General features: G+C 45.5%; 1 protein-coding gene across 1 annotated transcript; it reads right to left on the bottom strand.

Moving 5' to 3' along the window:
• Positions 1-35,503: 35,503 nt before the first annotated feature.
• On the bottom strand, positions 35,504-68,923 carry LOC134884627 (glutathione S-transferase theta-1-like). Its single transcript, XM_063913002.1, has 5 exons — positions 68,684-68,923; positions 53,601-53,688; positions 45,260-45,410; positions 36,085-36,261; positions 35,504-35,830 (listed from the first exon to the last, which is right to left on the bottom strand). Exons 1-5 carry the CDS (start codon positions 68,796-68,798, stop codon positions 35,630-35,632), a joined length of 732 nt encoding a protein of 243 aa, XP_063769072.1. The 5' UTR covers positions 68,799-68,923; the 3' UTR covers positions 35,504-35,629.
• Between the last annotated feature and the right edge of the window lie 3,166 nt (positions 68,924-72,089).

Raw genomic sequence — 72,089 nt, 5'->3', positions numbered from 1 at the left:
GGGATGTATATAGTGAGTGCCGACCACCAAATATTATATATATATGTATATATATACACACACACACACACACACACACACACACACACACACACAAAACTTGTGAGGAAAAAACAGCGGCACTCGGAGGCTTTTAAAGGAGCAAGTGCACTGCAACGAATGTATTAAAACATAACAGCATAAAACTCCAACGTTTCGGGGCGATTTGCGCCGCTTTGTCAAGGTGAACTGTTAACCTTTTCCTTGCAAGTTTTGTATCTATCCAGTCAGAGGGCACCGGAGTGCCAGTCCACAAGAATATTATTATATATATATATATATATATATATATATTTATCCATAAATAACTGGCACTCAGAGACAGCAAAATGATTCAAAAGCAATATGTAATATCCATTCTTGACATGGATATTACATATTGCTTTTGAATCATTTTGCTGTCTGAGTGCCAGTTATTTATGTATATATATATATATATATATATATATATATATACAGGTTGAGTATCCCACATCCAAATATTCCGAAATACGGAATATTCCGAAATACGGACTTTTTTGAGTGAGAGTGAGATAGTGAAACCTTTGTTTTTTGATTGCTCAATGTACACAAACTTTGTTTAATACACAAAGTTATTAAAAATATTGTATTAAATGACCTTCAGGCTGTGTGTATAAGGTGTATATGAAACATAAATGAATTGTGTGAATGTAGACACACTTTGTTTAATGCACAAAGTTATAAAAAATATTGGCTAAAATTACCTTCAGGCTGTGTGTATAAGGTGTATATGAAACATAAATGCATTCTGTGCTTAGATTTAGGTCCCATCACCATGATATCTCATTATGGTATGCAATTATTCCAAAATACGGAAAAATCCCATATCCAAAAGCTTTTTGGATAAGGGAGACTCAACCTGTATATATATAGTAATAATAATAAACCTTTGTACCTTGTACCAAATTTTATCCCCACCACAACCCCCACCCCTGCCTGGCCTGAACTTTGTCCTGGTGCACACAGAGACTAAGAGACAGTGAGTGAGTCTCTCACTCACATTTTGAAGGGCAGGCTCAGGCAGGGTGATGGGACGACTACTGACTGTCCTCCTCTCCGATGGGTAGATGTATTAACCTGGGGAAGGCATAAGGAAGTGATAAACCAGTGTTAAGTGCAAGGTAATAATGCACCAGCCAATCAGCTCCTAACAGTTAATTTACATATGGGAGCTGATTGGCTGGTGTGTTTATCACCTTGCACTTAACACTGGTTTATCACTTCCTTATGCCTTCTCCAGGTTAATACATCTACCCCCGAGTCCTCCAGCGGTCGTAAATGGCAGGGCCAGGCGGCAGAGCAGGGCACACAGAAATGAGCACGGGCGGGAGCCGGGAGACGGGACTCAGAGGACAGCCGACAGCGCAGCCACTCAGCCAGGGCGGGAAGGAAGGGAGGGAGGGCGCGCGGTGTGACACCGCCAGGCAGATGGATTATGACGGTGGCGGTGGGTGGGCTGGGCTGTGTGCGGCCAGTCCACCCGTCCATGAAGAAGCCGCGCAGCTGACGAAACTGTGTGTGAGTGTGACCAGTGGCAGCACAGTGGGACTCGGGAGAGGGTGAATGCTGTTAGGGCAGTGAGCTGTGTAGCCAGGAGGTTATCCGATCCTCGCTGTATCTGTGTGCTGCTGTAGTAGCAGTAGCACTGCAGCAGCACACAGACAGCGATGATTGGCGTGACGTGCTGGGGGGTGCATTAGGGGGTGCCTGTGCGCACCAGGCACCACCCGTGCGCACGCCTATGATTCATATCCTTACATGTTCCCCATGAAGATGGCATACATTCCATAAAACTTGTATTGTAATCCATTGAGGTTTATCAGGGTCTCTGGACTTCTTTATAAAACTCCTGGAGCTTACTTAGAAAAAAATATTTTTTCTTCAAAGGGGAGTTCTTTTTGCAGCATACGGGGTGTGCGATGGGTTCTACCATTGCACCCTTGTACACTAACGCTATTAACATTTTTGACAGAGTGCATACTCTTCTTTACATGTCTCAACATATATATTTCTAAACATATTACATAGATGATGTTCTGCTATTCTGGACTTGTTCAAAAGACTTATTTAAATTACATATCGAAAGAACAAACAATATGATTGTGGCATCAAATTCACTTTCAATATGATTCTCTCTAATATACATCTGCCCACTGATCGAAATACGCTACTTTCTGCTCAAAGTAACCACCCTCTGGCTTCCAAGAGGGGGTTTACCTTTTTCACAATTATTAAAAGTCAAAAGTATTAAAAGCAGTATAGAGGATGTGGAACCAAATATGGAATTAATGTTGAACCGATGCAAACATAGAAGTTACTCCTTGTCACGAACCGGTCTCTTACCTCTGCGGGTTCTGGGGTTCATCCGTTGCCAGTGTGGTTGCTCGCGGTGCTGTGCGCCCGTGTGGGGACACGGCGTGATCAATGGCACAGGTAATGCAGAGTCTGGGAACTGTGAGTGCGGGGACCAAATGGCCTAAGGCACTGCGGTGTGTCTGCTGTATAGGAGGTGGCCATGTTGGAGACCAAATAGCTAATACAGAGCACTTGTGAAAACACCTGTGGGCAGGTGTAAGCCAATCCCGTGCTTGTGCTGCCTTTAAGTAGGCTGGGATTATGTTACTCTGGGCCAGTGCTTTGTTGTATCAAAGCTGTGCTCTAGCTCTGAGCTCTCTCCGTGCATTCCTGTGTGATTCCCGTGGTCCAGATATCGCCTCCGTTCCCAGAGGTCCGTCTGCAGCCTTCACTGCTGAAAGATCCACCGGCTCTCCGCTGTGCTGTCAGTTAATTGCACTCCTATTGGAAATAGTTGGATTCCCAGTGTCCTGCATGAGGTTACCTTGTCAGTCTGCCTATCATTCAAAGTCTGGAGGATTCTGTTTCTCTCAGCTGTTCGTTTGTTCAACTCTGCATTTAACCCATTCATCACCTTGTCTTCTACTACAGTTTCACAGTGATCTCCGGAACCCGCAAGTAACCCAATTCAGTACTTTTATTTGCTATGTTGTCATTACAAGGATAATTCATCACAGTCTCTCAGTTAACTCTCAAAGTTCCATTGCCAATTCTTACAGTTAATTCTCCATGTCTGCATTAACCAGTTAAACACAATCTGCAGTTCAGCATCAAAGCTTGTTTATATTTGCTATGTTGTCATAACAAGGATAATTCTTCAGTCTCTCAGTTAACTCTCAAAACTCCATTGCAAATCCTTACAGTTATCTCTTCATGTCTGCATTATCCAGTTAATAACATTCTGCAGTTCAGCATCAAAGCTTGTTTATATTTGCTATGTTGTCATAACAAGGATAATTCTTCACAGTCTCTCAGTTAACTCTCAAAACTCCATTGCAAATCCTTACAGTTATCTCTTCATGTCTGCATTATCCAGTTAATCATATTCTGCAGTTCAGCATCAAAGCTCGTTTATATTTGGACAATCCAACATTTATTCATCAGCTTGTTTTGCATATGTTTCCATGAACATTTCTTTTATGTATTTTTGAGTTTTCTCTTGCATATTATTCCTGCAATACTTCAGTATAATATGATGATTAACAACTTGTCAGTTAACTCTTTACTGAATTGTTATTTTGAATAAATATATGAATCGGAACTTTCTTCGTCCTCCCTGCTTTCTTCATAGCCCAGCACCTACACCTGTGGTTGGTCCCGGGTTAACGGATTCACAAAAACACCCGGACCTGACAGTAAGCACTGGCCACATGGATCCGTCAAGTGACCAATTCGCAGGAGGCGGTGCTACGTCAGATATCCTTTCCCGTCTGGAAAACCAGGAGTCTATACAGACACAAATAGTGCAGTTTATGCAAACTATGGCAGACCGTTTAGAGACTCTTCATACGGCTATTAAAATGTTCCAAGTCCAGATTCCAACCCCAGATGTCCCAGTTACCACTACAGCTTCTCCTGTGACGCTGCCTACGTCCCGCTTGCAGTTACCCTCTCCGAGTAAGTTTGACGGAACTCCAAAACTTTGCAGAGGATTCCTGAATCAATGCGAGATCCAGTTTGAACTTATGTCTGCCAGTTTCCCATCAGCTCGTTCTAAGGTTGCATATATTATTGCCCTCCTCTCCGGTCAGGCTCTGGAGTGGGCATCACCATTATGGGAGAGAGGTGATCCTATCCTCTCTAATTACAAAGAGTTCGTATCTTCCTTCCGGAGAATCTTTGACGAACCAGGCAGGACCACCTCAGCATCCTTGGAGATTCTCCGTCTATGTCAAGGTTTACGTCCTGTCAGTCAATATATTATTCAGTTTCGCACGTTGTCTTCAGAGTTAAACTGGAATGAGGAGGCCCTGATCGCCGCGTTTTGGAATGGACTTTCAGAAAGAATCAAGGATGATTTAACTATCCGGGATGTGCCAATTAAACTGGATGAATTGATTTCTCTCTGTAACAAACTTGATCTACGTTACAGGGAGCGATGTTTAGAGAAATCCAGGGCAGAGCGATCCAGTCCACGTGATCATCCTAGACCTCAACAAGATTCTTCATCACAGTCTCCAGTAATGACTGAAGAACCTATGCAGATTGGGCACTCTCGCCTCACAGAGGAGGAACGACTTCGTCGTCGACAGGGTAACCTCTGCATGTACTGTGGGTCCTCCGAACATTTAGTTAAATTCTGCAAACTCCGACCGGGAAACTCTCGCCTCCTAGCTTATTCAAGAGAGGTTAAGCTAGGAGTTACTTTAGAATCACGTTCTGGGAAAGAGCCAACCTTGTCTATTCAATTAGAAGTTCCAAGTTCTACAGTGAAAGTTTCAGCCTTCCTAGATTCCGGGGCAGCCAAGAACTTCATCTCCTCAGCCTTTGTCATACGGTCTAAAGTTCAAACCATGCCCCTGGAAGCAACAGTTGCTGTTACAGCAGTGGATGGAAGTCGAATTCCAGATGGTATAATTACTCATCGAACCGTATGTCTCAAGATGAAAGTTGGTGAGCTCCATTCCGAATACCTCTCCTTCTACGTGATTCCCAAAGCCTCTCAAGATGTGAAACTTGGTTTACCTTGGCTGCAGAAACATAATCCTCAACTTAATTGGCAAACCATGGAAGTCCTTTCATGGGGTAAATCTTGTACCAAGGACTGTGTAGCTACAATTGTACCTCTTCGGTCAATTAGCCTTTCCGATCTACCTCCGGTGTATCAATCCCTTGCGGATGTTTCCAGTAAGCAAGCAGCAGACTCTCTACCTCCTCATTGTGAATGGGACTGCCCAGTCGTCCTGGTTCCGGGCAAGACCCCTCCTAGGGGACAAATTCATCCGCTATCCATCCCAGAGACGCGAGCTATCCGGGATTGGTCCACTCCTACAACTCTCAAGGGGATTCAGCGATTTCTCGGCTTTGCTAATTTCTATAGGAGATTCATTAAGAATTATTCTACGTTAGCTGCTCCCATCACAGCCCTAACTCGCAAGGGAGCAAATCCTACGAACTGGTCTTCTGAAGCAATCAAAGCCTTCTCTGATTTAAAGCAAGCCTTTGTGTCAGCCCCCATTCTTCGACAGCCTGATTTGAATCGTCCCTTTCTACTAGAGGTGCATGCATCTACAGAAGCAGTAGGAGCTGTGTTATCACAAGTCTTTGAAGATAAAAAGGTCCATCCCTGCGGATATTTCTCCCGTAAGTTCCTCCCGGCCGAACGTAATTATGCAATCGGTGAGCAAGAATTACTTGCCATCAAGTTGGCATTTGAGGAGTGGAGATACCTTCTAGAAGGAGCACAACATCGCATTACAGTTTATACTGATCATAAGAATCTTCTGTATCTGCAGTCAGCTCAGTGTTTGAATCCACGACAAGCTAGATGGTCGCTTTTCTTCACACAATTTGATTTCAAGCTCACCTATCGTCCAGGGTCTCAGAACAAAAAGGCAGATGCCCTTTCCCGGTCCTTTGCTTCTTCTGAATTAAATGATGCTACCACGAATCAAGCCATTGTGAATCCTACGTCCTTCTTAATGACTCGAACCTCTCCAGTTCCTCCGCCTGGCAAGACCTTTGTCGCCACAAGTCTTCGAAAACGGCTGCTTACCTGGGCTCACTCCTCTTCCTTCATGGGTCATCCTGGGGTTCTAAAGACTCTCAAATTTATTCAACAGTCTTATTGGTGGCCACGTCTCAAAGCCGATGTCCAAGAGTTTATAGCAGCATGTCCTAAATGTGCCCAACATAAGAGTCCAAGAAGTTCTCCACCAGAGTTTCATCCATTGCCAGCCCTAGAGGTTCCAGCAGCAGATCAAGAGCTTCAACGTCTATCTAGCATCTGGAGTTGTGTACGTAAGTCCTTGGTCAAAACTTCCGCTCGTTATAAATCTTTTGCAGATAGAAAACGTAAAGCTGTACCGAGTTACAAAGTGGGAGACCAAGTTTGGATTTCTACGCGCAATCTCAAGTTCAAAGTTCCTTTAAGAAACTTGCTCCCAAGTTTATTGGTCCATTTCCCATTGTTAAGGTATTCAACCCTGTGTCATACAAAGTCAAGTTGCCACCGTCTTTGAGAATTCCTAACGCCTTTCATACATCTTTACTGAAGCCTTTGATTCTCAATAAGTTCCGTACTACCCAGTCCAAATCTCCTAAAGTTCACTCTTTGCAGAATGAGGAATTTGAAGTTAAAGAGATTGTGGACTCACGTTCCCGATATGGACGTTTACAGTTTCTGGTCGACTGGAAGGGTTACGGTCCAGAGGAAAGATCCTGGGTTTTCTCTGAAGATGTTCATGCTCCAAGACTGGTACAGAAATACTTCTCCAAAAATCCTGATAAGGTTCAAAGGTGTTCGGAGACCACCCTTAGAGGAGGGGGTACTGTCACGAACCGGTCTCTTACCTCTGCGGGTTCTGGGGTTCATCCGTTGCCAGTGCGGTTGCTCGCGGTGCTGTGCGCCCGTGTGGGGACACGGCGTGATCAATGGCACAGGTAATGCAGAGTCTGGGAACTGTGAGTGCGGGGACCAAATGGCCTAAGGCACTGCGGTGTGTCTGCTGTGTAGGAGGTGGCCATGTTGGAGACCAAATAGCTAATACAGAGCACTTGTGAAAACACCTGTGGGCAGGTGTAAGCCAATCCCGTGCTTGTGCTGCCTTTAAGTAGGCTGGGATTATGTTACTCTGGGCCAGTGCTTTGTTGTATCAAAGCTGTGCTCTAGCTCTGAGCTCTCTCCGTGCATTCCTGTGTGATTCCCGTGGTCCAGATATCGCCTCCGTTCCCAGAGGTCCGTCTGCAGCCTTCACTGCTGAAAGATCCACCGGCTCTCCGCTGTGCTGTCAGTTAATTGCACTCCTATTGGAAATAGTTGGATTCCCAGTGTCCTGCATGAGGTTACCTTGTCAGTCTGCCTATCATTCAAAGTCTGGAGGATTCTGTTTCTCTCAGCTGTTCGTTTGTTCAACTCTGCATTTAACCCATTCATCACCTTGTCTTCTACTACAGTTTCACAGTGATCTCCGGAACCCGCAAGTAACCCAATTCAGTACTTTTATTTGCTATGTTGTCATTACAAGGATAATTCATCACAGTCTCTCAGTTAACTCTCAAAGTTCCATTGCCAATTCTTACAGTTAATTCTCCATGTCTGCATTAACCAGTTAAACACAATCTGCAGTTCAGCATCAAAGCTTGTTTATATTTGCTATGTTGTCATAACAAGGATAATTCTTCAGTCTCTCAGTTAACTCTCAAAACTCCATTGCAAATCCTTACAGTTATCTCTTCATGTCTGCATTATCCAGTTAATAACATTCTGCAGTTCAGCATCAAAGCTTGTTTATATTTGCTATGTTGTCATAACAAGGATAATTCTTCAGTCTCTCAGTTAACTCTCAAAACTCCATTGCAAATCCTTACAGTTATCTCTTCATGTCTGCATTATCCAGTTAATCATATTCTGCAGTTCAGCATCAAAGCTCGTTTATATTTGGACAATCCAACATTTATTCATCAGCTTGTTTTGCATATGTTTCCATGAACATTTCTTTTATGTATTTTTGAGTTTTCTCTTGCATATTATTCCTGCAATACTTCAGTATAATATGATGATTAACAACTTGTCAGTTAACTCTTTACTGAATTGTTATTTTGAATAAATATATGAATTGGAACTTTCTTTGTCCTCCCTGCTTTCTTCATAGCCCAGCACCTACACCTGTGGTTGGTCCCGGGTTAACGGATTCACAAAAACACCCGGACCTGACACTCCTCTGCTGTATAAAAACCTGCCAAGTATAAAGTGAACAGAATCGCACGAGCAGAAACTTTAAAGGAAATCACTACAAGGATCAACAAACAATGGTGAACAGATCTATTGGGGGCAGACGTTCAACAGTGTAGATAGGATGATTTGCCCAAAAATTCAATAAGACAAGTAATTGAAATATTTTAAACTGTCAAATATTATGGCCAGCTATAAAAGAGGCAGGAACATATAGGACTGGGTGGTACATACCAATGTCACTAAATTGTTGCCCTTGAATATACAAACAAATCTGGGGGGCTGTTACAAGTACCTTGGTTACACAGCTTGCAGCTTTATGATCCAGACAAAACTAAATTTCCATCCTCATTTTGACAGTTATCCGATACCCTCTCACATGTACTAGTGCTTTTATAGTCTATCTTATTAAATGTCCATGCGGACTGTGTTATATCAGTAAAACAATCAGACCATTCAGAGAAAGGATGGCTCTTCATCGCTCTGCCATTAGAGGAGCCCTGAATAAGACAGATATCGACTGTGGCCCGACACTTTGTGACAGCCAAACATAGTTTGTCCTCCTTGAGATATATCATTATAGCTCAAGTACAAGATGATCTATGAGGTGGAGACCAAGGAATAAGATTGCTTCAGCAAGAAACTCTGTGGATTCACAGAATGGACACAGTTAAACCGAAAGGTCTTAATGACCAATTAACTTTTAATGCCTTTTTGTGATCTGATGTTCATGCCAGCCTTAGGTCATGGATCTGACTATACTGTATTCTGCTTACCATATTGTTGAGATTTCTTGGATATATTACAATTCAGGGTTGTTTCTTGGGCCGAGCGAGCCATGCAGTTGAACGGAGCGCCTCGGCCAGTGATTATTGCAGTATTCTATGCGGTCTAGCATAGAAATATACGTAGTTATGGTAGATTTACCGTCGATAACTCTCTTTCTCCTATGTCCACAGTATCCACAGGATAAACATTGGGATATGAGGTAACATCAGCATATTGACAACAACGATCAAAGCTTTCGGTCTCCCAGAATGCAACGGGCCAGTCCCCTATAGCCCCACCTCCTGGCTCAGGCAAATCAGTTGTTCTCCAAAGCTCAAGGCAGGAGCATCATAGGGAGCCCTAATCAGGCAAGAAGAACACACATGCACACCCTTCCGTACAAGAAGGAAGAGGTTAGTAGGTGAAAAGGATCCTCGCATCAGGTGCATCCCTGTGGATACTGTGGACTTAGGAGAAATAGAGTTATTGATGGTAAGTCTACCATAACTATGTATTTCTCCTGCAGAGTCTACAAGTTATCAACAGGATAAACATTGGGATGTCCAAAAGCAAATTTAGTGGTGGGGATGCTCCTGATTGGACAGGAGAATCATTAGCCTGAATTCTGCGTCCTGAGAGGCAAAGGTATCAAAGGTATAATGTCTAATAAATGTGTTAATGGAAGACCATGTGGCTGCCTTAAATATCTGTTCAGTTGATGCACCATGTTGTGCTGCCCATGACTGACCTACCTTACAAGTAGAGTGAGCAGAGACATTAGCTGGAACAGGGAGATCAGCTTGAGAATATGCTTCTGAAATCGTCATTCAAAAACCACCTCGCCAGTGTCTGCTTGTCAGCAGGCCATCCTCTCTTGTAAAATCCATAGAGAATGAAGAGAGTGTCTGTCTTTCTGATGGCACTGGTACGATCCACGTCGATCCTTAAGGCATGGACTGTGTCCAATGATGCATCTCCTGCAGAAAGACCCGGCCCCTGGAAAGCTGGCACTACAATTTCTTCGTTAAGGTGGAATTTAGACACTACCTTAGGACAATACCCAGATTTGGTTCTGAGAACCACTCAATCTGGATGAAAAATCAGAAAAGGAGGGCAACATAACAAATCCCTTAAATCTGAAACTCTTCTAGCTGAAGCAATAGCCAGTAGATAGAGAACTTTAGCTGTCAGCCATTTAAGATCCACTTGCTTTAGTGGTTCAAATGGAGCTACCTGAAGTGCCTTTAGGACTAAACTTAAATCCCAAAGGCACTGTAGGAGGAACAAAAGGAGGTTAGATGTGAAGCATTCCCTGGAAAAAAGTGCGAACATACTGTAGGCTAGCAATTTTCTTTTTGAACCATACAGTCAATGCTGACACCTGTACTCTCAAGGAAGCCACCCGTTTGTCCATTCCTGCCTGAAGAAGGAATGCTAGGACTCTGGAAACTCTGAAAGACCTAGGGTCAAATTTCTAGTCACTGCATCATTGAATATAGGCTTGCCATATTCGGTGATAAATGCGAGCTGAGGAAGGTTTCCTTGCTCTGAGCATTGTTTGAATAACCTGTTGTGAGAATCCTATTGCTTTCAGGATGGAAGTCTCAAGAGCCACGCCGTCAAAGACAGCCGATCCAGGTGCTTGTAATAGCAAGGACGCTGAGACAGTAGATCTGGACGCTGAGGGTGTAGGAATGGAGCATCCATCGACAGTCTCTGCAGATCTATGTACCAATGTCTTCTGGGCCAAGCCGGAGCTATTGGTATCACGGCGCCCTTTCCTTGTTTTACCTTTCGCATCACCCTGGGCAACAGGGCGATCAGTGGAAACACATAGGCCAGACGAAAGTCCAATCTTACTGACAGGGTATCCAGAAAGGTTGCTTTGGGTTCCTTTGTTCTTGACCCGTATGCAGGAACTTTGTTGTTCTGATGGGACGCCATGAGAGCTATCTCCAGTAACCCCCCACACTTGTCTACCAGAGTCTGGAAGACCTCAGGGTGTAAAGCCCATTTGCTTGCATGAATGGCGTGTCGATTGAGAAAATCCACTTCCCAGTTTAGGATTCCCAGAATGAACACTGTGGATAAGGCTGGATGATGAAGTTCTGCAGCTTACCTCCTTCATTGCATTTTGGCTGCGAGTTCCTCCCTGATGATTGAGGTATGCTACTGCCATTGCATTGTCCAAGCGAATTTGAACTGGTGTCCCCTGAAGGATGTCCTTTGTCTGAATGAGTGCCATATATATGGCCCGAAGTTCCAATATATTTATTGGCAGGCAACTTTCTTCCTTGGTCCACTGCCCCTGGAAGCAACTTCTTCCTGACACTGCTACCCAGCCCTGGAGACTGGCATCTGTTGTCAGAACATCCCAATCTGATATCCAAAAGGGTCTCCCTTTGTCCAGATGGGATGTCTGTAGCCACCAGGCAAATGACCTCCTTAATTCCAGAGGAAGGACCATAGTCTGCGTTTTTATTGTCTGATGTAACCCATTCCATTTGGAAAGGATTAGACGTTGTAGAGGCCTCGAGTGGAATTGAGCATACTCCACCATGTCTAATGTCGACACCTTTGATCCCCCCACATGCATTGCTGCGTGAATGGATACCCTTTGACTGTGCAGCAGCTCCTGAATCCTCAACTGATTCTTGGATATTTTGTTCAGAGGTAAAATTACTCTCTGAGACCCAAATCCAACACAGCCCCCAAGTGAGTCAGCCATGGTGATGGAACCAGGGACGACTTTGCCCAATTTATGAGCCAAATGTGTCTCTGTAAACAAGCTATTGTCTGTTGCAGATGACACAAGCAATTCCTGAGATTGTGCCAGGATTAGTAAATCATTGAGGTATGGAAAAATCCTTATCCCCTTCTGATGGAGATAAGCTGCCATTACCACCATAATTTTGGTGAACACCCTGGGAGCTGTGGCCAGTCCAAATGGTAGGACCTGAAACTGAAAATGTTACTGGAGGATAGCAAACGTGAGATAGCACTGATTGGACAGTGCTAAAGGAACACATAGGTAAGCATCCTGATATCCAGGGATACCATAAAATCCTCCAGCTCCATGGCCAAAATAACGGAACGTAAAGAATCCATATGAAAGCGAGGCACCCAAAAGTACTTGTTCGGCACTTTCAGATTGAGTATAGGCCAGAACAACCCATTTGGCTTCTGGACTAGAAACAGGTTGGAATAAAAACCTTGTCCTCGTTGCACAGGAGGAACTGGAATTATCACTCCTGATTGAAGCAACTTCTGAACTGCCTCTTGCAAAGCCCTGGCTTAGTTTCCACTGAATATGTGCTAGTACAAAAAAAAACCTTTGAGGAGGGTGTTTCTTGAAGGCACACGCATAACCGTGATTTACCGCTTCTTGCACCCAGGCATCTGTGGTGGACTGCTGCCAGATCTGTGCAAAATGAAGTCGGCCTCCCACCCTGGAGTCCCCCAGGTTGAGGCCCACACCATCAGGTTGATGGCTTATCTTCTGGCTTGGAAGCAGGGCCTCTGGTAGCCCAATGCTTTTTAGTCTTACCAGACTTGTCAGCTTGGGACTGTTTCCCATAACCCTTTCCTTTTGCTTTTCCTTGAGTCCAAAAGGGCTGAAAAGCTGGAAATCTAGTCTGCTTCTGACTCCAAAATACTGTTTCATTCTTTACCAAAAAGAATATTTCCAGTAAAAGGCAAAGATTCCAGAACCTTCTTAGATTTTGAGTCAGCTTTCCATGTATGTAGCCAAACAGCTCTATGAGCTGCTACTGCTGATGCTTGAGAGGCAATTGTACCCATATCCAAGGCTGCTTCTTCCATAAAAATAGCCACCTGTTTAATATATGCAATATGGGATTTTTGCTCTCTAGAAGATCATCCTCCAATGCATCAGCCCAGGCTGCCACTGCTTTTGCCATCCAGGCTGAAGCCATGGCTGGTCTTACAATAGCCTCAGACAAGGAGAAACTATATATACATTTTTTTTTTTTTAAACCCATCTATTTTCCTATCCGTAAAATCATTGAATGATGTTGAAGGCAGAAGTAATGTAGATTTTCGTACCAATTGAATGACATGCGTATCTACTTTGGGAGCCATCTCCCTTTTTAAACAGTCTCCAGCTGGAAGAGAATAATTGGAATTCCATTTCTTTGGAATTCTAAACTTCTTACTGGGTGTTGCCCAAGCCTCTTGCATAATTTCCATCAGCTGTTCTGACCCAGGAAATTCAGTCCTGACTGTTTTGGGACGTTTAAACACAGGTGCCTTGGATATTAATAAAGGCTCTGCTGCCTCCTCTAAGAACAGAATGGCTTTCATAGCATCAATTAGCTCAGGTATGTAGGTATGTCCATTGAGCTGCCCTCTTCCTCGTCTCTCTATGCAGACCCGGAATGTGATGCGTCATCATCCTCCGACGAGTCCTCATCTGAAACATGTGTAGTCTGTGAAGATGTTGTTTCATGTCTATGTGATTTACTTACCACCGGCCTTTCAGACTGTTTTTGTTGACAGGCTGAGGATTCCTGGACTGGATGTGATAAATCCCAGGGGGAATGTTTCATGTAAGGGTTAATGGGGTAATTTATCCCTGGTATAGGAGCTGGCATTATCTGCTCAGCTATATTGTATAATGTCTGCGCAAAAGTAGCCCATGGGGGTTCAACTTGAACCTGTGACTGCCTTTGATTATTCAGGAGGCTTTGGTGAAAGCTAAAACAGTTTGCACATAATCCATTTTGAACTAGATCCTGAGAGGTTAACCCAGCTTTGTAAGACAAACATGACATGAGTGTTGGTGCTGTGGAGAGTGTATCCTCCTCACCCTTGCCTCTCTTAGATATGATAAACAAATCACACACCGATACAGTGTTAACTGCACAATTGTGAAATCACTTTAAACTTGTTAAAGTGACATACAATCTGACCCCTCCCTGCTTAGCACCAGCATGGAGGATCGGAATACACAGAAACTGACAGAAATAGTTAAAGTCAGCAATCACACTAGCAATCAGGCAACAAAATAACCCACCCAAATCTAACTCTCTCTGCGAATGTTATATCTGCCACACCTGCAGTGCACATTGTTTTGCCCAACTGCTAACAAATTTGGTGCTGCGATCAACTCTGAATTACCTCCTTAGCGCTGTATCACCTGGCTCAGGAGAGTGGGATACAGGAAGACTTCACCCCGCTTCCAGGATCGATCAATACGTGTAGCGAACGCTGAATGGATCCAGACGCTATTAGTGTACACAACCGCCTAGTGAACCTACAGTGAACACAGACACCCAAGTGAACACAGACGACACCAGTCAAACAGCCGCCTATGACTGGGTACTTTAGATACACATCGTCCCAGACGGAAGCGGGAAATCAGTTAATGGTGGGAAACTCGAAGGAAACTGATCATGAACCGGGGGGAGGGGCGACCAGGGGAGCGTCTTACTCCCCACTGCTGACATCATCCCCAGGGATCGCGAGCTCACACTAATCCCTGGAGCCTATGATCCCTAGGGCCTAGCACTGGTGCACCCGAGGTGGCAGCTGCATCAGCGACTGTTTGGTAGTCTCCTCCCGAAACAGCGCAGCTGTGTCTTTTGTCTGCCCCGCTAAGCAGAACCGATGCCTTACCTTATCTCCGTGCTCCGGCCAAAGCCTGGTAATGTCAGCTGGACTTGCTAGTATATCCTACATAGACACCCGCCGAAACAGCACTGTACACGTGTGTAAGCGTTGTCGTGACCAGGCGGAGAGTTGTTGGAATGACTCTAAGGTGCGTGTAAGATGCTTTTTAGAAAACTCGCTCAAAAACATAAGACTATAAAAATAAATTAAATAACAAGCGTATGGCTGCCAAAATGAGCAACCCAAAGATCGTGGTCCGGCTCTTGCTGCACCAACAAAAAAATTGGTTTGCCTGAGCCAGGAGGTGGGGATATAGGGTACTGGCCCGTTGCATTCTGGGAGGCCGAAAGCTTTGATCGTTGGTGCCAATCCGCTGACACTACCTCATATTCCAATGTTTATCCTGTGGATAAGCTGTGGACCCTGTAGGAGAAACATTACTTTTTCATCATGCAATTCCATCAGGGAGGCGTCTGATTGGCTCCAAATTTATTTTGCAGCAGGACAACCCCCCCAAATATACAGCCAATGTCATTAAGAACTACTGTATTTTCAGAGTAACGAAGGACAGGGAGTCCTGGAAGTGATGATATGGCCCCACAGCGTCCTGAACACAACATCACTGAATCTGTCTGGGATTACATGAAGAGACAGAAGGATATGGGCAAGCCTGCATCCACATAAGATCTGTGGTTAGTTCTCCAAGATGTTTGAAACAACCTCCCTGCCAAGTTACTTCTAAAACTGTGTTCAAATGTACCTAGAAGAATTGATGCCGTTTTGAAGGCAAAGGGTGGTCTCTATGCGATATGGTCGGGATGCCGGCTCTTGAAATACCGGCGCCAGAATCCCAAGCCATGGGAAAATCCCGGCGCCGGACATCATTTGTAATACAGACGCTGGAATCCCAAACGTAAGCATGCCAGGGTCTCCTAGATTTTAGCCATTGGGGGGAGGGGAGGAGGAGGGGGTTAGGTTTAGTCTGTGGGGGGAGGTTTAGGCTGTGGGGAGGGGGGTGAGGCAACCCCATGGAGGGTTAGGCTGTGGGGGAGGGAGGGTTAGGTATAGGTGCAGGGGGTGGGGGTTAGGCACCACCGGGGAGGGTTAGGCTGCGGGAAGGTGAAGGTTAGGGTTAGGCATGCTTACCCGAACCCTGCTGGGATTCTATGCATTTTATGCCGGCATTCCATCCGCTGGGATTTTGTATGTATATCGTCACACCAAATATTGATTTTATTTAGATTTATTTTCTGTTCATTCACTTTGCATGTTGTTAATTGATAAAAAATAAACTATTGAAACTTCTATTTTTAAAAGTATTCTTACTTTGCAGCATTTTTTTCCACACCTGCCTAAAACTTTTGCATGATTTAAGCCAGATTTTTCCATATCGGAATGACCAATCGTGCTGATAGTGTACCCTAGATTACGGGCTCCCGTGGATTGTATGCAACATTGTCTGGTCAGCCGTGCTACAAGGCCAACCAGAAGATATCACGTGTATGGATTATAACCAATCCATATGCAATTTTTAAAAACACAATGTCGCATAGCATTTCTAATATACTGGGCAACATATATCTTAATCCGGCCACCTATTGGTGATAAAGCTCACTGATTAGAGCAATATCTAATAGTTCTTATAGGCCCTACACACTGGGCGATAATTCTCAAAGATATGAACGATCTTGTTCATTAATGAACGAGATACCGTTCATAGCTTTGAGTCTGGAGGCCCCGCCCTCGTTCATCGCTGGTGCCCAGTCAGCTGTGCATGCAGGCCAATATGGACGATCTCGTCCATATTGGCCTGCACGTCTATGGAGCCGTGTGATGGGGGGAGTGAAGAAACTTCACTCCCCACCGTCTCTGGGTCGCCCGACGGCTGTATCCGCCATTGGGCAGCTCGGCGGCGGATCGTTAAATGTGTAGGGCCCATTAGTCACCACTGATTGTTTATGTTAGTAGGTGAAAGTCACATGTGCTCCTTATGATTAAAGTACAGTGAGATAAAGTACCAGCCAATCAGCTCCTAACTGTCACATTACAGCCTGTTTTTGAAAAAGGACATTTAAGAGCTGGTTGGCTAGTACTTTCTCTCTCCAAGTCTTAGTAAATAGACCCCTAAATATGTAACGGAAATAAGGCTTTATAAATATCTGATCCAAACATTCATATACAGTAGCTTTGATAGTAAGCAGTCAGTTATACCCCTTTCACACCGCAAATATATCCCGGGATATTGCGGGTCGAGGTGCAGTCTAAAAGCACCACTTTTGAATATCCCGGGTCGAGTAACCCTGCATTTCAACCTGGTATAAAAGCAGTGTTAAACATGGGTTGGACCCGGGTCAATGTGCACCCTAAAGTATTCAACCCTGTATTCATGTAAATGTGCTGATTGGCTGTTCTTTTTGTGCCTTGATGATGTCAGCAGCCTGAGTCCTGCTACACAGGAGAGAACAGAGAGCATTAGAGCTATTAAGAATTAGGGGTGAGGCAGAGATTGCTAGGCAGCTCACTGCATACCTCCCAACTTAAAGTACAAAGAGGGACCTTGGTGCACGCTAAGTGCGCCCAAAAAGGGTGTATGACCTATATGAAAGCGGCATGGCCTCATGGCAGAGCCTCAATCACGAGTCACGCCCCCTTTTACCGTCACTGAGGGGGCATGCCTAGCGCTCTCTGAGCTGCTGGCATGCCCCCTCTCCCTCTGTCATCTGTGCATGCACACAGCGCAGCAGTGACAGAAGCCTCCGAACTACCCCCCCCCCCATACACACACACACCCACCCCACCGTGGGACACTGCAGCCCAAGGGTGGGACTGCGGGACAGTCCCCCCAAAAAACGAGGCTGTCCCGCAAAAATCGGGGCAGTTGGGAGCTATGTTACTGGAAGTTAAAGATGCAATTGTGTATAAAAACAGCTCTGTCAGCCATGATTCCTGCAATGCTGTGAGCTGTCCCCACCCTCGCCTTTTGTCCCCTTCTGACACCTCATCTTTCTGAGCCAAAAAAAGTCCATTTAAAATGACATCCATGTGTAATTGCTGACCCGGGTTGAGTTAAAAGGAGCCAACCCTGCAATAACCTGGGTTGAAAGTGTAGTGTGAAGGGTCTGACCCGTGTCCGACCCGGGTCCAAAATACCGGGTCGGAACCGGGTTTCCGGTGTGAAAGGGGTATTAATATTCCAAATCTCTATAGCCTTGTTATTACAGTGAAAGTTAGTTTGGTATTCACAAATACAAATCCATGGGGCAGATGTATTAACCTGGAGAAGGCATAAGGAAGTGATAAACCAGTGATATGTGCAAGGTGATAAAGGCACCAGCCAATCAGATCCTAACTGTTAATTTACATCTTGGAGCTGATTGGCTGGTGCCTTTATCACCTTGCCCATATCACTGGTTTATCACTTCCTTATGCCTTCTCCAGGTTAATACATCTGCCCCCATGTGCTTTATTATTACTCAGCTCATTCTGTATTATTAGCAGTCCAGCTCCATACGAGTGTACAGGTCCTTCTTACATCCAGCTGCTGGGGATTCCTATAGTGCAAATTACTGCCTTGCCTTGGGTGAGAAAAATCCTAGTTTCGGCCCTGGATGTAGCTGTATCAGTAAGCTTTATCACCAGTAGGCGAGCCACAGTAAGATATATGTTGCCTAATACATTAGTAATGCTATGCAACATTGTGTTTTTATTAAATTCATATGGATTGGCTATTAAAAAGACCTTTGATGCTGTATGGAATATGTTTTAGATAAGAGGTTTTAGAAAGATTTTTTTTGTGAGAATTGTGAATACACTCAGTTATAGTTGTTTTGGAATGCAGTAATCATGTTGACAATCATAATGTAAACACTATAATGTGGACATATTTACAGTGTCAACATTCTGCAGGGAAAGGAGGGTTAGGATCAGATTAGGGGCATTACTGCCACAACTAGTCCATGACAGGGGATCATTCCGAGCCGATTGAACGCTGCACTTTGTCGCAGCCATGCAATCAGGTCGGAACTGCGCATGCGCTGCGGCCGCAATGCACAGGTGCGTCGTTACCCGGCGACGTGCATCACTGGGCAACAACAAGAACTACGAAGAAAGACTCTGCAGCGGCGAATGCAAGAAGATTGACAGGCAGAACGTGGATCCAGGCGTCAACTGACCGTTTTCAGCGAGTGGCAAGTCCGAAGGCGGCGTGTTGAGACGTTTGGAGGGCGGATGTCTGACGTGAACTCCGGGACCTGACACACTGAAGTGATCGAAGTGGGTAAGTAAGTCCAGACCTACTCCGAAACTGAACAAAATGTTTTTGCATAGCTCGGCTACACAAGCGAAGGCAACCTTGCTATGTAAAAATAAATTTTTTCGCGGCGACTATCTGATCGCACGGCAGCTAAAAACAGCTACCGTGCAATCAACTTAGAATGAGTGCCACAGTTACAAGCCATCGTCACATCACCCAAACAATACCACCAGGAGCGGTCTATCAACATTCTATTTATGTCATCAATGTTGACAAAATATACCAAACCATCCAGGTGGAGAACATCTGCTGTTAGATCATGTGACCGGAAGCTAGAATGTTTCTTCAGAATATTTGCAATGAGCCAAGTCATGCATATTCTTGATTTAATCAAGTATAGCTGTAAAATTAAAATTTATTTGAGTAAATACTGAAGGAAAAAGGTCCTCTAAGATGGTTGACCAATAACTAAACAAATGCATGTGTAGAGCAGGAGTTCCTAACCATGGACCACAAAGCACACAAACGGTTAAGGTTTTAAGTATATCCATACTCGAGCCATGTGACTTAATTAGCACCACAGTTATTTTGATTTAACCATATGTGCTTAACAGGGCTATTTACTAAACCTTGGATGGAGATAAAGTACCAGCCAATCGGCTCCTGTCATTTTTCAATCCCAGCCTGTGGCATAGCAGTTAGAAGCCGATTGGCTGGTACTTTAACTGCTATGCCACAGGCTGGGTTTGAAAAATGACAGTTAGGAGCCAATTGGCTGGTACTTTATCTCCATCCAAGGCTTAGTAAATAGACCCCTAAGTATGGGTATCACTAAAACCTGGACTGTTAAGGAGGGTACACACTGGAAAGATATCTGCCAATCATTTGATCGGCAGATATATCTATTGTCAAAGTCAGAAAAATATCACGATGCACACTGCCATATTTGCACCTCATATGTGTCCCTGCTGCGCGTGCGTGCGCTCTCCCGTGCGTGCGCATACGCGCTGTTGCGGGCACCCGCAGGCGCACGGTATGCGCATTTACGGTAGAGATTGTATGCGTCTAGCGGGCGAATCTTTCGTTACATATTTTCACCATATAATGTATTTTGTAGATTATGGTCCCTTTGATAGAATCTGAAAGTTTGGTTAATGTAGCATGTTCATGGACAGAGAAATCCCTCTTTGTTTGATACGAAGGGTCAGACAGGAGTAATACAGTGGTGTTTAGTATCCATCGGAAGAATATTTAATTAGCAATATTCCGGTGTTGGTTTGAAACAGATTAATCGCTCGTGCGAATAGTTATGGACATAAGAAGTTTATGTCCATTACTATTATTTGCACTTACTTATCCATGCGGCGGGAAACCTAGTTTCCCACCCACCTGAGCAGTTGGAAATTGTCACAGCCCACCTGTATGAATCAACCTATGACCTTTTGTTATAATGCGAAGACGAATTCCTGTGTCCAATAAACAATGAGATTGTAGGGACCATTGAATTGTATTGTGTGTGGGGCATAAATAGACAAGCCGATCACATCCAGCTCTCACTCTTCAACGGTTCTCATTGCTGATAATCGGGAGCTGGATGTCCAGAGGCGCATGCGATCGTTCCCTTTGTGCGTAAGTTTTCTCCGCAATCATATTGTCTTTCTAGTTATTGTGGGCCATATCTCTCTCTCTCTTCTCCTCTTTCTCTCATTTTCCCTTAAATGTAATTGTGTTGTATTGTATTCACTGTGTAGTTATCTGGTTAGTTAGTCTATGTTATATTGGTAGTGTATGACTTGTATTGTATTATTCTTTTCTCAAGTATAACAATCACATAAGGCGTTAGACCCTAAGTACGGTATCTGTGTATTTCTTATAGTGTTAAGTATTCTCAGAGCGTTTTTAAAGTTAATAAGGTTACTCTGTGTTGCATCCACACCCTATCTCTACACCAAGGTTTATTGCATAATACACTGTTTTATGGTATAGTTATAAAGGTTTAACATTGTGAGCGTCTGCGCCGCTGGTGATCTCCTCGTGGTCCCGAGCGTCCGCAACGCTATAGCGAATCATTACGTTAGACGGCAGCCTATAGCGTGCCTGCCAGTGATCTCTTGGCCGTAAGCGAACGTGACGCTTGAGCGTCTCGACTACGGCTAAGCGATTGTTACGCAACGTGTGTACCCTTACGGTACTCCAGACGTAAACAGCGTACGGTGTTCTTAGGCCTCTTAAAGGGTTTTTAAGTAAGATAAATATTCAGCTTTATCAATTGGCGGCTCGTCCGTCCTTCACATATCTCTGCTAGGTAATTTCAGCAGACATTATCCATCAGCAAAGGGCGGGAGATCATATTCCTCGTAGTGCTGTCTGGATAAGCGTCTGCTTCGCTTAGTAAAGGGTGCTGAAGGAATCCGGAACCGGAGGTAAGAACAACACACTAGTGTCTTTTAAACCTGTTTATTTCTGTCTTGCGTACGCACGCACATATCTGCATTTCCTTTTCAGTCGTGTATTTTTCATATATCACTCTCCTGTTTGCCATTTTATAATTGATAAAACGTGCTAAGAGCGATTTGTCGCTATTTTCATAGTTAAAGTGTAAAAGTAATACATTAAGGGATAAAGTGAAAAGCACACACGCAGCTCTGCCTAAAGATACAAGGAGAGATTGGTGTGGGGTTTGGTAGATGATCGAGGATCATCTACATTGATAAACGTGTACATTGTGTTACGGTGGATATTTGCTTTGCGTACACGTGTCTCTAACAAAGGGTGAGACTCGCGTACGCAACTCAAAGGCCGACGCACGCAGCGTATATTACGCAACGGAGCGCCCGGGTACGCCCACGTAACTCAAATCACACGCTAGTGTTATTTTAACAGGCGAAAAGGTGGCAACGCGATAAATAGCACAAGTTTATTTTAGTGTCCGAAATTTAGACTAACAGATCCTTCTCCAAATTTACAACACATCTGGTTTAAAGAAAATTTCTGCGCAGAAATAGAAATAGAAACAAAAGTATACATGTGGTGAGTGAGTGTTTTGTATATATAAGTTTATACAATTTTCAAGGTTGAACCACAAGAAGTCGAGTTCTCGCAGGAGTACATGCATGTAAGTGACGTACATGGTGGCTAGGGAGGCATCCCTTGTTAAATATAAAATTTGAGCAGTAGAGTGTAGTAGACCAGGAGGTCATACTGTAGCACAGACCAGGAGGTCCATAACAAGACCAGGAGGTCCAGGTACAGCAGACAAAGAAGTCCGCTATAAATAAGAGAAAAGGGCACAACCCAGGGGGTTGGTGCAAAACCCATATAGGCCAATAAAGCTCTGGCTGAAGGAATTCGCAGCCGAAATTTTCGATTCCACTGGTCGCTCAGCACATAAGATTAGTTGCTTATGTGCTGAACGATTGTACCGCACGTAATTGTGTGCATTAGTTAATCTGACCAGTACCATTTGTGTACGAAACAGGTCATAAAACTATTTGTACATTCTGACGTGATTTGTGTACTTTTTTATTTTCTGAAGGGAAGTTCGCTGGTCACTCAGGAATTGTCCAACAACCAACAGTTACTGGAAAGGGTCAATGCTCTGCGGAACACACTCACATGTTCCTGTAAACGAAGGTTCATAGGGGCCCTGGGTCGAGTACGCCAGCGCTAAGGCAGTGTGTAGGTCGTATTGGTCGGCGTGGGCGAGTGAGTGGGGTACTCGGTAAACCGCCACCGTCAGCCTATCGTGAACATTTTGGTTTTTGTAAGGGTTCGCTGAAGACCCTGATTGAAGGTCAGAGGTGGTGAAAGCAACGTCTGCAAGTTATGGGGGCCAATTGTTCAGGAAGGGGGCGATCAACCTCGGTTCGGGTTGATTCAGTAAACCGACCAGTCGGGTCGGCAAGGTACGTAATGTGTGAAAAATATGGTTCACACACAGAGGTTTTATGTGATGAATGGGAGAGAATGACTGTACATGACGGGGAGAAATTCCCAAGAGTAGGTAGCTTTAGCCCAGAAGTGTTACAAAATTTAAGGAGGAGGATATGTCTCATTAAATCAACAAAGAGACGAATCCAACATTATGATTATTTGCAGTTATGGCAACAGGAGGGTGAAATACAGAGAGGATTGGCTCTGGCGGCGGGATCTAATCCTATCAAGAAATTGATAGCAACGGCCCCGCCGCCACCATACATATCAGGAGAGAAATTGGTTGCGGAGAATGACGCACTAGGGTGTAACAAACAAACACTTAGCAACTGTGTAAATGTTAATAAGTTAACCAATGCAAGTACTAACCCGTGCAAGTTGTACCCTGTTTTGAACTTTCCCCAGGAGTGTGATCAAGAGGACGAATCGGCAACAATATCGGCGCTCTCTCTAGCAGCCACCATATCAGAAACAACAGTAGGCACGGCCCAACCCATAAGATTAGTAACAAAGGCCCCTAGCGGAGGGACAGGTGAGGTCGTATCTACGGGTAAGTACGGCACCATACACTATGCTGAAACCATTTCACCACAGGCTGTAGAATCTACACAGAATGATGTAGTAGACTTAATCCTGTGAGGGTAATAGCAGTTCCAAATGGGAAAACTGACACAACAGGAATCACTCCTGTTAGGAACATTGCCATGTACAGCCCATTTTCCCGAATTGAATTAAGAACCATAGTGTCTGAATTCCCTGACCCTAGGAAAGACTTAGTTGCCAGCCAGAAATACATCAGAGACCTAGGGAACACTTTAGAGCCCAATAACAAAGACTGGCAGATATTGCTGAGGGCATGTTTACCCTCCAATGTCGACGCAGCTCAATTTTTAGCTGACTGTGGATTGGATCAGGATGTACCTCTTACAGATGTGTACAACAAAGATAATGTAAAAAGAATAAGTTTACAATTAAAAGAGTATTTTCCAGCGGTAGTTAAATGGAACAAGATTTTCTCCATTAAACAAAAAGAGTCAGAAACTGCTGCAGAATATTTTCACAGGGCATTATTAGAAATGGCAAAATACACAGGTATAGAGGACATTAAAACAAACATAAACCATCGAGAAGTAGCAGTATCTGTACTGATGGATGGTTTAAAAGAGACATTAAAAACAAGGGTACAGACCACGCAACCATGTTGGCGAGGTCTGTCGGTGGCTACTTTGAGAGAGGCAGCTGTGGATCACGATCGGAATATCACCAGACACAGGGAATCACAAGGTGATAAGTTAATGGCCGTAAGTATACAGGCCCTGACCACAAGGCAGCCTTTGTATAAATCACCAAACCCTGTGGGTAAGTCAAATGTGGTAACTTGTTTTTCTTGTCATAGACAAGGACACATGGCACGAGACTGTAGAGTGAAACATTCACAAAACTCATATCAACCCCCTAGACGACACGACACACGACATTGGGAGCAGGGTCCGCAGAAACGGAGTTATGAGCCACATGCAGGGGAAACAAAAAGATACCCCCCGCACAGAGACTGGCAAGCCTCTGGTAGTTCCCATTTAACCCCTTCACAAGTAGTTGCTGCCAGCGGGATTCAGGGAGGTCACCATACCCAATAGGGGTGTGGCCATACCTGTAATCTGCAGCCAGTGAAATTGATTGCAAGTCTTGGGAGTGAACCCGAAATTGCAATTAATGTAGCTGGTAAATCATTAAACTTCCTTGTAGATACGGGGGCGGCCAAGTCAGTGATAAATTCGACAGTGGGCATAAGAAAACCACTGGTAAGACAATTCCAGCCATGGGAGTAACGGGAGTAGTCCAGCACTACCCTGTTAGCAAACCAGCCGAGATTACAGTAGGGCCTTTACACACCAAGCATTCCTTTTTGCTGGCTGCATCGGCACCGACAAATCTCCTGGGAAGAGACTTATTGTGTAAAATGGGGTGCGTCATTTATTGTACTCCTGAAGGTGTATTCTTGGACATACCTGAGAATCACGCTCAGGAAGTGCGAGACATGTTAGACTCCCCATCAAAATTAATGTCACATACCATTATGACAAATAGGACTCCATCCCAAGTAGAAGAAATGACATCTCAGATACCAGAGTCACTGTGGACTAAAGACGGACAAGACACTGGATTGATGGCAAACGTAGCTCCAGTAGTTGTGCAAGTAAAAGATGGTAGGATAGCTCCAAAAATCCCACAGTACCCTCTGAAGCCAGAGGTGGAGTTAGGAGTTTACCCAGTAATAGAGCGCTTGCTACAACAGGGCATCCTGGTAAGAACATTCAGCACAGCCAACAGTCCCATCTTCCCTGTTAAAAAGAGTGGGGGGAGGGGTTACAGGCTAGTGCAGGATCTAAGGGGGATTAACAAAATAGTTGAGAGTCAGTTCCCCGTAGTGCCAAATCCAGCTGTCATCCTTATGCAAATCCCTCCCACTGCGAAATTTTTCACTGTTATTGACCTCTGCTCCGCTTTCTTTTCGGTACCTCTGCACCCTGACAGCCAATATTTGTTTGCATTTACATACAGAGGAGTCCAATACACATGGACTCGATTACCACAAGGTTTCATAGACAGTCCAAGTATATTTTCCCAGGCTTTGCATGATTGTTTACAGTCTTTCCAACCAGAGAGTGGATCAGTATTGATACAGTACGTGGATGATCTACTACTGTGTTCTGATTCATTGGAAGCATCCCTGAAGGATACGAAACAGCTCCTGTTTCATCTTTCAGACACAGGACACAAGGTTTCCAAAGACAAGTTGCAATTATGCCAAACTAAGGTAAAATATTTGGGACACTGTCTAACACAAGGACTGAGACACCTGACCGCTGATAGAATTCAAGCAATTAGAGACATGACTCTGCCACAAACCCAGCAACAGATCAGAACGTTTTTAGGAATGTGTGGGTATTGCCGTAACTGGATCCCAGGATTTTCCATTCTAGCATTACCTTTGCAGGAGATGGTTTCCTCAAACAAGCCTGATCGGATTTCGCACACAGACGAGTCCGAGATGGCATTTGAGAGACTTAAACAGTGCCTAACGCAGGCACCAGCATTAGGTATGCCAGACTATGGGAAACCCTTTGAGCTGTACGGAACAGAAAGTGCTGGTTGCGCAGCAGGCGTCTTAACCCAAAAGCACGGTGATGCCAGCAGGCCGGTAGCATACTATAGCGCTCAGCTAGATACGGTAGCGCGATCCCTCCCCACATGCTTGCGAAGCGTTGCTGCGATAGCATTGCTAGTAACGAAAAGCGAAGATGTAGTGCTAGGTCACAACCTCACAATTCATACACCACATGCAGTGTCAGCCTTGCTAAATTCTGCCCAAACCAGGCACGTCTCATCAGCGCGGTTTACAAGATGGGAATTGGCACTAATGGCCCCCGTAAACATCACCATAAGGAGATGCAGTGCATTAAATCCTGCAACATATCTCCCAGGTGTGCCTGGACAGGCACAAAGGGTGGAGGATGAGAGTGGTGGGGAAGGAGAATTTAATACAAAGGAGGACACACATGATTGTATGGAATATTTGACCCAAAATTTTACCGCAAGGCCTGACATCAGTGACAACCCACTGGAAGATGTAGACCTAACTTTCTACACGGACGGTAGTTGTCACAGACAGTCAGACTCGGGAGACTTGTGTACTGGATACGCAGTCGTAGATGACCAAGGCACCATAGAAGCAGAACCGCTAGGCCCACCTCACTCAGCCCAGGTTGCTGAACTGGTCGCCCTAACCAGATTATGTGAATTGGCTAAGGGCAAATCAGCAAATATCTACACCGACTCTAGATACGCATTCGGGGTAGTCCATGATTTCGGAGCCCTATGGCGCCTCAGAAATTTCATGACAGCAGCTGGTACACCGGTAGCGCATGCAACTCACATAAAAAGGCTTCTAACAGCGATACAGGAACCCGACAGAGTGGCTGTTATCAAGTGTAAAGCACACACATATAGCCAGGACCCAGTATCACTTGGTAACAGCCGAGCAGACGAAGCAGCTAAGTTAGCAGCTGGTACCCCCAGACAGACAGACACCACACAACTGATGGTATTTAATACCATCAACACACAGAAGTTGTGTGAGATGCAAAATTTGTGTTCCACACAGGAAAAGGCAGTCTGGAAGGCAAAGGGATATGGCCAGGAGTCCTCAGGACTCTGGACGGATGGACAAGGTAAACCAGTGGCCCCCAGAGCATATCTTCCATGTTTAGCTGAGGCAGCTCACGGGCTGACTCATCTGGGCAAGGAAGGAATGTGCAAGTTGGTAAGAGCATATTGGTGCGCCCCAGGATTTTCATCCCATGCAAGTAAGAGAGCAATGTCATGCCTTACATGCTTGAGAAAGAATATCGGAAAGGCAATACCAACAGAACCATCTCATATCCCACCTACAGGCGGTCCTTTTCAGGTAATACAGATTGACTTTATACAATTACCCCCTTGTCGAAATTTGAAATATGTACTTGTTTGTATAGATGTATTCTCAAATTGGGTCGAAGCATTTCCTGCGGCCACAAATACCGCTATGTTTACTGCTAAGAAAATTGTGCAGGAATTTGTATGTAGATATGGTATCCCTAGAATTATCGAAAGTGATAGGGGTACCCATTTTACAGGTGATGTCTTTCAAGGAATGTGTAAGTTGATGGGAATTGATAGCAAGCTGCACACTCCATACCGTCCACAGGCGAGTGCGAAGGTGGAAAGAGTGAACAGCACTATTAAAAATAAACTGAGCAAAGTTATGGCAGAGACAGGATTGACATGGCCAGAAGCTTTACCCATTGTACTGTACAGCATCAGAACCACTCCCAGGTCCCCTCTTAATCTGTCTCCCTTTGAAATCTTGTTTGGTCGACAACCGCATGTTATGATTAACCCTCAGGATGATTTGAAGTGTAACAATGAAGTGACTGTAAAGTACCTGATTAACATGAGTAAACAGCTAAGGAATCAAAATGATAATTTGAAGTTGGTGATTCCTGATTTACCAGATAGTAATTGTCATGACATTGAACCTGGGGATTATGTAATGATACGGAATTTTCTATGCTCAGGTTGCCTTATTGACAGATGGGAAGGACCATACCAGGTCTTATTGACTAGCACTACAGCATTGAAAGTTGCCGAGAGAGAGACTTGGGTTCATTCGTCCCATTGTAAGAAGGTTGCTGATCCAGAGAGGTCCCGTGATAAGGAACAGACGGTAGAGGAAGTTGTATCACTGGAGTGTCTGTTCCAGGAGGACTGAGGCGGCACCTGAGCATTGAAAATCACAAGATCAAAAGCAGTTGTCGATTCCCTGTTCCCTTTTATTGTTTTCCTCCACTTCCCATCCCCTCTCCCTCAAATTATTTTTTCCCCCTTCTCATTCTTCTTCGTTTCCTCCTATAAGATGGACTTGCCTCAAGAGACTGTGATCCGGATTTTCCTGTTGACCCTGATGTTGACCAGAGCAGTCTGTTCCGGCGAGAGTACCATGGAGGTCGAGAAAGGTTCTGGAATGGGTTCTGATGACAGAGATGGAGGCGTAGTTTTCCGAGAACAACATAATCAACAAGCAAAGGCGAGTATCAGAAAACGATCCGATAACATAGACCATAGAAGGAATTGTGAAGGATTGTTAGCTGAAGAAAACTGTATCTGTAGGCTCTGTGACAATGTAGTTGAGGATGGGTGCATCAAGAAATGCCAATCCAGTTTTAATATCCACATGGACCGGCATCCCTTGAGTGACTATCACTCCTTAGTGGGTAGTGTGTTAAATCAAACAGATTGTTGGGCATGCTCTCAAGTACCTCAAGGTCATAGCAAATCAGGACTAGTACCATTTCCTTTAACGATAGGGGAGGTACTTGACCTAAGTGGTGGGAGGCCGGTGGACAGGAGGTTTAATATCTCCAGTCCTCCTAGTTTGAAGCTCCACCAATATCATGTGGATAGGTCCCTAATATGTTTTAACATTTCCAATCCCCGAAAGCCGGGAAATTGGGAAGTGTCATGGAGTAACCAAACCATGGCCTTTTCATATAGAGCAGATAGAATGCCGACAGATACAGAGCTTATACGCCACATAGCCAGTAGAGGAAAATCTTTCCGATATAGGTATACCCTAGGAAGTAGGATTACGAGAGTTGGAGAGGTATCACCAGGATACTGTGCACATATCGTACAAGCTGATACGTGTACTAGACAGATGGGAGAATTAGGGTTAGGAGATTTCACATGGAAGATGTGTAATATGGTTATGTCCTACTCCGTCCCATATGTTCTCCCCGATGATGCATATTTCATATGCGGGAGGAAGGCGTATAAGTGGCTTGCCCCAAACTCTGAAGGATTGTGTTATATTGGAAAAGTACTGCCTGAAGTAATGACTGTATCACATGCCAAAATGAAAGATATACACCGTGTTGCCCAAGCTCCTTATACTCACACCCACTACGAGCACGTAGTTAAACGGCACCTGATAGAAAGAACAGAGCATCCGGCCTCTGACATGATCCATGAATCCACCGGGATTCAGTTTCTACTTGCATTAGACATCACTCGCACCGCCAGAGGAGTGTTGAATTATAAATACATATCTGCGCTCGCAAATTTGTTAGACAATATCACAGAAATGTATGATGACACGTTTAGGTATACTGGAAGAGAGCTTCAAGCTTATAAAACAGAACTGGTTCAGCATAGAATGATTCTCAATTATCTCACGGCAGTGACAGGCGGATATTGTGTCACACTGGCAACGCAGTACGGCGTGAAATGCTGCACATATATAATGAATAGTACCGAGGACCCGGTCGAGGTCATAGACCAAAAGATGGACGATATTCTCCAATTAAAGTGGGAATTTCGCAGGAGACACAATCTCACCCTTGCTGCTGTGAGTAATGAGCTGACTAGTTGGGTGTCATGGTTGAACCCGCGAAATTGGTTCTCTGGTTTAGGAGAATGGGCTCAAGGAGTCATAATGGATGTAGGGAAGTTTCTCCTATGTATCTTAGGTGTTGTCATAACGATTGGCTTGATATTTAGATGCGGTCAGGCTTTAATGAAGTGCAAACGTAGTACCAGGGTAATGAGTCTAAGGAGTGAGGAAATTGTAATTCCAATGGATTTGATTTATGACCAAACTGTAGAAACAATGATGTGATGAAAATGCGATTCCTACGGTCCGTTTCTTTCACCTGTTTTTCCGGTTTTTCCAAGGTAAAAAGACCCACTTTTGACGAGGAATTTGATGATCCTGTATACAGACAACTGATGGATTAAAGAAGAAGTTTTGACAACCTTATACACAGATATTTGATGAACTATGCCATAGACCCCCAGTTTCCCTAGAAATTTTAAAATTACGCTAGCCCAACACTTTTGTAAGTCTATGGACATTGACAAAGCTTTTTGCCCACACCATTTTGGCAAAAGCACAAAGAAGACTGCATTCAACAGACACCGAACAAGACTTCAACCGACAAATGTTCATTAACCTGACATAGAATACCACTGCATTTACCGTAATTATGTCTTTTCTTCATCTCTACAACCTTCAGGTAATTACACACATAGTCGATAGAGAATACCAGCACAGATATCAGCAATCACATATCCCCCCATTCATGTATCATCAACTAAAATGTGCTCCCCATTTTGTTACAACCACAGCCGAAAAGAGCTCGGTAAAGTTTGACAGCCCATCCACAGACCCGTACCACGGGATAAGAAGGAATTCAAATGTATACTTCGCAATACCTCGAAGCTTGATTTAAAACACGTACGGCACGATGATACATGACCCCCAAACACGGATTCATACACACATGCTTCTGCTATCTCACTAGGTCATACCCTTTTCCTACCTTCTCCTCTCCTCCCCTACCCAACCATGGAAATGTATTTACACTTGACATATTTTTCTCTTTTTGAAATGTTTTAGGAAGTGGCAGTTATTGTTGACTGCCAAAGGGTGGACTGTCAAAGTCAGAAAAATATCACGATGCACACTGCCATATTTGCACCTCATATGTGTCCCTGCTGCGCGTGCGTGCGCTCTCCCGTGCGTGCGCATACTCGCTGTTGCGGGCACCCGCAGGCGCACGGTATGCGCATTTACGGTAGAGATTGTATGCGTCTAGCGGGCGAATCTTTCGTTACATATTTTCACCATATAATGTATTTTGTAGATTATGGTCCCTTTGATAGAATCTGAAAGTTTGGTTAATGTAGCATGTTCATGGACAGAGAAATCCCTCTTTGTTTGATACGAAGGGTCAGACAGGAGTAATACAGTGGTGTTTAGTATCCATCGGAAGAATATTTAACTAGCAATATTCCGGTGTTGGTTTGAAACAGATTAATCGCTCGTGCGAATAGTTATGGACATAAGAAGTTTATGTCCATTACTATTATTTGCACTTACTTATCCATGCGGCGGGAAACCTAGTTTCCCACCCACCTGAGCAGTTGGAAATTGTCACAGCCCACCTGTATGAATCAACCTATGACCTTTTGTTATAATGCGAAGACGAATTCCTGTGTCCAATAAACAATGAGATTGTAGGGACCATTGAATTGTATTGTGTGTGGGGCATAAATAGACAAGCCGATCACATCCAGCTCTCACTCTTCAACAGTTCTCATTGCTGATAATCGGGAGCTGGATGTCCAGAGGCGCATGCGATCGTTCCCTTTGTGCGTAAGTTTTCTCCGCAATCATATTGTCTTTCTAGTTATTGTGGGCCATATCTCTCTCTCTCTCTTCTCCTCTTTCTCTCATTTTCCCTTAAATGTAATTATGTTGTATTGTATTCACTGTGTAGTTATCTGGTTAGTTAGTCTATGTTATATTGGTAGTGTATGACTTGTATTGTATTATTCTTTTCTCAAGTATAACAATCACATAAGGCGTTAGACCCTAAGTACGGTATCTGTGTATTTCTTATAGTGTTAAATATTCTCAGAGCGTTTTTAAAGTTAATAGGGTTACTCTGTGTTGCATCCACACCCTATCTCTACACCAAGGTTTATTGCATAATACACTGTTTTATGGTATAGTTATAAAGGTTTAACATTGTGAGCGTCTGCGCCGCTGGTGATCTCCTCGTGGTCCCGAGCGTCCGCAACGCTATAGCGAATCATTACGTTAGACGGCAGCCTATAGCGTGCCTGCCAGTGATCTCTTGGCCGTAAGCGAACGTGACGCTTGAGCGTCTCGACTACGGCTAAGCGATTGTTACGCAACGTGTGTACCCTTACGGTACTCCAGACGTAAACAGCGTACGGTGTTCTTAGGCCTCTTAAAGGGTTTTTAAGTAAGATAAATATTCAGCTTTATCACTATGGACGGATCGGGCAGTGTGTTCAGCATACACACTGCCCGATCCGTCGGGGACTGACGTCATGAACTGGGCGGGCGTGTACACTCGCCCGCCCAATTCAGCTGTCAATCACAGCCGGCCGCCGCAGCATGTGTATGGGCGGTCGGCCGACCGTCGTACACACACAGCGACGCGCCAATATATCGGTAGATATATTGGCTGTCGGCTGTGCTGCGGTGGCCGACGCGAAATATCTGTGAACGACGGAGTTCACAGACGTATCGGCCGTACAGACTGGCCGACGGAACCGCGATATATCGGCTGTTCAAGAGAACGGCCGATATATCGGCCAGTGTGTACGGGCCTTTAGATTGTCTAGAGGAGAGAGGTTCGGAAACACTGCTGTAGCGATACAGGATTGTGGCAGACCTGAAACTTTTAAAAGTATGTTCATTTACCACCTGAGCCAGCCTGCTTTCATCTTTGCGATCCCTGAAAACATACTTCCTATTATACCTGATACATGTGAAGTAAGTGTCTGTGTGTGTGTACAAATATAGTTGTGATCTGGGCCAGAGGCAGAAAGTAGTCCTGGAAAAATTTCTAGAAGTGGCTTTCCATGGGTGGCACCAAAGCAACTGTAGACAGAACCAAAACCAAAGTGGCCTGGTTTTAGTACATCATTATACCAACATTGGTGATAGACAAGGTAAAACAAGCAATGCGAAACAGCGAAGTAGCCAGACCGACCACACAAAATGTTTAGAAAGTATTGTGCTGCACCACAAGTAGCTAAGAAATGAAAACTGGGGTGACATTTGATCCTCTACTCTCACCAAAATATTTTTTAACCATTTGCCTGGCATGGTCGCATCAGATGCGACCATACCAGCAAGTGCTTCATCTGAAGAGAAACTTCCTGCTGCTCGACCGAAAGGTTCCCTCTGGCTCCCTGCACTCTCCCTCAGTGTTTGCAGCGCTGGAGATAACGGCAGGACCCCCCACCCGGCAAGTGCAGACAATAGCAGCCGCTGGGGGAAGTGTAAATTAACCCCTCCCAAGTTGCAGCATAATGTGAAATGTGTGTTCCATGTGGCTTAAGACCCGCACACACCAGATAATTCACTTTGTGAGTGATATAGTCTAGTGTTTCCTCTCCCGGGTCACCGTCAGTGTGCATTATAACTAGCGATATCGCAGTATGACATTATGCCGCAGCCACCCGGAACATGCAGCATCTGACGATTTAGTCAGATAGAAATGTATGTACAGACGACAAAAGGGGTTGTTAACGAACCCCGGAAGTGCAAATCGTCCGTCGTCAGCAGCATACACACTGGATGATATTGTAAACAATATCGCTCAGGAGGGTAAAAGTAAGCGACCTCTTACAAAATCACCTAGTAAATACAGGCTTTAATATGAACTGGTGACACTACAGTGTGCTCGACACATTAGTTCTGACAAGGTGCTTTACAACAGGTGTGTTGGTTACTGCCTCACCTTTAAAAGTAAAGTTGCTGTGAGCTTTAGACCAGGTACCATACCTAGTTTAATACTAATGTGATAGCTATTTTTATGGTAATTATTTTGAGCAATAGAGTATGACCTGCAGTAAAGTGGTGTCCCTTATCAGGGGCTGCAGGCTTAAATGCATTGATCAGTACATGAACTAAAACTCTGTTTATTATTGTTAATTAATATAGCGAGTGCACAGCCTCTGAGAGAATAAAAAATAAAATAAAAATTATATATATATATATATATATATATATATAAATAAAATAAAAAGATATTGTTATTTATTTATTTTACACAGACACACAGTACCCCTGAGGAAGTCAGAAGAATAGGTCATAGCTCCTCCATGACGAAACGCATTGTTTGATTCCTGCTGTATATGCTGGTGGCTCAGATAAACAATCTCCTCTCGTTATTCATGTACGGCAGGGGTGGGGAACCTTTGGCTCTCCAGTTGTTGAAAAACACAAAGCATGCCTTGCAACGTTTTACTATTTGGCAATGCTAAAACTGTTGCAGGGCATGCTGGGATATGTAGTTCAACAACAGCTGGAGAGCCAAAGGTTCCTGATGTTTGGGCATTCACTTATGTCCTTGTATTTTTAGATGTAAATTATATTACACTATGTACTTTTTATGAATCATAATAAAATGACTTGAAACTACACGGGTTTGATGATTTCGTATGGAACATTACAAGATTTGAGATAAGCTGTAAGTTATTTCTATCCGGTACGGGTCCACCTTCATTCTGTATTGCACAATTAATATTGCACTAGGAAGCACTCTTGTCCTTTTTTGTATTTTTTAGAGTGGTGGAGCTGGTGTGCATCAGAACACGGAGCTTGGCCGTCCCAGAGGAGTGGAATTTCCTGTGAAATATTGTCATTTGGAATCTTTTTTTGGGATATTTGTGGTGTATACTCTGGCATAGTGCCAAAATTGTTTTTGAATATAGAAGTGGTGTAATATTAGCCAACATAACAAGCATACAGCATTCAGGGGGCGATGTATTAAGCCTTAAGGGCCCCATACACTAGAGCAAGAATGCCCGATTTCATCCGAATCCGGGCATTCGGCCCGATATATCGGATGAAATCAGGCATTTTGGAGGCGTTACCTATCCGATCAGAGTTGCCGTGAGCATCGGATCCTCCAAATTGAATGTGCAGCACATTCAATCTGGTCCGACCCTGCCGGTGTGGCTGGGATCGCCCAAAATACATTGTATGCAAAAGGGCAGCATACAATGTATCGTGGGCGATCCTGCTCCTAGGAAAGCTGCCAGGGGTGATCGCCCGCAACGTGTCCGTCTGACATGTCGCGGTAGTGTATGGGGCCCTTTAGAGAGCTAAAGTGGAGAGAGATAAAGTACCAGCCAATCCGCTCCTGACCTTTTACAGGTGGTGTTAAAAAAAAAAAAAAAAAAAAAAAAACACAAAACAAAACAAAGGGGGAAAGGGGCAGATCGGTTGGTACTCTCTCTCTCTCTACAGCTTAGTACTTCTGCCCCTTTGTTTCTACAGTTTAGTGCTGTAAAGAGAAAAAAACAGCTACTAGCTGGGACCTCATGTCGGTCATGTTGTGGTAGAATACATACATGGGATATGCTGCTGCTAGGTGATCTCAGGTGCTAGATGAAGTCACTTCCATATTTACGTTACTACTGTTTATGTATTACAAAGTACAAGAAGCAATGCAGGATAGCCAGGCCAGGCTTTTCAGAGATGTTTATTTCCAAACTGTTCCTACTGTAGACATGTTGTAAATGCCAACATATGGCAACGAGGCAGTTGCTTAATTGCAGGCCTGTAGCCCTCATCCTTCAGAACAATTCCATCAGGAAGTGAAATGGCGCAGTCTGTCTTTCAGTCGCTCCTTAAGTTCTGGGGGAATGGGCCGATTCTTCATATCTTTGGCATGCAGTACAGCTTCATGTGCTTCATTGAAGAGCTCAGCCCCAATTGCCTCCTCCACTCTGTGCTTCCAGGCTGACAACTTTGGTTTGCCTTCAAAAACATCAATTCCCGCTCCAACTGGCTGCAAAGAGAGAGAGAGAGCGAGAGATCGGTTATACATAGATGCAGGGCTAACATTTTTCATATTTAATTTTGAAAGATGAATGTTATTTTGCTACTTTTGACCATTGTCCATGTAAGATCTGCATACGCAGCGGGGGTGCTGATCCAATTGCGTTTTTAAGAAACACTATAGATAACTGTAGTATGGACACAGGATCTTCAGCACCTTTTCATAGACAAAGTATAACCATCCTCAATGAGTTAGTATCTCACCTGCATAATCTCCACAATAGCCACCAGGTCAGCGATAGAGATCTCATCACCAGCCAGAAAGGGTTTGTCCTGTAAAAAGTATTCTTCTATATTCTTCAAGGTGTTATTGTACTCAGCCACCGCAGGATCCAGCTTGTCAGGTGTGGCTTCATGACCCAGAAGATAAGGAGTCATTGCCTGGAGGGAATAAAATACGTATTTTTGTTAAAAAAACCAAAACCAAAACACCCACAAAGAAACAGCATAAAAACGTTATTAGAAAATTCCTGTACAGGGAAAAAAATAGAACCCCCCCCCCCCCCCCACCACACCCCCTTCCCACCAGGTAGGATCAACTACTGTACCTAAGTGTACAGTATATACCTTTTGCACCATGGCCAGACAGTGTAGGTTAGCAATAGAGGTTTGGCATATGGCACATAAGTTCTTGAGCAGAACAGTTACTGACCCAAATGCTAAACATATGAAATAATAGAAAATGTGTTTTATTAGGGAAGGACAAAACTCTGCTTTACTTCAATTAGACAAATAAAGAATAACCAGTCAACCTAAAATCTGTTTAAATCGTGGAAATGAGGTTTACTGAATACTTCACTTTGCAGTATTATACACTATTACCTCTTGCTGATCCAGGTGAGCTTACAAAATGGAGATGTAAGTAGGCAGTTGACCTCAGCACTAGAACCGTTGAGGAACTGGACTTTATGCTGGCAGGCACTAGATATGCCAAATGTCTAATTCCAACAAATCCATCTGTAGATCTTTCATAGATTTTATGGCACACAGCTCAGACTGCTTGATGTGGGCATGGGAACAGATTGTATTTGAGTTTTGTTATTATTAAGATGTTTACTCAGTATGTTAACATGTAATGTTCTTGTATACTTCAACCAATGCTTCAAATAAAGTCAAAAAGATAAAAAGTGGGTGTGAGAAATAATTTTGGTATTTGGGCTTAGGCGAGGGAAGGAGGCAGACTCTCATTGGCTAGTTCACAGGAGTCTGAGGGCGGGCTTAGGAGAGGGAAGCCTAATGCAGAGAATCCGGACACACACCTACACCCCCTACCTTCCCCCAAATTCATTCTTATCTGTTTGTACGACAGACGCACATGTGATTACTCAGATGTGAATGTCGAACAAGCCTGATGCCGGGCAGAGTGCTTTCCAGGCATTGGAGCGCATACGGTGGTTTAGGATGCTTTTTTTATTTGGAGTCAATACGCAGGCCCAGTGGGGTGTGAGGGCAATTGTTGCCTGGTTTTATTGTGACCCAAGTCCGCCTGTGATCTGTATTAACTGTTGCAAATGAGTCTCCCGTCTTGAAAAAAGGTCTGATCAGACCGAAACGTCGGTATGGATATTGAGCAGTGTACTATGATTAATTGGAAATAAAGCAAACGTGACTTGAACCAGTCACCCAAAGGCAGCATCCTGGGAGTCAAAGGTATCGATTGACTAAAAACGGAGGAAAGTATTCATGGAAGACCACGTGGCTTCTTTGCACAATTGTTCAGCACATGCCCCACGAATAGCCACCCATGAGGGCCCCACAGATCTAGTGGAGTGAGCTTTGATGCCTGAGAAAGTCATTAGAAGCCATCTAGATAAGGTCTGCTTGTTTGCAGCCTCTTGTTAAATCCGTACATAACAATTACAGTATCCAATCTATGTAGATATTTGGTTCGATCCACATAAATTCGAAGCGCCCGAACATCATCCAGCAAGGCTTCACCTGCCATGGAGGATTGAAAGACTGGCACAACAATGAAACCACTTTAAGTAGGAGACCACTTTAAGCGGGTAGCCATACCTAGTTCCGAGAACGGCCCTATCCTGGTGGAGAAATAAAAAAAGGGGGAGCGACAAGATAACGCTCGTAGGTCAGACACCCTTGCCATTTCATCAAAATGGCAAGAAGGAAGAGTGTCTTCCAAGTGAACCATTTGAAATCCACAGATTCCCAAGGGTTCAAACGGTGAAGTCTGAAAAGCCTGAAGCACTAAAAAGAGAAATCAGACGGGGCTACCAGAGGGGACAAAATGGAGATTGTATCCTGAGAACTCCCTGAAAGAAGGTCCGGACATCGGGTATAGGAGCAATCTTAAGAAACAATACAGAAATAGCGGAAACCTGCACTTAAAAGGGTCGCCAAACGGAGACCCAGATCCAATCCTGCTTGTAGAAAGGCCAGGACTCTTGCCACCCAAAAGGTTTTAGGTAGGTGACCTCTAGGTGCATACCACCTAAAAGTATGAGTAACATTCTGTAGTAAAGCTGAGCAGAGGCAGGTTTACGAGCCCCAAGCATGGTCTGCACTCCCTGGTGTAAAACTCCTCGATCTCAAGAGTGAGGTCTCAAGAGCCACGCAGTCCGAGACAAACGAGCCAGGTCTGGGTGCAGACCGTCACTGAATCAACAGATTTGGCCATAGAGGCAGTCTGAGGGGATTGTCTACCGATACCCTGAAGGTCTGCAAACCAAGGACATCTTGGCAAATGTGGAGCTACGAGGATCACAGTGCCTCCTTCCTGCCTGAACTTACAAAGTACCCTTGGAAGAAGGAGTGCTATCCAAGGGAAGACTTAGGCCAGATTGGCAATACGGTGGAATTTCAGAGAGTCTATGAAAGAGTCGCTGGGATTTCTGGTTCTGGACCTGTACTGCAGTACTTTTTAACTGTGGCATGACGCCATGAGATCCACATACGGAAGGCCCTATTTGTCCAATAGTTGAAATATTTCCGGATGCAGAGCCCACTCTCCGGAGTGTACATCTTGACCATTTAGGAAATCTGTTTCCCAGTTGAGAATTCCTGGAATGAACACTGCCGAGAGAGCCAGAAGGTGATGCTCTGCCCAAGTGAGAATGCAGGCTACCTTCTTCACGGCGGCCCGACTGAGTACCTCCTTGATGATTTATGTAGGCTACCACGGTTGCATTATTGGACTGTATTCCTGAACGGGTCTGCTGTGAAGATTGTGTGCCAGAAGAAGTGTTTTGTACACTGCCCGAATGTCCAGAATGTTGAGGAGATGTGTCCTGTATTGTCCATCGCCCCTGAAAAGGCTGGGGACAAGTTACTGCTCCCCAGCCGCAAAGACTAGCATCAGTGGTGAAGAGCACCCAATCCGGGATCCAAAAGAGATGCCCTTTGTTCAACTGTGACGTTTGTAACTACCATAGCAGGGAAAGCCAGACCTCCCGTGATAGAACTATTGTCTGCTTCCTGATCAGCTGGTGCTGGCTGCTCCAAGGTGACCAGATCAGATGTTGAAGAGGCCTAGCGTGGAATTGGGCATACTCCACCATGTCGAAGGTGGAGACCATGGACCCAAAGACTCAAATGGCTGAGTGGATGGACACTTGCTTGTGCAGCTTTCTTCAGCAACGGCGAGCATGCATCTAGGGGGACAGGGAGGACTTTTTCCAGTTCAGAAACCAGCCACACACTTGGAGGGCAATGGTCAAACAGATGTTTGCGCAACATCTCTGGTGACTAGAATCATCAGGTCATCTAGATAAGGCAGGATACAAAACCCCTGATGCCTGAGATGTGCGGCCATAACTGCCATAATCTTGGTAAAGACCCGAGGGGTCGTGGAAGGTCCAAGTGGCAGAACCCTGAACTGAAAAGCAACACGAGTAAACACTGATGGTTGTGAGTAATAGGCACATGCAGGTATGCATCCTGGATGTCCAGGGATACCATAAAGTCCCCAGGCTCCAGAGCCAAAACTATGGAGCGGAGGAATTCCATGTGAAACCTGGGGACCCTTTTGACCAATCTTCAACATGTTCAAAAAGACACATTTGGTTTTTGGACCATAAACAGTGTGGAATAGAAGCCTGTCCCATTGCTGTAGTTGTAGGGGGGACAGGTACCATGACTCCTGATTGTAGAAGGGAGTGAACAGCCTGTTGAGGAGCCACAGCCTTGACCAGATCTGCTGGTAGACCCGTACAAGGACAGCTGGGGAGGAAGGGGGGCTTTTCGCCTCTGAAAGGTGAGGGCGTACCCCTGGGAGACCACTTTCTGCGCCCAGGCATCTGTAGTTTGACGCCAGGTCTCTGCAATCTGAAGAAGTAACCAAAAGTAACCTCACCGCTGACCGCAAAGTTCCCACCATTGGCTACAATGGAGCGCATAGGCGCTACATTGTATCTGTGCAGTGTGCTGCCTGACACACACTACAGGAGCACACAGCCAATCAGGAGAGTGCCACGACGTGGCGCTCCCTGATTGGCTGAAGGGACCCTCTTTGACACGAGTCAGGGGGGGTCCTGGCAGTCGGGGAAAGGGGTCCCATGTGTAAACATGGGGCCCCTTTCAGTGCGTGGTCGGGTTTCCGTTTTATTATTTTGCCAAGTACGTGGATTATACAAACAGAAGGTACACTGGATTACGAGAGTAATTTTTTTCACAGGTACCCCTAGGATTCTACATGGAGAAGAGGACCGAGCCTCGTGGGAACATAGGTAAGTATGTGTGTATGTTGGTGTGCATGTATGTAATAAAGTTGTACTGTCACGGTGTGTGTGTCCTGTTTTTATTGGGGTATTATTTTAGTAGTAGTACTACTACTACTACTACTACTACTACTACTACAGGTACCAGCGGGCCCGGTTTTCCGCCGCATGCTGGTACTTGTGGTTCTCCAAGTACCAGCTTGCGGGGGAGGCTTGCTGGGACTTGTAGTACTGCTACTAAAAACAAATATTCACATTTTGTAAACAAGGCTATCAGCCCCCCATCCGCCGCCCTTGGATAGGGGGGGGGGGAAAGACGACAGCCTCGGGCTTCACCCCTTGCCCTTGGGTGGCTGGTTGGGGTTTTAATGGCACAGCCGCAGGGACCGATATCAAAGTGTCCCCCGGCTGTGGCATTATCTCCCCAGCTAGTGGAGCCCGATGTTGGTTTAAAAAATACGGGGGACCCCTACGCTTTTTGTCCCCCGTATTTTTGGAACCAGGACCAGAGCCCGGTGCTGGTTGATTAAATATGGGGGAACCCCTATCATTTTCCCCCCCATATTTTGACAACCAGGACCGGCTCAAAGAGCCCGAGGCTGGTTATGCTTAGGAGGGGGGACCCCACGCAATTTTTTCTAACTTTAAGACTTTAATGAACTTTTTAAGGTAAACAATGAAGCCCTGCACGGATCTCACAGATTCGGCCGGGATTCCTTGTGTTTTGTCAGGCAGTGTTTTACACATCACTCCCGTAAAACACTGCCTGATATTACGAATCACATCGAAAAAAACGAATGTGCAAAACTCGGCAGCTTAGTGAATGACCGTATCAGGATTCAAAAAGTTGCAGTAAAATGCACCCGATACCATTCGAGATCAAACACCCTTCAAAACGGCAAAAACACGAATATTAGTAAATAAACCCCCTTGGTCTCTTGCTCTAACATATTTTGAAAGGCGACCAATGTCTAAGCTAAGCTCTGGACAGATTGTGAAAACAAACATGTCCATACAGGTAGGCTGCATAGGTGGTTCCAACAAAGCAGGTTGAAACTGTTGAGGCAACCCCTGTTGTGGAGGCAGAGTAGGAGCCGACAAGCGTTCTAACTGCAGCATAACCTGAGAAAAAGAAGCCACCCATGGTGGTTCTTGGACAGGCACTAGTGTGACAGTCTGTTATGGTGGAACATAACACCTTAAATAGAGAGAGAGAGTCTCGTACAGAATCCTGAGGGTCTAAGCCAACCGAACAGGATCTGCATGTAATCAGTATAGGAGCCCCAGCCTCCATCTTGCCTTTAGAGGACATAGTAAAAAAACACACAATGTAAATTATTAAACATGCACTGTGACACTCCTCACAAATTACAAGTAAATGTGAGGTACACAACCCTTAAACACCTGGGGCCGGATGTAATGATGCCCAAGTTCAGCAGCCGTGCGGGATGCCGGCTGAACTGACTTTTTTTTATAGGGGCGATCACTTACAAGGCAAAGCTATGCTTTGTAAGCGATTGCCTATTAACAAAAAACAAAAAAATCAGAGATCAGCCAGCATCCGGCACGACCCCCGAACTCGGGTGTCAATACATCCTGGGTTATAGAAAATTCAGGGTACAGATATACAGTACAGTAGATTTGAAAGCACAAACAGCAGTAGCTAGCAACAAGTCACATACAGTGCATATAAATTGGGCACTGAATCAACTACACAAGCCTCAGAGGCTGGTAGGATAAATGACGTATAACCTGGCCCATGGGAGAGGCATACAGGGAGACTGGACCCAGCTCCTGAGACTTTGTGGCAGGTTCCGTGTAACAATGGCTGCTGAGCGTCTCACTGGGGGAGGAGGGTATATATGAACAGCTCAAAGGCAGGAAAACCTCAGAGAGGAATCGCGCCCTGGGCTGGGTGAGGGGCTAACAAGGATAGCTCACCTCCTCTATGTTGACCTGGCCTTTACAAGTGTCCATGATGCCAGATACACAAAAAATGGCCCTGATGGACTAGCAGAGGATGCTAGCGACCCGGTCTCTGCTGTCAGCACCTCTGGAAGGTCTCCAACGCTGGAGGTTGGGCCGCTACTACCGCGATTCCTGGTAGCAGGGAATCACCTTTCCTGCTCTCCCGGTGTCTGTCTGCGGCCCTGGGTCCAAAGAATCGTGCTTGAGAGTGTCTGCTTTCACCAGCACCCGCAGAGAGCACTGGACCAGTTACCAGTGGGAGTGACTGAGCAGCAGCGCAGGAGTCCCTAACGAACAGCCAGCGCTGCTTGGTCTAAGTAGCAAAAAAAAAAACAAAAAAAAAAAAGTAAGTAACAAAAGCTTGCAACCCCCTGTTAAATGGTGCATCCGGCTCCTGCCGGCACCAAATGAAAACTAGATGGGCTGGAGTATAGGGGAGAAAAAAACAGCACATCCTGGGACCTGAAAGCTTAACTGTTTGGTGCCCGGTTCTCTCCAAACAACCTATATCCCATGGTAATTGCTGTGGAGCCTATGGACCCTGATAAAGAAACTAAAAATTGCCATTGAGCATACAAATTTTCTAACACCGTACTTTTACCTGCATTTCTGCAAATGTACTGCTCTCTGTCACACAGTCTCTCTCTCACAGCCAGAGATGTTGAGGGAAATGATCCAGTCTGTCTGCCATACATAGCAAGGTGTATGAGGATGGTGCTTACTTTTTACATCAGAGCTGGCAAGTCATACTTGACTTCTCCCATCTCCTGCCCATACTGTCACCATACTGAGGCAGTATATTAATGTAAGCAATATTGCATACATCATTCACATACTTGCATTTTTTTATTTTTATAATCACGTGGGAGTTGTACTCTGTATGAATGCACAATCACTTCACTTTCCCTTGGTGCAATGTATGTACATTTATGGATAGTATTTGATACCTGGTTATCTTCTTTCTTTATCCCCAGAGCCGGCCCTAGGCATAGGCAAACTAGGCAATTGTCTAGGGCATTTGGTATGCCCAGGGGCATAATCAGCTTCTGCTGATCAAAATTATATGCGGCATGCCTATATTCTGTGTGCGACTGCAGCTGTATCTGCCTGCGAAATGCTACGTAACAGTGTATTACAGGAAATCACTGTAACGTAGCATTTCGTATACAGATACAGCCACAGTCGCACACAGAATATACTGTAAGCATGCCACATATCATTTTAATCAGCAGAAGCTGCTTGTGCATCCTAGCCACATAGGGCCTAATTCAGACCTGATAGAAACAACAATTTTGTTAGCAGATGGGCAAAACCATCTGCACTGCAGAGGGGGAAGATATAACATGTGCAGAGAGAGTTAGATTTTGGTAGGATGTGTTAAAACGGAAACCTAAATTGCAGTGTAAAAATAAAGCAGCTAGTGTTTATCATGCACAGAAACAATATAACCCACCCAAATCTAACTCTCTCTGCACACGTTATATCTGTCCCTCCTGCAGTGCACATGGTTTTGCCCATCTGCTAACAAATGTGCTGCTATGATCAGGTCTGAATTAGGCCAATAGTAATGCACATAAGATGCATCTGCATCAAAAAAGGTGCACAACATTAGCAGAGCTGCCAGTTGATTCACGCCAGTCATCTTCTGCTGCATGGCGTATTAAGGAAAGATGTATGAGGACACATCTGTATCCAAGTAGAGGCAGAGGTCACAGTGTTAGCGGCCATGTGAGTACTGTGTGCTGGTAGGTTGGTTGTGCAGTAGTGTTTAGCATGTGTGTAAGGGGCATTATGTGGGTCATGTTCATAAATGCATTAATAATGTGTGGCATATGTATAAGGGGCATTATATGTATAAAGGCATCAATAATGTGTGGCATATGTGTAAGGGACATTATGTGTATAAGGGCATTACTAAAAGTTGACAATGTGTAAAACACATGATGTTTATAAGGAAATGAATAATGTGTGTCATGTGTAAGGGGCAATACTGAGTGGTATGTGTATAAATGCATTACTAAAGTGTGGCTTTATGTGTATAAGGTGCTCTACTGTGTGTCATAATGTATAGAAAAGGCACTACTGTGTGGTCTTATGTGAATAAAGAGCAATGTAGTGTGGTGTAATGTGAATAAGGAGCAATTCAGTGTGATGTAATGTGAATAAGGGGCACTGCTGTGAGGAGTAACATAAATAAAGGTAAAGTGGTACTACTGTGTAATGTAACATGAATAAGGAACACGATCACATGATAAAATGTGAATAAAGTTGCACTACTGTGTGGCGTAATTTGAATTGGGGGTACTATTGTATGGCCATACCCCTTCCCAGCAAAAACACACCCTTTTTGAACTGTGCGCGTTGTTCCCATTTAAAATATAGGGTGTAGGAGCACCAAAGGGGGAGGACTGTTATAGGTGAGGGGTGATGGTGCTGGTAAAGGGGTGCAGTATCAGAGGCGGAGTTAGTGGCGGTGCCAGGGGGCACCAGCCAAAATCTTGCCTAGGGCATCATATTGGTTAGGGTCGGCTCTGTTTATCCTAATGCAATGTATAGGATTAGATTTCCCAACAAATGGTGCTTCTTTAGAGCTTCTGATCAAAGAACATTTCAGGGCTTGGGCACAGCAAGAGTAATAATGAGTCACACAGCAGCGGGACACAGCAGCAGGAGTTCTGTAGTTTACATACATAAATACAGAAAGAAAAAGAATTCCAAAACAATCCCAATATCCTCACCTTGATCCAAAATAGTTTTGATCCAAGTGGACGTGTATTTGTATGCTGCCAAGCAAGATATTCGTCAACACGGGCACGCTTCTTAATGTCAGATGGATACCAGTGATCAGGGGTCTTATACTCATTTGCCATATAAAGCAGCATTGCAGTGCTGGTAAAGGAAGGTAAGGGGGGACAATTTGATTACTATTAAAATGTTAAGTCCATATTAGTGCTATGAGATACACTCCTACAAATTTGAAAATAAAAAATTCTTCCTTACATCGGTCAACTAGTGAAATATATTTCACTTTTAGGGTAGGATCTTCATCACAGATCAAGAGGTATACAGGTGTTCTGCACACAGTGCATCCGGAAAGTAGTCACAGCGCTTCACTTTTTCAAATTTTGTTACGTCACAGCCTTATTCCAAAGTGGAATAAATTCATTTTTTTCCCTCCAAATTCTACACATACTCTATAATGACGTGAAAAAAAGTTTTTATTTTTAATAAATTAGCAAAAATCTCAAACTAAGAAATCAGAAGTATTCACAGCCTTTGCCATGAAACTCAAAACTGAGCTTGGAGTGTACCCGGTTTCCACTGATCATCCTTGAGGATGTTCCTACAGCTTAATTGGAGTTCACCTGTGGTAAATTCAGTTGATTCGACATGATTTGGAAAGGCACACACCTGTCTATATAAAGGTCCCACACTTGACAGTGCATGTCTGAGCACAAACCAAGCATGAAGTCAAAGGAATTGTCTGTAGACCTCAGAGACAGGATTGCCTCGAGGCAAAAATCTGGGGTAGGGTACAGAAAGATATCTGCTGCTTTGAAGGTTCCAATGAGTACAGTGGCCTCCATCATCTGTAAATGGAAGAAGTTCGGAACCACCAAGACACTTCCTAGAGCTGGCCGGCCATCTAAACTGAGCGATCGGGGAAGAAGGGCCCTAGTCAGGGAGGTGACCAAAAAACAGATGGTCACTCTGTCAGAGCTACAGCATTCCTCTGTGGAGAGAGGAGAACCTTCCAGAAGGACAACCATCTCTCAGCAATCCACCAATCAGTAGCCAGATGGAAGCTACTCCTTAGTAAAAAGCACATGGCAGCCAGTCTGGAGTTTGCCAAAATGCACCTGAAGGATCTCGGACCATGAGAAAATACTCTGGTCTGATGAGACAAAGATTGAACTCTTTGGTGTGAATGCCAGGCGTCATGTTTGGAGGAAACCAGGCACCGCTCACCACCAGGCCAATACCATCCCTACAGTGAAGCATGGTGGTGGAAGCATCATGCTGTGGGAATGTTTTTCAGCGGTAGGAACTGGGAGACTAGTCAGGATATAGGGAAAGATGAATGCAGCAATGTACAGAGACATCCTGGATGAAAACCTGCTCCAGAGCACTCAACCTCAGACTGGGGCGGTGGTTCATCTTTCAGCAGGACAATGACCCTAAGCACACAGCCAAGATATCAGAGGAGTGGCTTCAGGACAACTCTATGAATGTCCTTATGAGGCCCAGCCAGATCCCAGACTTGAATCCGATTGAACATCTCTGGAGAGATCTGAAAATGGCTGTGCACAGACACTTCCCATCCTACCTGATGGAGCTTGAGAGGTGCTGCAAAGAGGAATGGGCGAAAGTGCCAAAAGATAAGTCTTCCAAGCTTGTGGCATCATATTCAAAGTATTGAGCAAAAGCTGGGTATACTTATGTACATGTGATTTCTTAGGTTTTTAATAAATTTGCAAAAATCTCAAATTTTTTTTTTTCACATTGTCATAGGGCATGGTGTGTAGAATTTTGAGGGGAAACAAATAAAAATAAAAATAGGATTTTAAATACCTACCAGGTAAATCCTTTTCTCCTAGTCCGTAGAGGACGCTGGGGTCCACTTCAGTACCATGGGGTATAGACGATTCCGCAGGAGCCATGGGCACTTTAAGACTTTTCAAGGGTGTGAACTGGCTCCTCCCTCTATGCCCCTCCTCCAGACCTCAGTATAGGAACTGTGCCCAGGGAGATGGACATTTCAAGGAAAGGATTTACTTTTAATTTAACAGTGAGATTCATACCAGCTCACACCTCAACCATGCTGCACAACATGGCATTCAACATAACACGCGCCAACAGGCATGAACCATTTGCAGCAACATGCTGAAAATAATTGTAACACAACACTTGTGTAACTACAACAAAGTAACTACTGCAGGTCAAGTACGCACTGGGTCGGGTGCCCAGCATCCTCTACGGACTAGGAGAAAAGGATTTACCGGTAGGTATTAAAATCCTATTTTCTCATACGTCCTAGAGGATGCTGGGGTCCACTTCAGTACCATGGGGTTATACCAAAGCTCCAGTATGGGCGGGAGAGTGCGGATGACCCTGCAGCACCGATTGGCCGATGAGGACCTCAAGTTTGGTCAAGGTGTCAAACTTGTAGAACTTTGCAAACGTGTTTGACACTGACCAAGTAGCTGCTCGGCAAAGTTGTAATGCCGAGACCCCCCGGGTAGCCGCCCAGGATGAGCCCACCTTTCTAGTAGAATGGGCATTTACAGACTTCGGTATCGGCAATCCTGCCGTGGAATGAGCGTGCTGAATCGTCCCTCTGTTCCAGCGTGCAATAGTCTGCTTAGAAGCAGGACACCCAATCTTGTTGGGAGCATACAGGACAAACAGAGCCTCTGTTTTCCTTATCCGAGCTGTTCTTGCGACAATTTTCAAAGCTCTGACCACATCAAGAGACTTTGACTCAGTGAAAGTGTCAGTAGCCACTGGCACCACAATAGGTTGGTTCATAAGGAAAGACGAAACCACCTTTGGAAGAAATTGTTGGCGAGTTCTCAACTCTGCCCTATCTTCAAGGAAGATCAGGTAAGGGCTCTTGTGAGACAAGGCCCCCAACTCAGACACCCGCCTTGCGGATGCCAAGGCCAAAAGCATCACCACTTTCCAAGTGAGAAACTTCAATTCTATCTCCTGTAGAGGTTCAAATCAATCCGATTGAAGGAACTGCAACACCACATTAAGGTCCCATGGTGCCACTTTAGGCACAAATGGAGGCTGGATGTGCAGCACCCCTTTCACGAACGTCTGAACTTCTGGAAGGGTGGCAAATTGTTGTTGAAAGAAAACTGACAAGTCCGAAATCTGGACCTTGATTGAACCCAATCTTAGGCCCGCATCCACACCAGCCTGCAGAAAATGGAGAAAACGTCCCAACTGAAACTCCTCCGTAGGAGCCTTCTTGGATTCACACCAAGACACATATTTTCTCCAAATACATTGGTAATGTTTAGACATTCAGGCCAGGAAAGGAGTAACAAAAGTGGGGATGACTTCTTTGGGAATACCCTTTCGGGCTAGGACCCGGCGCTCAACAGCCATGCCGTCAAACGTAGCCGCATTAAGTCTTGATACACACACGGCCCCTGCTGCAGCAGGTCTTTGCGAGGAGGAAGAGGCCTAGGATCTTCTATAAGCAACTCCTGAAGATCTGGATACGAAGCCCTCCTTAGCCAGTCTGGGGCAATGAGGATTGCTCGAACCCTTGTTCTTCTTATGATTGAGAACTTTTGGTATCGGTGGAAGTGGAGGGAAGACCTATACCGACCGAAACACCCACTGGGTCACCAGTGCATCCATTGCTATTGCTTGAGGGTCTCTCGACCTGGAACAATATCTCTGAAGCTTCTTGTTGAGACGAGATGCCATCATGTCTACTTGAGGAACTCCCCAAAGACTTGCCACCTCTGTGAAGACTTCTTGGTGGAGGCCCCATTCTCCTGGATGGAGATGGTGTCTGCTGAGGAAGTCTGCTTTCCAGTTGTCCACTCCCGGAATTAAAATTACTGACAGAGCTCTTGCATGCCTTTCTGCCCAGAGGAGGATCTTTATCACCTCTGCCATTGCCGCTCTGCTTCTCATTCCGCCTTGACGGTTTATGTACGCGACTGCCGTTACATTGTCCGACTGGATCTGCACGGTTGATCTTGAAGATGATGTACCGCTTGTAGAAGGCAGTTGTAAATGGCTCTTAATTCTAGAACGTTTATGTGAAGGAAGGTTTCCTGTCTTAACCATTTTCCTTGGAAGCTTTCCCCCTGTGTGACTGCTCCCCAGCCTCGGAGACTTGCATCCGTGGTTACTAGGACCCAGTCCTGAATCCCGAACCTGCGGCCCTCTAGTAGGCGAGAACTGTGTAGCCACCAGAGGAGCGAAATCCTGGCTTTGGAGGACATGATTATCTTCCGGTGCTTGTGTAGGTGGGATCCGGACCACTTGTCAAACAGGTCCCACTGGAATATTCTGGCATGGAATCGGCCAAACTGTATGGCCTCGTAGGCTGCCACCATTTTCCCCAACCACCGAATGCATTGATTTATTGACACTCTTGTTGGTTTCAAATTTTTGTTTGACCAGTCTCTGGATTTCCAGAGCCTTTCCTACTGGAAGAAATACTCTCTGTACTTCAGTGTCCAGTATCATCCCCAGAAAGGACAATGTGGTCGTCGGTTCCAATTGTGACTTCGGAAAATTCATGATCCAACCGTGTTGTTGGAGTACTGACCGGGAGAGTGCAATGTTCTGCACCAACCGTTACTTGGACGATCTCTTGATAAAAGCGAGATCCAGGGAAGGAAGGATATTGACTCCTTGTTGTCGAAGGAGGACCATCATCTCTGCCATCACCTTGGTGAATACCCTCGGTGCCGTGGAGAACCCGAACAGCAACGTCTGGAACTGGTAATGGCAATCCTGTACTGCGAATCTCAGATAAGCTTGGTGAGGAGAATAAATGGGAACATGCAAGTAAGCATCTTTTATGTCTGACACCATGAATTCCCCTTCCTCCAGACTGGAAATTACTGCCCTCAGAGATTCCATCTTGAACTTGAACATTTTGGAGGTAGAGATTCAGATTTTTCAGGTTTAAAATTGGTCTGACCGAGCTGTCCGGCTTCGGAACTACGAAAAGGCTTGAATAAAAACCTTCTCCTTGCTGTGACAAGGGTACCAGGACAATGACTTGATCCCGACATAATTTTTGAATTGCAGCTGTTACTACTTCTCTGTCTGGAAGAGAAGCTGGCATGGTCGATTTGAAAAATCGGCATGGGGGGGGGGGGGGGGGGGGACGTCTTGAAACTCCAGTTTGTATCCATGGGACATTATTTGTAAGAACCATGGGTCCAGGCCAGATTGAAGCCAGATCTGACTGAAAAAAGTTTCAGATGTGCTCCCACCCGAGCCCCAGCGCCATGCTGCAGATTTGGCAGAAGCAGGGGTTGATTTCTGCTCCTGCGATCCTGGAGACGCTGTGGATTTCTTTCCTCTTCCTGCAAAGAAGGGGATACCTTTGGCCTTTTTGTATTTGTTGGGCCGAAAGGACTGCATGTGAGGGTGCTGTGTCTTTTTCGCCGGTGCAGGAGCATAAGACAAGAATGTCGACTTACCTGCGGTAGCCGCAGAGACTAACGCATCAAGCCCATCTCCAAACAAGGCCTCGCCTTTATACGGGAGAGCCTCCATATTTCTTTTGGAATCTGCATCAGCATTCCACTGGCAAATCCACAACGCCCTCTTTGAACCCAAGACTCCAATATGTTTCATGGCTTCTAGCATGTATGCAGCAGCGTCTTTGATATGACCTAACGTTAGGAGTATCTCGTCTCTATCGAGTCAATTTCCGATGACAAGTTATCTGACCATTTTTCGATAGCCCTACTCACCCATGCGCAAGCAATGGTGGGCCTGAGCAACATACCATTGGCCACAAATAGATTTTAACGTAGTCTCCAACTTGCGGTCTGCCGGCTCCTTCAGTGAAGCCGTCCCAGGTGCAGGGAGAATCACCTTTTTAGTTAACCTTGACAGGGCACTGTCTAACACGGGGGGTGACTCCCATCTTTTCCTGTCCTCTGGCGGGAAAGGATAAGCAACCCGAATCCTTTTGGGAATCTGAAATTTATTTTCAGGGTTTACCCAAACTCCCTCAAATAGAGTATTAAGCTCATGAGAAGGAGGGAAAGTTACATTAAATTTCTCTTTTATAAAAAAAAGATTTCTCCTGAGGTACAGGAGGGGCTTCCGTAACTTACAAAACTTCCTTTATAGCAACAATCATATATTGAATGCTTTTTGCCAATTTAGGATCTATCCCCCTCGAATCACTATCGTCGACACAGGAATCTGATTCCGTGTCGGTATCAGTATGTACTATTTGTGCAAATGGTCTCTTATGTGACCAAGAGGGGTCGCCTGCAGATGAAAAGGCAGAACTATGAAAAATCACATCTTCCACTGATTTTCTCCAGCTCTCTGCATGAGACTCAGACTTATCAAATATCTTACGGATATGATTCACACTATCATGTAATTCTTTCACTCATTGAGGCTCGTGGTGTGTCGGCAGCGTCACCACATTACAACTCTGTGTCCCTAAAATGGCTCCTTCAGGGGAAGAGCTCCCTGCCTCAGACATGTCACACATGTGCACAACCACACCACAGACACTCCGGGACTTATAGGGGACAGACACACAGATAGGATTTGCCAGTTCACAACCCAGCGCCAGTAATAAATTGTCTGTGAAACACAAAACGCTTACTGACATACAACGCTTTTATAATGGTAATCACACAATATATAGCACCAAATTTCACTGTGCCCCCCCCTGTTTTGCACCCTGATACTTGGTTCAGCAGTGGAGGAGGACCAGCGTTCTTCTCTGCAGCCTGGAAGGAGAAAAAATGGCGCCGAGCAGTGTGCTGGCTGACTGAGGAGGAAGCCCCGCCCCCATAATGGCACGTTTCTCCTCATCATTTATGAGGTAATTTTTTATACTGGCGGGGGTAGGACTGTGCCTCAGCATCTTATGCCCCTTTATTGCCAGTTTTACTAGGTTTCATGCTGCCCAGCCCCCACCACCACCCTACAGTGCCTGTGTATGTGTGGGTAGCATGGCGCGCAGCGTTTCCGCGCGCTGCACGGTACCTTTTAGCCGTCACGATGTCTGAAGATTTCTTCTTACACTCACCTGTCTTCTGACTTCTGGCTCTGTAAGGGGGGTGATGGCGTGCTGTGGGAGTGAGCACATAGCCGCAGCTAGCGTTCAGTTCTCTTCAGGAGCTAATGGTGTCCTGTCAGCAAGAAGCAGAGCCATGAAACTATTCAGGAAGTTGGTTCCTACTTCTGCCCCCTAAGTCCCACGAAGCAGGGAGACTGTTGCCAGCAGTTCTCCCTGAAAATAAAAAACCTAACAAAGTCTTTTCAGAGAAACTCAGTAGAGCTCCCCTGGAGTGCATCCAGTCTGCCTGGGCACATTTTCTAAACTGAGGTCTGGAGGAGGGACAGAGGGAGGAGCCAGTTCACACCCTTGAAAAGTCTTAAAGTGCCCATGGCTCCTGCGGAACCGTCTATACCCCATGGTACTGAAGTGGACCCCAGCATCCTCTAGGACGTATGAGAAAATGAATTTATTCCAGTTTGGAATAAGGCTGGAACATAACAAAATGAGGGGGGGGGGGGGGGGGGGGGGGAATGAAGCAGTGTGAAGACTTACCGGATGCCCTGTATGTTTGGCCTTAACTACTAACTAATCATCAGATCCCCATATTGCAACGTAGTCTCACATGAGCATCAGGTAAATTATCCAATTCTCAAAAGTTAGATACTGTGCATGGCATAGTAACTATGGATGCCCGCTTACCTTGCGGTCCAGATTCAGAGATGTAACCAAATGTGATGGTTTACACACATCTCCAGTTTTGAGTGATCTGCTCACGTGCAGTATCTGTACTGTGCAGATCTGTTTCAGTGATGACTACTGCAGTGCCCCTAAGCAGAACAATTGACATGCTGCAGCCATTTGGGGAAGGTGACGGCCAGAGTCTCAGAAAAGAACGCGTCAGCGGATCAGAAAAGCTAGGAGGTATCCATTTACACAAGGCTTCTCCTGCATCATTGCCACATTATTGCAAAGTCACAGCAACTATGTAATCTCTGAATCCGGACTTGTTTTATTACCCAGTCTCGTTTTACAATTGGCAACAAACACAGTAATAAAACTAGAGAGATTATGCAAGCGCTATATAAATAAATGGTAATAAAATACTATGGCACAACATAGTACAATTGTTTTGGAAATTAAGGGCATGAAGTTAGTTGCACAACTGAAAATACCCCATTTTAAAATTATGCGAATCCTGAGGTATCCATTAGCTGCCTAATAGATCACTGCATAAATGGTATGCATGTACCCCAAATGGCCAGCCAAAGTGATGATGAAGCGTATCCTAGTCTATAGTCTTGTAGTGGTTGTTTCATTTCATTTTTTTTTATTTTTACCTCTCAGCCATTGTGAAGTCTCCATGTTTGAGAGCTGGAACCTTATGTAGTGAATTCACCTTCAAAAAATCTTCACTCAAGTGGTCCCCTGCAGACAGAATACAAAATGCGAACATTTGAAATTCAAGACAATCACCAGAAAAATGTCCCAAACTGTAACGTCCAACAATTGCTAGGTTTCTGCAATAGTAAGAGTAATAGTAAGGCAAAAAAAAAAAAAAATATCCAAGAAAAAACAATGGGGTGGGGGATGGAGTCTCAGAGCGGCACACCTGTGTTGGCTCCTGCATGCCTATGAACTAAAATCTGATTGGTTGCTATGGACAACATCTCCACTTCTATAATCCCGCACTTTAGTAAATATACCCCTAGTAGTTCTCCAGTGGCCTCTGAGAAGATTTTTTTTTATCAGACTTATTGGAGTGGCTTTTTAGCGATTTACTGCTGTTTCCAGGGCCATAACTAGGGTGGTGCTCGGCACACAGCACATATGCTCTGTGGGTGGAGTACCGGCTGCATCCACCCGTGATTGCTAGTGTACTATGCACCACCAACTGCAGTTCTGCCCACTGCTATGTATGTAGTACTGCACCTGGCTCCTTCTCTGCCAGGAGCACCACTAAATACATTACAGCGGGCAGTGCTGCAGCTGCCCTGCCGTGTGCTCCGCCCCCTCCCGTTGTGTCTCTTGGGACTGGGATAAATGTCATAATGTCTCTCCTAGCCTATTCCTACAGTGCCCTGTGTCGAGGAGCCTCTGCGTTTGGGTGGGCAGCAGGACTGGAGAGTCAAAAACAGCAGCTAGAACATTGATGCTAAAGTGCTATATGTGCTGTGTGGGCATAATGTGTAAGGGGCATTGCTGTGTGGTATTATGTGAATAAGGGACACGCTTGGGTGCATAATTAAAATTTGGAGTACTATTGAGTGACCACATGCCTTCCCCACAAGACCACTCCCTTTTTATAGGGGGAAAACACCAACACACAGGTACAGGGCTCCAAAATCTCTAATTACGGCACTAGCTGTTACATATAAAACCACAACAATGTCTGTAAAACATATGAATCCGTTTTTGTCTGTATTATATTTATTTTGTTAGGGGTATTAAAATTGTACACACATTTGAGAGTATAAATTAATCTCCCTCAAACAATAGGGATTTTGTAGTCACGAAATAGGTCTCTAATATCACGTTCTTCCTCAGCTACAGAAATAAAAAAAAAAAAAAAAAAAATCCAAAATACGTCCATAGTGTAATATGTCCGACTGATGAAGTAGTCTAATTTCTTTAGAGTTACACTCATCTTACTAAAACTGTGCTTGTAGAAAGAACCATTTTTCCCAGGGGGGGGGTGGGGAAATAAAAAAATAAATATTATATTATAATATAATATATATATATATATATATATATATATATATATATATATATATATATATATATATATATATATAAAAAAAAAATTAAATTGTTCTTTGCCTCTCAGCTTCCAATTGCAAAGTAATGTTCGCTCTTAAAAACAAACAAACAAACAAACAAACAAACCCAAAACACAACCAACCTCTGGAGTAGAAGCAAGTCTCCCTACCAGAAATACATATGGGTCGATTCAAGTCAAAGTGATGTGAATAGAGCCCAAAAGAAGGTCCCAGAGTTATTCAATTGTACACACACCACTAGTTGGGAGATGCCAGTTCTAACACCTTAAATCGTGATTTTAGTCGGGAGATCCGGCATTCTGACCTAACCGCCTGCTGTTATTGCTCACTGTGCTGCACTAATTGCAGAAAACAGTATCACGGCACTAGTTTACTCAGATTTCTGCTTGCTCCTCCTATTAACATCGCTTTAAATTAAAATCGAGCCCATAGAGAGCCTACAGGTGCAGCTGATCGGATAGCTCCAGGAAAGCATAAAGACACCAATTTCTATGCAGTAGTAGTGTGGGCTTGAGACTCCTACTGATTCCATGAACAAGTTTCAGCAGTCGCCTTTCTCAAAATGGTGGTTGAGTGTCATAAACCATTACCGTCTATACCCCAGTAGTCCGATCACAAGATTATTCCCAATAATTATTAGAGTTTATAAACAAACCCAACACAGAGGGCTCTATTCAGGATGTTTATTATTTAGTTGAAAATGCGTAAGAGAGAGTGTTTCCACATTTTTAACATAACCCCGTTATTCAAAGGGTTAACGCAATTATCTTCTCCGTTCATACTCATCTCGCTGAATATCACACAGTATGGATCAATACATTGATCCCTATTGTGGATTAACGTTTTATGCTATTCAGCAAGCATAAAAATGTTAAACTTCCCGATAAATTTTTACTTTATACAACCTCATTTCAGAATGGCTTTATATAAAAGGAAATCCATAATTATGACAAAAAGGCAGGGACAGGGAAATAAAAAAAAAAAAATATATATAATAATAATAATAAATAATAATTTGTAATATTAGACGTGCTTTTTTTTTTTTCCCCATTGAGGAAAGTGGTCCAATATCACATATCTGAGTGGCAAAAGTGTGTGAACCTTTGCTTTCAGTATCTGGTATGAACCCCTTGTGCAGCAGTAACTGCATGTAAATGTTTCCGGTAGTTGTTTATTAGTCCTGAACATAAGCTTGGTGGAATTTTAACCCATTCCTCCATACAAAACAGCTTCAACTCTTAAATTGGTGGGTTTCGTACCATAAACTGGTCGCTTCAGGTCCTTCCACAATATTTTGATTGGATTTAGGCCAAGACTTTGACTTGGCCATTGCAAATCTTAATATGTATTCTTTAACCACTTAATGGACGATTCCCCCCCCCCCCCCCCCCCCAAAAAAAAAAAAAAAAGAACGCTCAGAAATATACGTTATGGTAAGAACTTACCGTTGAAAACAGGTTCCACAGGATACATTGGTATATGGTGGAGCGACAGCGGATCTGCACCAAACAGTCAAAGCTAATTGGCCTCTCAGCATGCAGCGGGCACGACCATATATCCCCGCCTCCTGGCTCAGGCAAATCAGTTGTTTTCCAAAGCTCAAGGCAGGAGCATTATGTAGAGCCCTAGTCAGGCGAGAAGACGACACATGCACACCCTTCCGTACAAGAGGGAAGAGGTTAGTGAGTAAAGGGATCCTCAAATCAGGTGTGTAAAGGTGGGATCCTGTGGAACCTGTGAAATTGGGTGAAATACCGTTAACAACAGTAAGTTCTTACCATAACGTATATTTCTCCTGCAGGGTCCTCAGGGTATCCACAGGATGCATTGGGATGTCCCAAAGCAAATTTAGTGGTGGGGACGCTCCTGATTGGACAGTGCTGACACTTGCACTCAAGGAAGCTAACATTAAACCTTTATCCATTCCTGCCTGAAGGAATGCTAAGACCCTGGAAACTCTGAATGTGTATACTGTACGCCGGGATCCCGACAGCCGGCAAACTGAAGACCACCCCCACTGAATATAGGCTTGCCATATTCGGTGATAAATTTGAGCTGAGGAAGGTTTACTTGCTCAGAGCATTGTTTGAATTACCTGTTGTGAGAATCCTCTTGACTTCAGGATAGAGGTATCAAGAGCCACGCCGTCAAAGACAGTCGATCCAGATGTCTGTGATATCAAGGACCCTGCGTCACTAGATCTGGACGTTGAGGGAGTAGGAATGGAGCATCCATCGACATCCTCTGCAGATCTGTGTTCCAATGCCTACTGGGCCAAGCTGGGGCTCTTAGTATTACAGCACCCCTTCCTTGTTTTAGCTTTCTCACCACCCTGGGTAAGAAGGTGATTGGAGAAAACACCTAGGCCAGATGAAAGTCCCATTTCACAGACAAGGCAACCACAAAGATCGCTTTGGGATCCTTTGTTCTTGACCCGTATGCAAGAGCTTTGTTGTTCTGATGGGACGCCATGATATCTATCTCTGGCAACCCCCACTTGTCGACTATGATCTGGAAGACCTCCGGGTGTAGCCTGAATGGCGTGTCGACTGAGAAAGTCCACTTCCCAGTTTAGTACTCCTGGAACGAATACTGCGGACAAGGCTGTATGATGAAGTTCTGCCCACTTTAGTGTGTGGCTTACCTCCTTCATAGCTTTTTGGCTGAGAGTTCCTACCTGATGGTTGAGGTACGCTACTGCCGTCGCATTGTCCAAGCGGGTCTGAACTGGTTTTCCCGGAAGGATGTCCTTTGCCTGAATCAGTGCCATTTATATGGCCCGAAGTTCCAATATATTTATCGGCAGGCAACCTTCTTCCTTGGTCCATTGCCCCTGGAAACAAAAAAAAAAAAAAAAAAAAAAAAGTTTCCCCGACACTGCTCCCCAGCCCTGGAGACTAGCATCTGTTGCCAGAATTTCCCAATCTGAAATCCAAAAGGGTCGTCTTTTGTCCAGATGGGATGTCTGCAGCCAGCAAGCTAACGACCTCCTTACTTTCACCGTAAGGACCAAAGTCTGCATCTGAAACTTGTGTAGCCTGTGAGGATGTAGATTTACTTACCACTGGCTTATCAGCCCGTTTCTTTTGAGAGGCTGCTGCTGGAAGTGATAAACCGCAGGTGGGAAGCAGCATGTAAGGGTTAATCGTGTAACCTATCCCTGGTACAGGAGTTGGAATTATCCGATCAGCTATACTGGATAATGTTTGTGCAAACATAGCCCAAGGAGGATCAACCTGCACCTGAATCTGCCTTGTAATTTTCAAGAGACCCTGGTGAAACAATTTGCAAACAAACCATCCTGAACCAGATCCTGAGAGGTTAACCCAGCTGTGCAAGACAAACATGATATGAGTGTTGGTGTTGCTGTATCTTCCTCACCTTTGCCACTCTTATAGGCCCTACACACTGGCCGATTTTCTGAAAGATAAGAACGATCTCGTTCATAAATGAACGAGAACTCGTTCATATCTTTCAGTGTGGAGACTCCAGCGATGAACGATGCGCGGCCCCGCGCTCGTTCATCGCTGGTCTCCCGTCGGCTGTGCATGCAGGCCAATATGGACGATCTCGTCCATATTTGCCTGCACTTCAATGCAGCCGCGTGACGGGGGGGGGGGGGGGGGGGGGGGGAGTGAAGAAACTTCTTCACTCCCCCGTCACTGCCGTTTCGCCCGTCGGGCACCTCGGCGGCGCATCGACAAATGAGTAGGGCCCTTTACACATGATAAATAATCAACACTTACAGTGTACTACACAATTAGTGACTGTAATCACTTTAAGCTTGTTAAAGTGACATACAATCCAACCCTACTCTGCTATGCACCAGCATTGAGGATCGGAATAGAAAAAACCTGACAGAATATATAGTAAAGTCAGCAATCACACTAGCAGTCAGTCACGTTATTCATTAGTATAATAAGCAAAATGAGCACATAATCAACTACAAATACATTTCAAGTATGTAGGAGAACATATTACTGAATCATGTTTTAACAGATATATTGTATTCAGACGCATAGCGAAAGAAAACAGTAATAATATACAGACTCCTATGCAAAAGGCACTTATCTAACTATTCGTAATCAAAAGGTAGAGACTTAGTGCTGTATTACCCGTACTCAATAGAGTGGGATACAGGGAGACTCACCCCACTTCCAGGACCGATTAATACATTTTTGCGAACGCTGAGTGAATCTAGACGCTACTAATGTACACTGCCGCTCCATGAACCTATAGTGAACACAGACCCACCAGTCACACAGCCGTCTATGCTGCGACTGGGTCCCCTTCGTATACAGCATCTCAGATAGAAGCGGGAACTCAGTTCACGGTGAAAGACTCAAAGGAAACTAGTCATGAACCAGGGGGAGAGGCGACCAGGAGAGCGTCTGACTCCCCCCTGCCGACATCAACCCTAGGAATCGCAGCCTCATACTATTCCTGGAGCCTATGATCCCTAAGGCCTAGCGCTGGTGCACCCGAGGTGACAGCCGCATCGGCGACTGTTTGGTAGTCTCCTCCCAAAACAGTGCGGATTCCCCTTCTAAGCTGAACCAATGCCTTACCTTCTCCCCATGCTCCGGCCACAGCCTGGTAACATCTGCTGGACCTGCTAGTATATTCGACACAGACGACCACTAAAACAGCACTGTACTCATGGGTAAACGTTGACGTGACCTGGCAGAGAGATGTTGGAGCTACTCTAAGGTACGGATAAGACACTTTTTTAGAAAGGTCACTCAAGAAAAAAATAGCAAGACTATAAAAATAACATAAGAAAGCTTAGGGCTGCTAAAAACCAGCAGCCCTCTGACTATGGTCCGGCTCCTGCCACACCAAACAAAAAACGAATTTGCATGAGCCAGGAGGCGGGTGTATATGGACGGGTCCGTTGCATGCTGGGAGGCTGAAAATTTGACCAATTGGTGCAAATCCGCTGTCACTTCATCATATCCCAATGTTATCCTGTGGATAACCTGTGGACCCTGCCAGAATAAAAGGCCTATATGCACATTTTAATCAATTTAGATGCTTCGGGAAGCTGGAGCTGGGCATACAATTGACGCTCTGCACACTTAATGCGAATAGCAGACTATTTGCATTGTTAAATTAAGAGCATGAGTATACTCAGAACCAAAAGCAGGTGGAACCAAAAGAATAGTGGAATAAAAAATAAAAATAAAGGGTAGGTGTAGACACATTTCACAGGCAAATAGATTTCAATATCAATTCCATATAAAAACAAATATTAAAATGTTCTGCATATATCAGTATAAAAACAGACTTGTGTGTATCTAAACAAAGAAAGTATTCACAGCATCACAAAGACATGGACACACGTATATCACATGACTTTTTTTTTAACATTTTGTCTTTTTGATTACAAGCACCACTTTTTCCCACTGGGTTTTGTTTTTGCTATCAATAGGTAATATAACACCTGCATGTATTAATAAAACAAACACATTCTAACATTTGAATTAAAGTACCAGAATATAAAAATGCGTTCGTTACAAAGTCACGCTGCAATCCATAGATTTTTCTATAAATATAAGCATGCATCTGATCATTGTTTTTAGGGGTTCACTACGGTATGCTGGCGGTCGGGCTCCCGGCGACCAGCATACCGGCGCCGGGAGCCCGACCGCTGGCTTACCGACAGTATGGCGAGCGCAAATGAGCCCCTTGCGGGCTCGCTGCGCTCGCCACGCTACGGGCACGGTGGCGCGCTATTTTATTCTCCCTCCAGGGAGGTCGTGGACCCCCACGAGGGAGAGTAAGTGTCGGTATGCCGGCGCCGGTATACTGTGCGCCGGGATCCCATCAGTCGGCATACTGAAGACCACCCGTTTTTAGCTATCCTACAAGCCATTGTCTACTTTTCCATCTCTCTCTCTAGGTGGAAAATAAAGATGTTAGCCTGACCTACTCTGCCACACGGGTGTGGTTCATTAGGTCGACATGAGTTAAGTCGACATACATTGGGTCGACCATGTTTGGTCGACATAATCATTAGGTCAACACGAGGTTGTTGTTTTTTGTCGTTCTCTTCAAAAAGTGACGGGGAACCTCAATTAGTGCACAGTGTCCCCTCGCATGTCTCGCTGCGCTCAGCACAGGTTACCGTTCCCAATTGTAGTCCAGGTGGATCGTTAAGTATGAACAAGGAAAAAATAAGAATTTACTTACTGATAATTCTATTTCTCATAGTCCGTAGTGGATGCTGGGGACTCCGAAAGGACCATGGAGAATAGCAGCTCCGCAGGAGACTGGGCACAAAAGTAAAAAGCTTTAGGACTACCTGGTGTGCACTGGCTCCTCCCCCTATGACCCTCCTCCAAGCCTCAGTTAGGATACTGTGCCCGGACGAGCGTACACAAAAAGGAAGGATTTTGAATCCCGGGTAAGACTCATACCAGCCACACCAATCACACCGTACAACTTGTGATCTGAACCCAGTTAACAGCATGATAACAGAAGGAGCCTCTGAAAAGATGGCTCACAACAACAACCCGATTTTTGTAACAATAACTATGTACAAGTAATGCAGACAATCCGCACTTGGGATGGGCGCCCAGCATCCACTACGGACTATGAGAAATAGAATTATCGGTAAGTAAATTCTTATTTTCTCTAACGTCCTAGTGGATGCTGGGGACTCCGAAAGGACCATGTGGATTATACCAAAGCTCCCAAACGGGCGGGAGAGTGCGGATGACTCTGCAGCACCGAATGAGAGAACTCCAGGTCCTCCTCAGCCAGGGTATCAAATTTGTAGAATTTAGCAAACGTGTTTGCCCCTGACCAAGTAGCTGCTCGGCAAAGTTGTAAAGCCGAGACCCCTCGGGCAGCCGCCCAAGATGAGCCCACTTTCCGTGTGGAATGGGCTTTTACAGATTTTGGCTGTGGCAGGCCTGCCACAGAATGTGCAAGCTGAATTGTACTACAAATCCAACGAGCAATCGTCTGCTTAGAAGCAGGAGCACCCAGCTTGTTGGGTGCATACAGGATAAACAGCGAATCAGATTTTCTGACTCCAGCCGTCCTGGAAACATATATTTTCAGGGCCCTGACTACGTCCAGCAACTTGGAATCCTCCAAGTCCCTAGTAGCCGCAGGCACCACAATAGGCTGGTTTAAGTGAAAAGCTGAAACCACCTTAGGGAGAAATTGAGGACGAGTCCTCAATTCTGCCCTGTCCGTATGAAAAATTAGGTAAGGGCTTTTATAGGATAAAGCCGCCAATTCTGAGACACGCCTGGCTGAAGCCAGGGCTAACAGCATTACCACTTTCCATGTGAGATATTTTAAGTCCACAGTGGTGAGTGGTTCAAACCAATGTGATTTTAGGAATATCAAAACTACATTGAGATCCCAAGGTGCCACTGGAGGCACAAAAGGAAGCTGTATATGCAGTACTCCCTTGACAAACGTCTGAACTTCAGGAACAGAAGCCAGTTCTTTTTGGAAGAATATTGACAGGGCCGAAATTTGAACCTTAATGGACCCTAATTTGTGGCCCATAGACAGTCCTGTTTGCAGGAAATGCAGGAAACGACCCAGTTGAAATTCCTCTGTAGCGGCCTTCCTGGCCTCGCACCACGCAACATATTTACGCCAAATACGGTGATAATGTTGTACGGTTACATCCTTCCTGGCTTTGATCAGGGTAGGGATGACTTCATCCGGAATGCCTTTTTCCTTCAGGATCCGGCGTTCAACCGCCATGCCGTCAAACGCAGCCGCGGCAAGTCTTGGAACAGACATGGTCCCTGCTGGAGCAGGTCCTTTCGTAGAGGTAGAGGCCACGGGTCTTCCGTGAGCATCTCTTGAATTTCCGGGTACCAAGTCCTTCTTGGCCAATCCGGAGCCACGAGTATAGTCTTTACTCCTCTCCTTCTTATGATTCTCAGTACTTTTGGTATGAGAGGAAGAGGAGGGAACACATACACTGACTGGTACACCCACGGTGTTACCAGAGCGTCCACAGCTATTGCCTGAGGGTCCCTTGACCTGGCGCAATATCTGTCCAGTTTTTTGTTGAGGCGGGACGCCATCATGTCCCCCTTTGGTTTTTCCCAACGGTTCACAATCATGTGGAAGACTTCTGGGTGAAGTCCCCACTCCCCCGGGTGAAGATCGTGTCTGCTGAGGAAGTCTGCTTCCCAGTTGTCCACTCCCGGAATGAACACTGCTGACAGTGCTATCACATGATTCTCCGCCCAGCGAAGAATCCTTGCCACTTCCATCATTGCCCTCCTGCTTCTTGTGCCGCCCTGTCTGTTTTCGTGGGCGACTGCCGTGATGTTGTCCGACTGGATCAACACCGGCTGACCCTGAAGCAGAGGTCTTGCCTGACTTAGGGCATTGTAAATGGCCCTTAGTTCCAGGATATTTATGTGAAGTGACGTTTCCATGCTTGACCACAAGCCCTGGAAATTTCTTCCCTGTGTGACTGCTCCCCAGCCTCTCAGGCTGGCATCCGTGGTCACCAGGACCCAATCCTGAATGCTGAATCTGCGGCCCTCTAGGAGATGAGCACTCTGTAACCACCACAGGAGAGACACCCTTGTCCTTGGAGACAGGGTTATCCGCTGATGCATTTGAAGATGCGATCCGGACCATTTGTCCAGCAGATCCCACTGAAAAGTTCTTGCGTGGAATCTGCCGAATGGAATCGCTTCGTAAGAAGCCACCATCTTTCCCAGGACCCTTGTGCATTGATGTACTGACACTTGGCCTGGTCTTAGGAGGTTCCTGACTAGGTCGGATAACTCCTTGGCTTTCTCCTCCGGGAGAAACACCTTTTTCTGTACTGTGTCCAGAACCATCCCTAGGAACAGCAGACGTGTCGTCGGAATCAGCTGCGATTTTGGAATATTTAGAATCCATCCGTGCTGTCGTAGTACTACTTGAGATAGTGCTACTCCGACCTCTAACTGTTCTCTGGACCTTGCCCTTATCAGGAGATCGTCCAAGTAAGGGATAATTAAGACGCCTTTTCTTCGAAGAAGAATCATCATTTCGGCCATTACCTTGGTAAAGACCCGGGGTGTCGTGGACAATCCAAACGGCAGCGTCTGAAACTGATAGTGACAGTTCTGTACCACAAACCTGAGGTACCCTTGGTGAGAAGGGCAAATTGGGACATGGAGGTAAGCATCCTTGATGTCCAGAGACACCATATAGTCCCCTTCTTCCAGGTTCGCTATCACTGCTCTGAGTGACTCCATCTTGAACTTGAACCTTTTTATGTAAGTGTTCAAGGATTTCAGATTTAAAATGGGTCTCACCGAGCCATCCGGCTTCGGTACCACAAACAGCGTGGAATAATACCCCTTTCCTTGTTGCAGGAGGGGTACCTTGATTATCACCTGCTGGGAATACAGCTTGTGAATGGCTTCCAATACCGCCTCCCTGTCGGGGGGAGACGTTGGTAAAGCAGACTTCAGGAACCGGCGAGGGGGAGACGTCTCGAATTCCAATTTGTACCCCTGAGATACTACCTGCAGGATCCAGGGGTCCACTTGCGAGTGAGCCCACTGCACGCTGAAATTCTTGAGACGGGCCCCCACCGTGCCTTAGTCCGCTTGTAAGGCCCCAGCGTCATGCTGAGGACTTGGCAGAAGCGGGGGAGGGCTTCTGTTCGTGGGAAGAGGCTGTCTGCTGCAGTCTTTTTCCCCTTCCTCTGCCCCGGGGCAGATATGAGTGGCCTTTTGCCCGCTTGCCCTTATGGGGACGAAAGGACTGAGCCTGAAAAGACGGTATCTTTTTCTGCTGCGAGGTGACTTGGGGTAAAAAGGTGGATTTTCCAGCCGTTGCCGTGGCCACCAGGTCCGATAGACCGACCCCAAATAACTCCTCCCCTTTATACGGCAATACTTCCATATGCCGTTTGGAATCCGCATCACCTGACCACTGTCGCGTCCATAACCCTCTTCTGGCAGAAATGGACATCGCACTTACTCTTGATGCCAGAGTGCAAATATCCCTCTGTGCATCTCGCATATATAGAAATGCATCCTTTAAATGCTCTATAGTCAATAATATATTGTCCCTGTCCAGGGTATCAATATTTTCAGTCAGGGAATCCGACCAAGCCACCCCAGCACTGCACATCCAGGCTGAGGCGATTGCTGGTCGCAGTATAATACCAGTATGTGTGTACAGGTTGAGTATCCCATATCCAAATATTCCGAAATACGGAATATTCCAAAATACGGACTTTTTGGAGTGAGACTGAGATAGTGAAACCTTTGTTTTTTGATGGCTCAATGTACACAAACTTTGTTTAATACTCAAAGTTATTAAAAATATTCTATTAAATGACCTTCAGGCTGTGTGTATAAGGTGTATATGAAACATAAATGAATTGTGTGAATGTACACACACTTTGTTTAATGCACAAAGTTATAAAAAGTATTGGCTAAAATTAGCTTCAGGCTGGGTGTATAAGGTGTATATGTGACATAAATGCATTCTGTGCTTAGATTTAGGTGCCATCACCATGATATGTCATTATGGTATGCAATTATTCCAAAATACGGAAAAATCCGATATCCAAAATTCCTCTGGTCCCAAGCATTTTGTATAAGGGATACTCAACCTGTATATACTTTTAAGGATATTTTGCAGCTTCCTATCAGCTGGTTCCTTGAGGGCGGCCGTATCAGGGGACGGTAACGCCACTTGTTTTGATAAGCGTGTGAGCGTCTTATCTACGCTAGGGGGCGTTTCCCAACGCGCCCTAACCTCTGGCGGGAAAGGGTATAATGCCAATAACTTTTTAGAAATTAGCAGTTTTTTATTGGGGGGAAACCCACGCTTCATCACACACCTCATTTAATTCATCTGATTCGGGAAAAACTACGGGTAGTTTTCACACCCCACATAATACCCTATTTTGTGGTACTTGTAGTATCAGAAATGTTCAAAACCTCCTTCATTGCCGTGATCATGTAACGTGTGGCCCTACTGGAAAATACGTTTGTTTCCTCACCGTCGACACTGGAGTCAGTGTCTGTGTCGACCTGAGGTAACGGGCGCTTTAGAGCCCCTGACGGTGTTTGAGACGCCTGTACAGGTATTAACTGATTTGCCGGCTGTCTCATGTCGTCAACAGTCTTTTGTAAAGTGCTGACCTATCACGTAATTCTTTCCATAAGACCATCCAGTCAGGTGTCGACTCCCTAGGGGGTGACATCACTAACACAGGCAATTGTTCCGCCTCCACACCATTTTCCTCCTCATACATGTCGACACAACGTACCGACACACAGCACACACACAGGGAATGCTCTGATAGAGGACAGGACCCCACTAGCCCTTTGGGGAGACAGAGGGAGAGTTTGCCAGCACACACAAGAGCGCTATATATATACAGGGATAACCTTATATAAGTGTTTTTCCCTAATATAGCTGCTGTATATATTTATATGCCAATTTAGTGCCCCCCCTCTCTTGTTTTACCCTGTTTCTGTAGTGCAGGACTGTAGGGGAGAGTCAGGGAGCCTTCCTCCAACGGAGCTGTGAGGAAAAAATGGCGCCAGTGTGCTGAGGAGATAGGCCGCCGAAAAAGGGGCGGAGCCTTTCTCCCGCTTTTTTATGTAAAAATTGGCAGGGGTTAAATACATCCATATAGCCCAGGAGCTATATGTGATGTATTTTTTGCCAAAAAAGGTGTTTTTATTGCGTCTCAGGGCGCCCCCCCCCCCCAGCGCCCTGCACCCTCAGTGACCGGAGTGTTTAGTGTGCTGAGAGCAATGGCGCACAGCTGCAGTGCTGTGCGCTACCTTATTGAAGACAGGACGTCTTCTGCCGCCGATTTTCCGGACCTCTTCCGTCTTCTGGCTCTGTAAGGGGGACGGCGGCGCGGCTCTGGGACCCATCCATGGCTGGGCCTGTGATCGTCCCTCTGGAGCTAATGTCCAGTAGCCTAAGAAGCCCAATCCACTCTGCACGCAGGTGAGTTCGCTTCTTCTCCCCTTAGTCCCTCGGTGCAGTGAGCCTGTTGCCAGCAGGTCTCACTGAAAATAAAAAACCTACTTTAAACTTTTACACTAAGCAGCTCAGGAGAGCCCCTTAGCCTGCACCCGTCTCGTTCGGGCACAAAAATCTAACTGAGGCTTGGAGGAGGGTCATAGGGGGAGGAGCCAGTGCACACCAGGTAGCCCTAAAGCTTTTTACTTTTGTGCCCAGTCTCCTGCGGAGCCGCTATTCCCCATGGTCCTTTCGGAGTCCCCAGCATCCACTAGGACGTTAGAGAAAAATAAAAAAAATTATAAAAATTGCGAAAAACTAATGATCGTGTCAACCAAATGTGGTCGACCCAAAGTATGTCGACCTAATGACCGCCATCCCTGTAACAGCATCTTAGCGTAACTCGTTGTGGGGAGAAAAAGGAGGATGTTACAATGCAAAGAGCACAGAGGGTCAGAGGGGCTCAAGTTCAGAACATGGGGCCCACCTAGGCTAGTATAACAAAACTACCCCAAGAGCCTTGTTCTGAACAAGTTTAATGATGTTCTGAAGCAGTTTACATAGGGCCAGGAGGTCCCATGTTCTGAACTTAAACCAATCATTCCAAAGCCACTGTTCAGTAGCCTACATCATTTGTGTTTTCAGGATATGTAAAGAAAGTAGAAACCCATCAAATTATTGTAGAGTAGACGGAGGGTGGGGAGAAAGAAGTGGTAAACAAGATTTTGGGTTATTTAATTTCTTTTTCACTATCAGACTGCATCTTTATCTAAGTTGTTACATTTAAGGTTGTTTCCTTAAAAATATTAAAGCACCTTAGTGGGCTGTGGCAGACAAGCACACACTAGCAGGGACCCGAATGTGGCAGATGTGCTGGGAATACAAACAATAGGTGTACCTTTCATTCTCACGCACAGGTGAGAGCTTACTGTATTACTGACTTAGGTTACTAAACAAACCGATCTAGTTACCCTGATTACTCAGGTTACTAAACGAACCGGTTTGGTTACCCTGATACTGTATCAGCATGAATGACCATTGTACAGTATAGGCACTCAACCTCTACCACAGTTAACGCCTAGAGAGCTGCAGAATATATGGAGTGACATGTCATCAGACCCCCCTCCCCCATAAGGTAGAGCAGTGGTTCTCAACCTCGGTCCTCAAGTACCCCAATCAGTTCATGTTTTCCAGGTCACCTAGCTGGTGCACAGGTGTTCCCAGCACACTGACATTTTAAAAGAGCTAATTATTTCACTTGCAATCCTGTGAGGAGACCTGGAAACCATGAACTGTTGGGGGTACTTGAGGACTGCGGTTGAGAACCACTGGTGTATTGTATGCTCTCTCCAGGACTTCCCTCTTCATTTAGGATTGCCGTCACCTGCGTTGAAATTGTTAATTGATTGGAAGGGGTCCGTGTCACACGCACAGAAGGCGCAGGGAGGCTAATAGCAGCGTTACTTACAACATATAGGATATACCAATCTCATACGCTCTGGCTCGCTGGAACTACAAGTCCCAGCTCACCCTATTAGTTGAATGCACAAACTTGTACTACAACTACTTCACTGGCTGGTGAAGATAACAGCCTCACTAGCATTACGGTACGGAGACGACCCGGTCCCTCTCGCTGGCCCCGATCTCACACAACTGACCTTTAAAAAGCAGTATGTCTTTACGGATGAATGGGATGTTGTTAGCCTTAGCGAAGATGTACACGGAGCGGCATGGCTGGGAGAACAGGTCCAGGTACAGCGTAAGTTCTGCCATAGTGGTGATCAAAGAAGAACAGATTCCTTCCAGCCAGCAACACAAACTGCAACTGAATTAAGAATGGGGCTGGCAACTGACCCTCTAATCCGAAATGTCCACCCCCTTCTCCCAACATACGCCCGCCCATTTACGTATGGCCCAGAGAGATTACATCACGTTCAACTTCATGGGCTCCCAGGAGAGGTAAAATGATACAACAGCATGCACTTTGTGCTCCATTATCTGCTCACAGTGCAGGAACATAAGGGAGTTTGCGCTCCTCCTTTAGTACATAAAACTCTGTCACTCTGTTCCCCACTGGATGATGAATAGTTGTTGCCAGTCATAATTCAACTTATTCAAGTGTCAATGAGAAGTTGAATTTGTGACTGGATGCAGGGGCGTAACTAATACTTTGTGGGCCCCATAGAAAAATCTAGAAAGATGTCTGGGAAATAGAGGGAGAGATAGTGTCAGAGGGCGGGATGTACATCGCCACCCATCGCCGCCCTGCGCCACGATGCTGATCGCATATGTACTAACATGCGATCAGCATTGCGGAGGACAGCTCTTCCGATAAGAGCTGTCCTCCGCGATGCGCAGCGGCAGCCTGACTTCCGGGATTCGGCCCCAGGAGTCAGTCTGCGCGTGCGTGGGGTGACGGGGGCGGCCGCAGGGCATGCTGGGAGGGATCCGATCGGATCCCTCACACTGCGCCGCGGAGAGAAGCCCATAGGCTTCTATGGACGTACGCCGTACCCCGCCGCGGCGCTGTCCTGCCGGCCGGGGGGTTAGTACATCAGGAAAATGCGGTAAACAGGGAGTTTACCGCATTTTCCGCTTAGTACATCCCGCCCAGGGTGAGAGAGGAAGAGAGAAACAATGTTACGGGGTGGGATGCAGGGCCGGATCTAGGGGGGGGGGGCGTCGAATGGGGCGAACACCCCCCCTAACAGTCATAGTCACGCCCACTTACATGATGGTGACGGCGGCCACATTGCCAGCCACGGCGGCCACATTGCCAGCCAGCAGCGGCATGAGGAAGATCCCAAGGCAGCGGGGCAAGCTGTCATCGGCGAACAGTGGGGAGAATGAGTTGGATGAGCAGTTCCCGCCGCGACTTGTGCTGTTCATACAGGGGCTGTGCGCTGGCAGCTCCTTCATTATGGGCCGGGCACCACGGGAGATGGGGGTAAGCCGCTTTGGGTGGCAGCGATCCAGTGCAGCAGCGATCTCCCTCTACTGGCATCGCTCATCTTCCTCCCCTGACTCCCCCGCCGTCAGCGCCTGCAGCAGTCAGCACGGTCCAGCATCTCTCACCTGAAGGTGGATCCTTCATAGCGGCAGCATCCCATTCCCCAGCATCCGGCTACAAGTACCAATACATGGCACGCTGCAGCAACGCCAGCCCCACAGGTATGGACGGGGGTTGTGCTGGCTCCCTGCGCTGCTGGGGCCGCCAGACGTGGGGGTTGCTGCCAGATAATGGTGTGTGGCTGCACTGACATCCCTCCCCATCCTCCGTGTTCCCGGGGCCCCTAGCTCCATCTGCCATCATCACATGCCGTCACCCGCACCTTGGGCAGTGTTTTAGTAGTTACATGTGCCCGGTGTGTGTGTGCTACATAAGAAGTACATGTGCAGCCTGGCAATGCTTTATATGCTCTAGAGCAGGCTTTCCCAACCACGGTCCTCAAGGCACACCAACAGTGCATGTTTTAGTGATATCCAGGCTTCAGCACAGGTGACTTAATTAGTAGCTCAGTTATTTTGATTTAACCATCTGTGCTGCAGCCTGGATATCACTAAAACCTGCACTGTTGGTGTGCCTTGAGGACCGTGGTTGGGAAAGCCTGCTCTAGAGTATTAATGGACAGTTGGGATGGGAAGTGGGAGGAGTAATGAGTGTAGGGGAGGAGTCAGGAATAATTAAACCTCCCCCCCTAAAAGAAAAGTCTAGATCCGTCCCTGGCGGGATGTCCTAATGGAATCGCCGCCCAGCACCACGATGGTACTTACATATGCGATTAGCATTGCGGAGGACAGCTCTTCCGATAAGAGCTGTCCCCTGCGATCCCCTGCGGCTGCATGACTTCTGGGATTCGGCCCCCGGAAGTCAGTTTGCGCATGCGCGGGGTGACGGGGTCGGGCTCGAGGCATGCTAGGAGGAATCCGATCGGATCCCTCACACAGTGCTGCGGAGAGAAGCCCATAAGCTTCTATGGGGTATCACCAGCAGGGCGTGCCGGCGGCGTTGGGCCGTCGTTTTGGGGGCGCGGTCCGGGCAACGCAGGTGTGCCCAGACCCGGAGAGCAATGGGTAGCTCCCTGTCAGCGCACAGCAGCTGCACTGGTATGGAGCTACTCTTCAGGTACAAAAGCATCGCCGCTGTGCGATGCTTTTGTACTTGTGCGGGGAGGAAGGGGGGGGCAGAGACAGACATGCGGGGCAGACTAGTGCTGGGCGTCCCCACGCATGTCTGTGAAATTGATCGTAGATGTGCTAAATTTGGCACATCTACGATCAAGTCTGAATTACCCCCAGTGTCAGGGAGAGAGAGAGAGTCCGGAAGAGAGTGAGGGAGAGAGACAGTGTCAAGGATAGAGGGAGAGAGACAGTGTCAGGGATAGAGAGGTAGGAGAGAAAGGAGGAAAGAGACAGTGTCAGGAAGAGAGATGGAAACAGTGTCAGGGAGAGAGAGAGAGAGAAGCAGTGTCTGGGAGAGAGAGGAAGAGAGTGAGGGAGAGAGACAGTGTCAGGGAGAGAGAGAGAAACAGTGTTAGGGAGGGTGAGGGAGAGACTGTCAGTGTGAGAGAGAGAGGAGCAGGAGAGAGAATGTTATGTGGAGAGTTGTAAGAGAGAAATGTAAGGGAAGCGAGCACTACCTGACTACAGCACAGCCACAGGTCTCTGATGGGGACAACAACTTTCATGCATTAGGCCCTGCCCCCTAAATACCCGCGAATAGTGGCACTGCACTGCCTTGCTACTGGGAGCTGGCCAGTCTGCTGCAAAGTTTGCTGCAGTGTCTGCGGAGGTGTTATTGGCAGTGGCCATTCTGTCCGGTGGGTGAGGGTGAAGGAGGCAGCCCGTGACAAGGTGCAGGGAGGAGCAGCACCTGCAAGAGTTATGTCACTGACTGGATGTAGTAATCCTTCATAAAATAATAACATTCATGTTCTTATTTTATGCCATGCACACATTTAGGTTATTGTACATACAGTATAATTCAAAGTTGTATTATGATCCTGTTTGATGGTCATGCAATGTTTATACATAAAGGACTAAGGGGGACATTTACTAAGCAGT

Source organism: Pseudophryne corroboree, chromosome 1, assembly GCF_028390025.1.
Source record: "Pseudophryne corroboree isolate aPseCor3 chromosome 1, aPseCor3.hap2, whole genome shotgun sequence".
Taxonomy (NCBI): Eukaryota; Metazoa; Chordata; class Amphibia; order Anura; family Myobatrachidae; genus Pseudophryne; species Pseudophryne corroboree.
This window is presented reverse-complemented; position numbering and strand designations above follow the sequence as displayed.

Coding starts and splice junctions, on each gene's coding strand:
- LOC134884627 (XM_063913002.1), bottom strand. CDS start 68,798: ATGGCAGAACTTACGCTGTACCTGGACCTGTTCTCCCAGCCATGCCGC. Junction 53,689..68,683: donor AGACATACTGCTTTTTAAAG/GTCAGTTGTGTG, acceptor TTCTGTCTGCAG/GGGACCACTTGAGTGAAGAT. Junction 35,831..36,084: donor CTATTGTGGAGATTATGCAG/GTGAGATACTAA, acceptor CTCTCTTTGCAG/CCAGTTGGAGCGGGAATTGA.